This window comes from Caretta caretta, chromosome 2, assembly GCF_965140235.1.
Source record: "Caretta caretta isolate rCarCar2 chromosome 2, rCarCar1.hap1, whole genome shotgun sequence".
Classification (NCBI taxonomy): Eukaryota; Metazoa; Chordata; order Testudines; family Cheloniidae; genus Caretta; species Caretta caretta.
This window is the reverse complement of record NC_134207.1, coordinates 87,091,501-87,163,589: the sequence shown is the minus strand read 5'-3', so window position 1 is coordinate 87,163,589 and position 72,089 is coordinate 87,091,501. Positions and strand designations below refer to the sequence as shown.

General features: G+C 41.2%; 2 protein-coding genes across 7 annotated transcripts in view; one reads left to right on the top strand and one right to left on the bottom strand.

Moving 5' to 3' along the window:
* TMEM200C (transmembrane protein 200C) overlaps positions 1 to 2,069 on the top strand; it is an 8,549-nt gene extending 6,480 nt beyond the window's left edge. For all 6 annotated transcript variants that reach the window (XM_075125303.1, XM_075125305.1, XM_075125307.1 and 3 more), the window contains one exon: positions 1 to 2,069. This exon is cut by the window's left edge. The gene's annotated coding sequence lies outside the window, so the exon portion shown is untranslated.
* Positions 2,070 to 19,015: 16,946 nt separating this feature from the next.
* Positions 19,016 to 71,796, bottom strand: LOC142070763 (uncharacterized). The gene is made up of 7 exons (XM_075124730.1): positions 71,700 to 71,796; positions 54,997 to 55,077; positions 51,846 to 52,861; positions 37,838 to 37,974; positions 31,112 to 31,269; positions 25,414 to 25,526; positions 19,016 to 19,654 (listed from the first exon to the last, which is right to left on the bottom strand). Exons 1-7 carry the CDS (start codon positions 71,794 to 71,796, stop codon positions 19,016 to 19,018), a joined length of 2,241 nt encoding a protein of 746 aa, XP_074980831.1.
* Positions 71,797 to 72,089: the final 293 nt, after the last annotated feature.

The following is a 72,089-nucleotide window of genomic DNA, read 5'->3' as shown; positions in this document are numbered from 1 at the left end:
TATCAAACTACTAAATATTACAGATTAGGTATAAAGGACAAAGGTTTGTTTATGTTGCTTTTGACATGGTAATAGTAATTTAGTAATTTTTTCAAAACAAAGATATTGGGTTCAATCGCTGAGCACACTGCACTTTAGTACAAGCAGCAGATTCTGCTTCTATTTCTAACCCATTTTTAATTGGCATTTTAGATGGTAAGGAATCAGAGATTTCGAGATTCTAAAGAGAAAAATTGAGTAAGGTTTTACCTTCCATTAAAATTAGATTTTTCACGAGTAATACATTAATCTCAGAAACAGTGGCCCATACTTTGTAGATCTTCGACTTCCCCAAGAACAGTCAATGTAAGATTAAGTTTTTCTACAATTAAGGCTCCAGTCTTGCAAACACTTATGCACATGCTTACCTTTAAGGATGCAAATAGTCCTATATACTCTGTGGGTGAAATTCTGGCCCCATTGAATTATATGGGAGTTTTGCCATTGACGTCAATGGAGACAGGATTTCACCTTGAGTGAATAGAATAGCATGTTTCCTGATGGTTGGACTATATATATAATATATGAATCAAACAGCTATTTGGTAACTGGGAATTATTTTACTTTAATAATTACAATAAGACTGGCATTTGCTTCATTAACTAGAAAAATCTCTTTCAACTCCCAATTTCAGATACCAACAAAATTTTCTATTTCAAATATATATTTAATATGCATATGACGTTTCATTATGTTAACCACAGAGTTATTGAAGTTAAACATTATGATATGTAAGTAGTGCGTTGGTTTTCTCTCTCAATTAAGGTTTCCATAATAGATTAGTATTTAGTACATATCTAATAATTAAATATAGGTACAATATAATAAATAGACTGATCATTACATTTGATTGTGAAGAGTGAACAGCAACAATAATTACTAAATATAAGAATGAATAATTTTTAAAATATCAGATAAGAGACTGCCATCTTGAGGCTCTACAATTTTCCAAAGAGGAAATGAAGTTCCCTTTTGCAACAGAAAGGCACAAGCATCACAGCCTCATGTACTGTCAATGGCAACCAAGAAAAGTACCCATATGAACTTTGTTTAAGCATTATTTTTGTTAAACTGCTATCTAATGTTGTTTAGCCAGCCAGTGTGGAAGTGACCAAAATATGTTTTAAAACTATGTGCATAGGCTGGAACATGAATTTTATTTACAAAAAGATAAACAAACAAACATGTCTAGGCCCTGCATAGAGTGGGCAGCTTAACAGTGTTAGAAGGCAGTTTAATCAGAATTGATTTCATCATGATTACTTCTGGCTCAACATTTGGCCTAAAAGTTAGAAGGAAACTTCTGTTCTGTGCTTTTCCCATGATTTTCAGCAGACGTCTAATGAAATATCAGGAAAGGGTCATCAGGCACTGAGAGAGGGATGCTAATTATACACAGTTATGGAGATTTGCCTTGATCCTGTCTGGGAAGGTGCCTGTTCAAATCCACATGGGTGCAGAGCAGGAGTCTACCCACCAAATCTCATTGCAGGGTTGGGACCATAGTGGAAAAATGACAGATTTTTTAAAAAATAAACCTGAAAAAATCATATTATATATACTGTTTCTATTTTCATTCAGTAAAAGTTTATCCAGCCATCTAAGCTATAACAATCACTTTTATTTAAAGATAACACAAGATGCGACCCAAACCTTTTATTTTATTAGAAGGAAAGTACTTTTAAATTGCTGGGCTAGAGTGTGGGGGCTTTTTTCTTTTTGTCGGACTGTGAGAGAGTATTTTATTTCATTGAAATTATTATTAAATTTGTTATCTGTATTTGAGAATCTGTTAAATGTGTCAAAATACAATCAGGAAGCCTTTTTAAATAGCTCGGCTCAATTTCAATGATCATCCTTTTCAATAAGTACTGTTTTAAACTTCTCCTAGGTTGCCGAACATATTGAATAACAGAATGTTTGTATGCAGAACTGAGCTTGATCAATGAAATTCCACTTCAGTGGCTAGTAGAGCTGAGTGAATAATTTGTAGCAATTAATTTAATAAACATATGAAGCCTTTTTTCCAATTTGCAAATTGTCCATGAATCCCTATGATTTTTGCAAATGTATTTGCTAATTACAGGTTTTCACGGGATAATTTATGGAAAGACTTTGCATTCTGTAGAGTTTGTTCAAAACTCAAGCTGAGTGAGTTAGTTATGTATGGAAATGTAGGTCAAAGGTTTAGTGTTTCTGTTTTCTGATTGGATAAGCTTAACTCCTAGCAGCAGGTTTCTTCTGTGAACATTCATACTGGTAATATTAAAGTATCCCTAATGCTGTCAGTTGAGATTGATTGATAGAGAAGGGTAACTTAATCCATTTCAATGGCATCACACCTGGTGACATCACTTTTTGAGCACCACCTCTTTTGGACATTCATCTCTACCTGTTCCTGCCCCATCTGGCACTCGGCTTTTCCCCTTGCCTACTGTACCCACCCCTAACCCTACCACTTCTATCTATCAACCAACCTTCACTTGCCCACTCTTTTCCCCCTCAGTTTCTCTCCTATCTCTTCCCTTTCCCAACCTGTTGTATCAACCAGGCAAGGTACTAACAAGCTTCAACAGGACTTTTTTTTTTCAAAGTGGAAACCCCTTTACCAAGCTGCTGCTGCACCCTCTGTAGCTTTCTCCCAGCCTCTCAACTCCTCCCCCCTCCTTCCTGTTTCCTGTCCTTTCAGACTCCCAACAGCCAGTGCTCCCAATTCTAATAATTACAAGCAACATTTAAACACCACACAACCCTGTCCTCTCCCATCCCCTCCTATCCTGGGAATTGCGTTCCTCCTTCCAACCTCTTCCCCACAACCTGTGCCCAGCTGGTTCCTCCACAGGCCTTAATGGAGGCTTAGGATCTGAACCCATAACACTGTCTGTATCTCTTGCAAATACACTTTGAATATAACAAACATACATTATCAGGTGTGTGCACTAAGCTAACATATTAAAAGCAAAAGACTTGCGGAGACCAACTATTCTACCAAGGCCCTAAGAAAAATTCCTTGAGAAAAAGGTGGGTTTCTGCCTGAATTCCTCTGGGCAGTTGTATGACTGGCCATAAAATTGCCACTATCCTTTTGTAACACAGATAACTGTACTTGTTTTAAACTAGACAATAAGACATGGGGGGTGGGGGGGGGGGGAATGTTTGGGTTTTGAAATGTAAGCAAGGCTACGTAGTGGTTGCAGGCCTACTTCTTTTCATGGGAAGTTCAGATAGCCTTAATATGAGTCCTTTGGGGACGAAGTTGTGTGCAGGAGGGTAGATGGCTTTAGAGGAGAATTTGCACGTTAATACAAATGGACGTCTTAAATACTTTAACAGTTTTGAAGTCCACCATACAGCTCAGCATTTCAGAATACCTCTAATATAAACTAGCTTAAAACAAATCTAGTTAAGTGATTATATATATCATGACAATACATTTTAATCAGTTTTCTTCTAGTTTTCCATCAGACGCATATGTTGTCTGATATTTGGGTAAAATTGTTAATACATCATCTGTTCTGTTGTGAGAGACATAATGCAGGCTTTGTTAAACTATTCTGATGAAATGTTTTGGTTAGGTAGTTGTTTGTGTGGTTTTTTTAAACAATCCTGAGCACAAACTGTAATCCCAAACAGCAAGTCATAGCTTGTGTACAAACATCTGTGCAGCTGGATGTTTATATAAACTATCCCTATTTAGTGTCATGCACTGCTTGTCATAGCAAATGTTTTAAAAACAGGTATGTTTTCAAGGTCAGCATGGAAGCAGCAGCAATGTGGTTTAAACTCAAAACAATGCATTTTAGCCTCAATCGCAAGAATCTTTACATTATAAAAAATGTATTAACAGGGCATAGTTTGTGTGTTCAATAATGATGATCTACACGGTTTGTTAGGATCATGGATCTTAAGGTATGAAAGAGAACTTTTGATAGGAATTTCTATTATTAATTTTAACATTTTTCTTGTTAAACAAGTATATATAAACAGAGGATTTTGTTCATATTGGGGAAATAAATACAAATGAATTTTCTTGATAAGATTACTCATATCTTAAATAGATCTCCAGTTAACACCTTTCATTATTAACTTGACTCAAGCAGTTATTTATTTTAATTTCAAAATGCAAAGCAGAAGAGAACGTATCTCAGGCTTTAGGCGTAACAAAATACAGAACAAAAACAAAAATCGGACCCTGTTATGCACCCATCCGCACTGAAACACATAAAAAGTTCTCAGAAGTGTCTGACAGCTAACAAATTCAAAGAAAGACCTGCAAACAAAGAGAAATGCAAAGAAAGAGAGAAAGAGAAACTGCTCACAAACTTTCTCTCCAGAAACAGCTGAGTTTGTTTCCAGCTTCTTCAAGGTTGTCAAAAGAATATCAAAAGACTACATCTAAACTTTGTAACTTTAAAAAAAACAAACAAACAATGAATCAGAGATGTGAGCAAGGCACAGAGCATTCGCAGACAAAATCTCTGATAGGAGACCTATATTAATCTTCAGCCACAGAAAAAACAGCAGTGGAAAAGTTAACTTCCTATGTACTTTACCAATGTTGAAACCTTCAGCTTAGTAATGTTTAAGTACATTGGAAAAACTCTCACATTCACAGCTGAGTGACAAAAGAGAGGAAACAGATGTGAACCCTTGGGGCAGGGTAGGGACCAGCCCCAGGAGAGGAAACAAGGAGGTGTGGAATGGGGAATAATGTCACTGAAAATTATGTTGATGGAGATTTGTGTGACTTATCCTTTTTATGCATCACTCAGTTTCTTGTTTTATCTATCAGTCTTGCTTTGACAGATGCTAGGGCACTACTCTACTCATACGTACATGTTTCAAATTCAATTTCTGTTAATAGTCTCTTAAAATTCACTATTTCTGCAAAGATTCTGGCCAGTAAACTCATTCAATAGAGTATTCCCAGAAAGCAAACACAAAAGGGGTACAAATATAGCTGACGTGAATTCAATATTTTATTCAAGTAGATCTTAATAGAAAGTATTTGAGGATTTTATATTTATATAAAATTATACATTTATCTATCTTAGGGGTTCCTTTTTATTAGTTTAATTGTGCCCTTCATTAGTTTCTCAGTGCTTCTCAAGTAAATAGGTCTGCATGGCCAGGTGCTTTATAGGCTTCAAGGCCAAGATTTTCAAAATGTGCCTCACATTTTGGGTGCCCACTTAGAGATATTTAAAAGTGGCCAGATATTCAGAGAATGGGCACCCCAAAATAGAGACATGCAAAATCACTAATCACTGTTGAGAATCTAGGCCCATGAACTTTCTGCTCTTTTTCCTGCCTTGGTACTGAGAAGGCTGTCTTAGACATACTTACTTGTGGGGTTTTCTTCTTTTCTCCTCTTCACACTCTCCCCCTCTTCATTCTGGTGAGAATGAATCTCAAATCCAACCAGCCCTTCCTGAACTTTGAGAAAATTTGAGTCCAATTCCAAACTAAACTTTGCAGTTAAAGCTCAATACAGTAAGAAAGAAAGAATATATTAAGATTATTTAGATGATTTTGGTGCATTCAGCCTTTTTATGAAGGTAATACCTATCCTCTGGGCTAAATAAACTCAGATGCTGAAAGGAAAGGAAACTATTAGTCCAGGATGTGGTTAGTAAAAGGAGGAACTATCAAGTTATTTTACTGAAATGTCTAAGTACATAAAAGACAATTAGGTTGGGGGGGGGAATAGAGTTTTTGTTTGTTTTTTTAATGTCAGCTTGAAAAAATAGGAGGTAGCCATGTTTATTGTAGGGGTATGGATAGGGAGTTTAAATGACAGTAGAGAAAACAAAACGGAGGGACTTGCATCCTCTATGCCGATTGAAACCAGTGTTTTCAAATGTTCAGTGGGTTCAATACCTGTACAAAGCCACTGATGGTAGCTGACATTTTGCTGCTACTTCATTAAACTAGACCTCCTGCTGGGAAGAAGATGGAGACACAGGAAATGCAACTCGCCTTTCAAAACCATGGAAAAGGCACAGTCTTTCAAAGCTGATATTAGATAAATTAGCTCTTTTTAAAGGAACACAGTTTAATAGCTTGGCTAAACCATCTTTTAAAAAATTATAATTTACAACAACTTTGGCAGCATCTTCTCTGGGCTGGGCTCCGCAGCTCAGAAGCATGGTAGCAGTGCACCCTACAGGGACTTCCCTCCTGCCCCTAAGATGCTCCTAGTGATACTGGCATGCCACGTTCATCAGGGCTTGTGAAGAGGCCTGTGTAAGGATCCCAGAGACAGACTCCACAGTGCCTGCACCAAGAGAAACCCCCTCTGGCCAACTACAAGGTTTGTGAGGCCCACTTACCACAGTGTGATGCCCTTCAGGAGCTGTAGGAGAGGTGGGGGCCTTATTCTTGAAATGTATTTTAATACTATTAGGGTTGTATAAAGTATAGCATGTCTTCTACTTCAGCAGATTTACACCACCAAGGCATTTTAAAATAAGACACTTTGGTCTCAGCTGTTAATATCCAAGATACTTCTATGGCTCTGATTATTGCAGTACTTGAGCACCTCACAGTCTTTAATATACTTATCCCGGAAACATCCGTGTGAGGTAGGAAAGTGCTGTAAAGTGGGGCACAAAGAGACTAAGAAACAGAGAGAACCATGCCAGAAGGATGCTAAAACCCAGATCCTCAAAAGTATTTAGGTGCCTAACTCCCACTGAAATCACTGGTACAGAATTATCTGGTACACTAAGTGTACCAGAGAATTTGTATATTAGTTTTGGTTTAACTCCAAAGTTTTAATTGCAGGAGAGAGGGATGTACTTTCCTTTGTAGTCTAAACCTGACACAGGTTATTAATTTTCTGTGGTAATAATACTGCAAGCAAAAAACTTATTTGTCAAATGACTAACCCTTGGACACTTTACTAGGACAAAATATTGGTAGCTGTGGCTTGTAGTGAAGAAAAATAGAATGCTTCAAGAAAGCAACAGAATTCTAAAGGCTCATTCAGTGACCTAAATGCTAATCCCTCCTCTGTTTATGTAACCACACAAGTCTCAGACTAGAATGGTTTGGAGAACTAAATCTAACTTCTATGCTTTGGAGCCTTGCACATTTGGTTGCACAATTCTTTACTTTTCTATTGCTAGTTTAATTGAATTTATGCTGGACTCTCCTTTCAAGTAGGCCTTCTTTTAGTAATGTAGGTTTCTAAACAGCCAAGCAAATCATAATCCAAAATCAAAGGCAGCATATTCTAAGGGAATTGGGTCGTGTGGGATGGGAGAGGAGACTGAAAATGAGCCTATTTAGACTGCAGTCTTTTTTGGGGGGGGAGGGTTGACTAGTTTTGTATTTGATACCTAGATACCCTAGTGATGGGTGCATTTGAAATTCACAAATGCCACTACATGGGTTAAATATTACATTAGCAGCAGTAAAGATAATTTTTAAAGGATCACAAGAACTAATGAATGAAAAGCTCGAAAGAGTGAAAGCTTGAATGAAAATTATGGTGCTCTATCGTGGGCATGCTGGAGAAAGACAGATGGAAACAACTCACGCTACAAGATACCAATTCCCTTTATGACATAATTTTGGAGAGGTGGGGAAAATTAGCCAACCCAAGCTCATATGGTATCATTGCATACATGTTGCCATATGGCCACAGTTCCCAGCATGGCCCCCTGAAGCAATGGCTTGTAGAACACTTCAAAAGGCTGTATAGGAGCCACAGCTCCCACGGTTCTCTAGGAAACTCCCATAAGTTCCCAGTTTACTGCTGTCCATGTATGGACTAAAGCAAGTCCCAGAAAGTTCCAAATAAACTTCCACTTATGGTTAACCCGTTTCACTTCTTACTCCCTAAGCAGAACCCTCAACTATGATACTCTAAAACAATTATTCTAAAACACAGACATGCTAAACAAGTTATACTTTAAATGACCAATTCCAACTCACTTCACCTACATAAATTCTACCAATCTCTTGTTTAGTTCTTCAATTGCAACCTAAAGCAATTTCCGCCAGCTCCAGCATGAACATTTTTCTTCTGCGTCATTACTAAAGCCTCCCAACTGCTGCTCTCCTAAAAGCCAAAGCAAACCATAAATTAACTTTAACAGCATCCCACCGATAGCTCTGCCCTCCCAGAGCCAGAGGGATCTTGCATTGGCATTGAATCCAACGGCATCTCCTCTCGCCCCAACATTGGGAACACCAGTAGCAGTTGAGAGGAGCTAACAGGAGCTATCAAAATCGCAGACACTCGGGGCTCCTTCCTCAAACTAGCTGGCCTCAGCTTCAGCTTCTTTGTGTAGGGGGGAGGGGGAGGAAGAGAGGGTAAGTCAGGGCCTTTCAGCCACCCTTCCTATCGTTGCCGGCACCCAGTGCCGAGAGGCTAAACAACAGCTGGAGTTGGTTCGCTACCCGGTGTGCTACACCCAATAATCACAACGGCGTGGAGAAGCAGAAAAGTTTATTTGCAGCTGCAAAAAGGTACAGGGAGAATAAAATCTCAAATCCTGCACACAGAGCAGGAAGTTACACAGGCTTTTATACATCCTTTTTCCCAGCATACTTATCCAATAGCAAGCTGCCCTAAGTATCCATATAGCCAGCCAATCCAGTTCCCAGCTAGTTCCCTTGTTCTCTGTATCATTTCTTAAACCATACATAAAGCTGCTTTATTCAGCATTGTTCTTCCATATCTGCCCTGTTTGGCCTTGCTTAGTTTCAGGCAGTCTGACTCTGCAGCATATTGTTGCAGATTCTCAGCATAACTGCTGTGTGTGCCTCCAGGCGGGAGGGGGCCAAGCACACTCGGGTCTAGTACCCAGAGCTGCTGCGAGTGCCTCCAGGCGGGAGGGGGGGGCCAAGGACACCTGGGCCTAGTGCAAGGGGGCTTCATTGACACTCGTGGTCTTCCATCCCCTCGAGTTACCTAGTGGCCATGCCCCAGTGTCCCCAACACTATTATCCAACTGGACCCAAAGCAATCTCCTCAAAATACTTGTCCCTCCTCATGTGGAAAAGCAGCAGCAGCAGCCAGGAGAGGCCTCCACAGCCTCCTGATTTTCATTCAGCTCTGAAATTTGGACTCTGCTTTATTTTTCTGTTTTGCTCTATAGCTATCAGTTGTCAGTCTCTCTTTATCCCACCCCTGCCTTACCTTTGCAGCCATTCAGCAGCCCAGCCTCAATCTCTCTCCCCATTATGCATCTCTCCCTCCTTTTTTCCCTTCCATCTCTCCTCCATCTCCCCTTCTGGCTCCTTTTCCCGACTGCCTTCACTTACCCCAACCATCCCTTCCTCTTTGCCACTTCAACCCCCAAGCATCTCACTCACCCTCCTTTCAAAATGAAATGTTTGCAATATACAAACTACATGAATCACTGCGATGTGATATTAAATATGACGTGATTGACAACACAACACCATCCCTAACGCTAAGCTCTTTGCTTGTATGTAGTACCTCTTTCCCCACCCTTTGTCTTTGTTTAGACTGTAAACTCTCCATCACAGGTAAATCCCTCTGATTATGCCTTCATATCTACAATCAACCTACTTTACTCTAATCAGCTGTCATTTGGGACTAGCAGGTGCCAGAAGATACTAGGAAGGTGATAAAAGCCACTAGAGTGGGAGAGGAGTAACATGACTGTCCTGACACGGCATTTAAAAGAGAGAGAGAGAGAGAGAGAGAGAGAGTGTTCAGAACAACGAAAGGTAGGAGGAGGCACAAATAAGTTAAAGAGGTTAGATAGTAACCTCAGCAACCCAGTCACAGATCTCATTCTATCCACCGGTCATCACAGACAAACCGGCAGTGGAAACAGGAGCCTGAGAAGAAAGGAGGACAGGTATTTGGAATGGCGGAGAGTGATGCTATGTACTTGCTGTGGATACTTAGCAAGCAGTTCTGTGCTGGGGGTAGTAGAGCCCCAGTGTGCTTCCTTAATCATTGAGGGTTGATGTATTTCCTGTCCTGTTGCCTAGCACTGTCTCCATTGTCACGGTGCATTGTCTTTGCAGTGTGTTTTCTGCACAGCCATTGTTATACTACTCCTTCAGGTAGATAGGCCTTTTTTCTGCTCATTTTGATAGGTGAATCTAGTGCAGAGGATGAGATGCACGACCCCACCCTGATTTTACATGTGCACACCCCTTCCCTGAGAGAATTATGACCAAGTCGTCATGCCTCGTATGCTGGAACAGACATTTTCTTCTGGATTATTACTAGGGTTTCAGGGCTAACTTTCTTCTGTTTTGCATATTCTTAATTGTGGATCCAAAGGGACGATGTGGCCCAAAGTCAAAAGTATTCGACGCATTTTAATTCATTACAGTTGAAGAGCTATGTTAAGATAAAATGCTTGCTGTATTTTTTCATTCCGCTACTGAATTAGTTTAGTCTCTGTTCAAATAAGCATCATATACAGCGTAACGATTCACCAGCCAGTTCTGTTAATTCTCATACAGGCAACACTTAAAGACAAAGTTCTCAATGGCAAGGTTTTCTGGCAAACAACTCTAGCTATGTATCCAAACTCTTCAGTGGAGTGTCTTGTTTAACTTTACAGTTGTAGATAAAAATCACACTGGCATTTTAGCCAAATGTGTGTTTTAAATAATTCAACGACCATGAATAAGGGCTGTACTATCTTTTCTGCCAATTTTCTGTGGGGCCAGTGAGGAGACAGCGTGCAGTTTCTCCCAGGACAGTCTCCATTCTGAACCACAGGACACACCCAGGCAAACTTGGAAAGGCTTCTGCAGGCTCTGGAAGATGGGATGATGGAGATGGCTGAGCACACTTCTCCACTGAAAGGGGGGGAACCATGACGAGAAGATGTCATGTTAATTGACCCTTCATGCCCAGGGGTCAATTAAAGCTATAAACCTTTCTGAACCGAGGTTTATACACCCCCAAAACCGAAATGATATAAAATTGACACTAGTATAAGGGTTTTTTTTGTTGTTGTTGTAATGTAAAGTAATGAAGGAAACCAGTACATTTAGTACTTCTGCAATTCTCATCTTCAGAGTTTTTTTTTTTTTATTTTTACCGTGGCAGCAAAGTTTAAGTAATAATATTTAAGATTGTATTTAAATTATTGAGTTATTATTTGCCCACCAAAGCTGTATCGTGGAGTTGGGTTTGTTGCATGTGGTCATGGTGGGGGGGAGGGGAAGAGGTCATAAAGATTCTCTCACACAGATGCATAGAGGTGACATCCAGGCCATCTGATAAATACATTCATCTCACACATTTGACTGCCCACTCATGCATCTCCTCAAGACTTATTCTAATGCTACAACCCCCTGTTTCAAACAGCTGCCATTCCAAAAAAAAAATAATTAAAAAAAATCAACCTGTTAGAAAAACATTTCCTCTTTCTCCCTCACAACTACCCCTGCCTAAAGCATAGGATGGGTATGATTCAGCTCTGACCCAGTTTTGCTAAATAATATTTCTCTAAAAGTGTAATTGTTTTAAAGTCCAATATCCCTCATTCTTGCAGGGACTAGAAGATTTACCCTACTGGGATTTGAGATTACCAGATTGCTTTGGAAAGATTTGAGATTTCAGACTTAAAAGCATGTTGAATTTAAGGTATAAAAGCAATTTTAAGAGTTGGAATCTTGGTAATTAGGACATCGGGCTTTGCAGGAGGAGGGAGACAAAGGTAGTGCATGTGATGAACTGGGAAATAGGTATATTATTTTTATGAACATGGTATATGCTTTTGTGTTGGTTTATGGTGGGTTACTTGCTCTGAATTTTATCAAAAGGAATTGTTAAAGAAATCAAGCAGGAATGGTAAAACAAGAGCCGAGGTAAGGAGCATCTCCACAAACACTCAGGTATATAGCTGTGGTGGGAGAGAGGGAGATCAAACAGAGCAATAAACCATTACAGGACTGGGCTCAGAAAAATAAGTGGGGATTGAGTAAATTGGGAAAAGCTGCCCAGGAGAGACAGTGAAAAGCTGACAGGCTGGGACTGACTGGGAGACAGAGGAAGGTCTGCTGCCAGGCAGTCTTCCTTCGAAGTTTGGGTTGAACGTTATACATTTAGGTTTGCTTTATCTTTCTCTGGCAATGCATATATAGTTATATTTTAACCCAGTGTTCCTAAATACTGTACTCCTGTTGTCTAATAAATAATGTCTTGTCCTGGGTCACTGCAAACAGCTGTTAGTTGCATAGCTCCGAAAGGGTAAGTCTCCCACAGGAGCCGAAACTCATATGGACCTGATGAGCCACAGTGGGAAAGAGGTACTGAAGCCAGGGACGCAGTCATGGAGTAGCAGAGCCATGTGGCTCCCCTTTGAGAAAAGTGGAGGCCCAGGGCCTAAGTGGGATACGTTCGATGAAAGCCTGTATAAAGATCAGAGGCAGATCGTGCTCCGTGGCAGCACACAAAAAGGGTGTTTTTAAACATTTTTAAAATAGGTTTTCTATAACATAGGTAGCAAACAGTGTAGATGATAGTGCAGTCAAAAGCTTTCATCAGTATGAGTTTGGAATGCCCAGGGCAACTCACTCAGGACTTTAACATTAGTGATAATGCACCTATGCCACATTCATGCTGGCAAAATCTCTATGCTACACCACTTCATCATTTATTCCATGTTTACGCATATGCACATTTATAGAACGTATATTTTGCTAGTCAGATAATCAAATCCTGATTTAGGATTTAAAAATGATTTAAAAATAAGCAGGGCAGAGTGCCTGTTCTACAACAAAGTCTTCAAATTTGTACGTTTTGCAAAACTATATAAATATGATTCATTTTTACAATTTTGAACTAAACCTCTCAGCAGGTAGAATATTTTCATCCTCTTAAAAACCCCCGCACACTTCTGGCAATGCTTGTATAATTATATTTGTAAATGTTGTCAGTGAAAGAAGCTACACAGAACTGTTTGACTGAAATACCTTTTGGATTCAAAGTGCCTGATCACGCCCCCAGTAATGATAATGGTTAATTAGCCTTAGCACCTGATCCTACCTTATTAGTAGTAGCATTACACTAGTGTCCAAAGACCGCAATGAAGTGTGGGACCCCATTGTGCCAGGAGATGTACAAACACACAGAGAATTCAAGGCCTGATCAGAAAACATCAGTGACCAACTTTTCAGAGAGATCACAACCTGTGCAGGTGCAGAGGTGTGATTTAAATAACCGTGTACATATTTTTCCACACTATTTAGTTTACAAATGGAAAAATAATTTGTGCTGAAATTTGCATGCTAAAGGGAGATCATGTGTGTGTGTGTAAATCATCATGTTTATGCATAAGTGATATACACAGTTTTTGCACACAGCCAGTAAGTGAGCCAAATCCTGAGAACTGTTTGAAACTGTGGCATAACATATGGCGCAACATATGCATAAGAGTTTAAAACAGGTGTCCTAGAATATGTAATGAGGCAATGGCTGCTCCCATCATAGCAATGTTTTAAAGGTATAAGCATGGCAATTAGGAAGTAGGACAGAAATGGTGGTATACTCCGAACCTGCCAAGAATTACAGAAAAAAGCAGTAACACCAACAAAGTCAAAATAAATAGAGCCCACACATCCAGAACTCATGAAAGCAGTGGGAGTGCCTCAGAAGAAGGGAGACCCAAAACACCTGGAGTAAAAGTCTGTCACAGAAAGAACCAAGGCTGCTGCACTGAGGTAATGCAAGAGTGACTGCCAATCAACGTACAGGGCAGCACACAATATGGGCAATAGGATGCTGGCACTAAGTCTCAACTTTTTAAGCAGCTTGCAAGGTGTGGCTTGTGTGCTCCTTTCCCCAGTTGTGCTGGCGGGACTGCACTACACAGATTGCCCTTTGCTTTTACGGAGCATGTGCTGGTCACCTTCGAGTACCAAGTATGTTGCAGAATTATCAGCTGCTCATGTTCTGTGTCTGTCACACTTGCCAAATTCTTACCAGCCATGCCTTCTGTCATGGCTGTGATATCAGGACCAGCCTGGGGTAGACGGGTAGAACACAACACTATGTCCTGCTCTTGCTGCTGCTTCTGTGTAATCTGCATAGTTGCTGCCACTGTGGATACCTGTGCCCTTTTTGTCTGATGTTACATTGCCCTTTTATTCATGCCATGCGTTAAATGCTTAGGAGTGACTGGGCTGCATAGTGAGAGTTTCCTTACTGCACCAGCCTTCATAATTTTAGCTGCGGTCTGTGACACTGGATGCATGCTTAGCAACCCCATTTTGTGCAGGCTCTTTTATTCCCTCAAACGACGTAACAGTGATACACTCATGTCAACTCTCTAGGCACAGCCTTGAATATCCAGCCCCTGCTGCCTACTCTCAGCAGTGCATAAATCCAATGATCACCTAACTGATAGTTCTCAATGCTGGTTCTTATAATAGCGTAACCAACCCCCCTACAGGGTGTCAGTAAGAATGTTGTGGTACACTGGTGTCTTAGATGCTTAGTAGCTTACTGTGTGTATCACCAGCTCACGGGTTAGCAGCACAGGTCCGCCACATGCTAACAGGTGCTCCAAGGCACTAGAATCTTCTGGATCTTGCTGTCAGTGGATTCCCCAACCACTAGCAATAGTGTTGCCAAGCCTCATGCTATGTGGTGTTTTTCTTAAAAGCCCCAGCTCCTGGAGTCCTGATATTAGGTGAGAATTGCAGATTTTTTGGTTTGTTTGTTTTTAAAGAAAGTTTCTAGCTCTCATGGTTGCAAAGACAAACCTTTATATGTGAACATAAAGACCCAAAACTCATAAGGAAAATAAAAAGCCCATCCAAAGGTATTCATTTTAAATGTCATGATTTTGAAAGCAATATCATAACTTTTGGAGATTTGCCTAATTTTTCAACTCTCCGGATTGGCAGTTCTGTAGCACACTTCAAGAGAGAAGTGCTTAACTAGGGCTGCCAGAAATAGGCCTACATCTATTCTTGCCAGAATCTTAATGCATATTTATGGTCTCCAAATGACCTTAAGTTGAACTTTGGTCAGTTTACCAGTGGAAGATTCTAAATTTAAATTTTTTTAATAGATCTACTTTTTAACTAGCAGCCTTGCCCCTTCAGGCTGAATTGTTTCAGGCTCCTATGTCACCATCAGTAATAAATATTTTACAGTATTGCTGGTAAAATAAATATTTTTTTTCCTCCATGAAAAACATTTATATTTCTGGCAGAAATTGGAATACCAAAATACTTTGATTTGAAATGCTGCTATGATGTCTCATGGGAATTGTAATTTGGGTCCCTTAAGCTCCTATTTTTCTATCTACAGGCCAAGCTCCCTAGTCAGATTACTACTCTCATGATGCATCATGGTCTCCTCTCTTGGAAGAGGTGCATCATGGGAGATGTAGGGGATGCCCACACAGCAATTAAACACCAGCGGCAGGCAAGGGTCAGCTGACTCAGGCTTGCAGGGCTGTAAAATTGCTGTGTAGATGTTCAGGCTCCAGCCCCCATGAGTGGGGAGGGTCCCAGAGCTCGGTCTTCAGCCCAAGCCCAAATGTCTACACAGCCCAAGACTCATGAGCCCAAGTCAACTGACCTGGGCCTCTGTGGCCGTGCCATGGGTCTTTTATTTCAGTGTAGATGTACCCTATGCCTGTCCAGGGAGCCCAGGGTTTACCTTTTTAGGACAATTTCACTAATAGTTTTGTGAAAACAATGTAATAGCCTGACTGAAATAACTTAGAATCCTCAAAATGCTTTCTCGATGAATAATTATGGATTTATGCTCTTTAGCTAGAATTCTGATCTACTCCCCAGCAAGGCTGTTGTGGCTAGTCTCTGCTCCCTTTGCAGTGCCTGACTGGAATGAAGAGTGTGAAGGCAGAGAATCTCCCCCTTTTTAAGACCATCTTGGATTCCTCACACTACCAAAGATATTCTCAATTATGATTCTTCATTTAAACCCAGAGTTACACGGGTTTCAAATTATTTTCTTTTCTTGACTCTTCCCCTCCATCATTTTATCTTTGTTAAAAGAACAGTTAGTTGAACTTACTAACATGAGAAAGCTGGGCAAGTTTGGCTCAAACACCACGAAAGGGAAGATATAACAACCAGTGTGTTAGAAGCTGCCACCCACCTCATTGGGGGGATTGCTTATAGTTTTAGCATAATTCAGCATATAAAATTTTCCTTCAACAAAGCCAACAGGCAATATTTCACACAAGCCTTCTTCTTTCCCTTAAGTCATGCTAAATTTAATTAAAACAAATTAGACTATTGTATTTATTCTCCATATAACCACCAGTACTTATAAAGGAAATTGTTCACAAAGGGAAAACATAGGTGATCAGAGACCTTAAAGGGAACATCGTAAATATTATGGATACAGATAGAGGAGTAAACACATGGATCATAAAGAATGAGTCAATTCAAGACCTTGATTTCACAATGTAATTATCATACAATTCCCACAAAGCAGGATAGTTCATCAGTTTCTGCAGTACATAATTACTTTCATTTTAGAAGCTGTCTCCCACCTGCCTTGCCCAAAACATAAGTGTATAATAATCAAACATGTTTCCAATTAATTTGGATAGAAAACATAGGGGTGGGAACAAGATCATGGATCCCCACAGTGAAAACAAAAATCTTCAAGCAACATCAGCATTTGTAATAGCATATTTTCACCACAGGTTGTAGAATGGGAGGAAACTTGAACAGCATTACATAAACTTGTTTTGACATGATTGCCAAGACAAAAAGAGTTGAAAATTGTACATGCAAAACATTTTATACTTTAAAGCTGCTCTGAATTGTCAAGAATAGCAGTAGCTGTACAACATAATAAATACAGTTTACTCAAAATAAGTGCACAGTATTGCTAAAAGATAAGGTAATACTTCCACAAATGTTTCAATAAACCAAAAGCAGCATTAAAACTTAAATCTAAACCCGTACAATACAATTAGAAAAGCAAATATTTCAGAAGGATCACACGTTCAGAACGCATTTGCTATGCTATGCTATCTGTCTAAAAGAAGAAAATGAGAATTTTCTGTAGTAAAAAAATATAGTTTCAACTGGGGAATTTGTGTAATCCACTTAATTTCATAATAAGATGTGTGATTATACCATTTCTCTTTTCAGTTATGAATCATTAAGAATCTCATTGTTTCTCAATGCCTGCTTCACAGTTAGTGCAAATACTTCTGAAAAGGATTTTCCAAGACACAAACTATGTATGTGTCTTTAAAATATAATTAAGAGTTTAAGATACCCAGAACTTAAAACCCATGAAAATAATCATCCTTTTCTTACACCTACTTTTACTTAAAAAAAACCCTTTTCAACTGCATTCCTACTAGAAGTGTACACAATAATCACACTTCAGAGACACCTACTGGCAGAAGCTGTGAATGAAATAGCTAGAAGTTCCTAAAGATTGGACCAAATTCATCCTGGATATTACTCCACTAGATGCAGTGGAGTTACACCAGGGATGAGATTGGTCCCTTCTGCCTCAAGATACTTCACCTGTACTTTACTCAGCACAGTGCATCTGACTTGAAACAGTGCAAAATGGCTCCTTTAAACACCAAACCGATCTTCTTTTCCTACAAACCTCCTCTTACAGGAAATGTTAGAGAGTGACGAGTATGAAAGTCCTGTAACAGGTTTAACAGACTTCGAACAGCATTGCATTAAGATGGATCAATTCAGAGGCACTGAATTGCCTCAAGATTAGTATTTCTATACCCTGTGTGGGATTCCCAGCACCATATGCTTGAAACTATTTTTTCAGAAACTGTGTGTGCTCTTCATTTACTTGAAATAGCATAAATTTACTCATAAAAAATTAGAGCTTTTAAGATACCAAACATGACTATTAAATGACTATTCAAAGCAGGTTAAGGAAGTATGGTATTTTATACATGTTTCAACTGTCCTTCCTCTCAACATTTACTTCTGCCCTTTGTGGGTTTTTAGTCCTCTGGTAAGTACAAAAGAAAGATCTTCAGGGTAGCACTTCTTCACTTGCAAATTCTGCGACCTTTCATTTTCATGGTGTTTCACCAGTTACATCTGTTTTTGCATTAGTGCCATCTACTGGTGTAACATTGCTACTAGGTTCTAAACCCTCTATGCCAATGTAAGCTAACAAACACACTTTCTCTGAGCAAAATGGGGATTACCTTATTCATGCAAGTTATCTCATTGATTTTAGTAGGACAGCTTGCATGAGTAAGACAAGCAGGATTTGGCCCAATAACTTTTTGTAACATTGAAAAACAAAAAATACTTAATCTCTACAAGGAAGAAAGTAATTCTCTATGAATTCTTTTACTGCATTCTTTATTAATATATATTTTAGTTCGGTCTCAAATAACTCCACATTTTTGGATTTAAAGGCTGTTGTGCACCAACTCCTCCCTAAATTAGGCATCTCACAAAAACATACTATGTGTTATGGATTTTGTTTGTTTATGCATTACTCCTTTGTGTAACACTATATTAAAGCCAAAAATCAAGGATTCAATTTCGGTGTATATTTTAAATGAGCTATTTCTATTATTCAAGCAAAATATTTTCTCACTAAATAACTATCACTCAAAAGAAATCTCAAACTTTATAAACTCACATCATTCACCAAGTATGGGCATGAAAGCAAAGTTTGTTTGTGTAATGGTTCTTTTGGAGTAATGAATTCACAACTTTTAAGGACCCATTCCCAAAGACCCAAGTGCATGAGTATTCATAATATTAGTCTCTGACAGTGCACATGTTTAGGGAGCTTAAATATTTGTAGGATTGAGCTCTAGGTTTACACCAAAATCTGTTTTATTCACTCAATTTTCCCATGTAGAAATCTTTGTCCTAATTCTGATTTGTGTTGAATACTTTAGAAAAAGAGTTTCAATTTCTGCTGAAAAGTAATTAATCATCCAAATGGCATTCAGAATAAGTAACATTTCTCTATCTTTGTACAGTATCCAAATCTAACTGGATCGTACCCTAGTGCTTTCCTTCATCGATTGGCATCACCAATAATGGTTACATCTACATCTTGCTGAGGACTGGAACAGTTTGTCCTTTTTGCTGTAATGTTTAGCTGATCGGATGCCACTTCTGTTGCCTCATCTCTTTGCAAATTACCATCTGCAAGTTTTGCTTTTTCTTGTCTCTCATCCACACCCTTTAATGTGTCTGGGCTTACTGGCAAGAGCTCAGCTGCTGACTCTGAGCAGACCCCTCCATCTGCAGTGAAAGTCTCATTCTTAGCTTCAGGCTGTACATCTTTCTCATTGATTTTTGTCTCTTTATTTGTGACTGACACTTCAGCAATATTTTCAGATGGCTTGTCATCGTCTTTTGCTACACATGATGCACAATTACAGCCTGCAGTAATGTCTCCAGTTTCCATCTCTGCAGCACCATTTGGAGGAACCTCAGTGGCCATCTTGCCCAAGTATTCAGTCCTCACCGTTTGCTCCTTATTCTCTTCTGCACTGCCAGAACCTACATTAATTGAACACTCACAGTGATAGTAACCAGATTCCTGCTTCTTCTTATGCATGGCACAAAGATCAATTTGACTGAAGACCTCTGTGCCAAAAGGGCTGTCTTCATATTCCTTATATAGATCCGAACTAATCTTTCTGAAGCCCTAAACATTAAGGAAGCGTTTTAGCATTACATACTTAGGAAAGATTTTAGTCTTTAAATAAACTTTTTAAGTTTCATAAAAACATTTAAAACTTTAATATACTATAAAAATCAAGATAGTTCCTCTCCCCCCCTCCCATGCCAGGTTTATACAATACTAAATTAAGGGGGGAGGGAGTAGATCTACTCTGTTTTTTGGTGTCAAGGTGTAAAGAGATGGATGCCATGACTAAAATAAGCTGAGCAAAAAATGTGTAACTTTTTTTCAAACAGGATATTATGGGGTCATTTTCATTAGGGCAATCAAAAAAAGCAGAGAAACTAGATCAACTCCAAGCTTCCAATAAGTTTTAAATGCCCTGCTCACTTTAGTTTTAAATATTTATCAAATGATGTTGTATCTCCTTCATCACATTCAGGAAGATTTCTCTATTATTCCACATAAAGTTTCCTTTGATCAATTTCATCCCATTACCACCTTGCACATACTGAATAATTCATCTCCCTCCTTGGTGTTTACACCTTACAATGGAAAGTAAATTGTACGCTAGAGACAGATTACAAATAGAGCTCATATAGTTTCTTTCCCCATTATCCAGAAGCAAAAAGTGCAAAAAAGATTCAACCCAATGGCCTATTGTGAAAGCAAACTTATTACAGCAAACTGAAAGAAAACAAACACACCAGAAGCCCCAGCTCTTACAGAACTACCTATTGCTGTTGATATCTTGGCAGCTAAATACTATAGTAGTCACAATGTATAAATGGAAATGTCAATATATGAAAACACTTCAAAGAACAAATATGTTCTCTTCAGACACATACTAATGACTGCCATTCCATCGTGATCTAGGAGTATGTTCAATGATCTTTGTAAATTAAATGTTGTCAAAATTAAAAAAACAACATTTTCACCAACAGCTCCCATAACCCCACTGGTAAAAATATGGTCTGAGTAATTTCTTTGCAATTCTTCTCATTAGTGGATTCAAGTATTATGAAGCTAGTTGCCCTTTACAGAAACTAATTAAGAGTGTTTGAATAATTTTACAGTTAAGCTATCCCTAAAGGGTCTAATTCACTCAGTATTATGCTGTCAATATTTTAACAAGGATCTCCCACAAAAGATTTTGCCCTTAGTCTATAACAAACCATATGTGTCAGGGGTTCATGTGCTTACACAGAAGAGGAGGGAAGGCTAGATGAACTAGTAAAAAGCAGAGAAATCATCCCAAATTTCCCTTCAGCCTAATGGGAAAACTTTAACAGGGCTCCTGGGAGCCCTTTGCAGAACACCAGTGTATTCCCCTGTACCAATTTTGTTCAGCCCAGCAGTCTGAAAATGCTTAAGATTAAGAGAGTGCAACATATGTGAAAATAAAGAATTCTTCACAGTCTACTTTCTAAGTCTACAGCTAATGGTAGCTATAGTGCAGAAAATTTGCATAGTCTGCAGCACGGGAATGTCATGCGAATTGTAAAAACAGTCGCAAAGTCACTTTGATACTGGAGTAGGGGTCAGAAAGAGAGCTTCCAAATTCAACGTTCTGTTAATATAGTAGACATTACAGGCCAGTCATTCAAAAATAAGGACAGATATATGTAAACCTGCGTGCACAGTTACCATGAGGAGTAAAGTTGTGAGACTTTTCCTCTGTGCATTCAGTTACCAAAAATATACATGGAATCTGGATAACTGGGCATTCGTCTATATTTGCAAGCAGAATTTGTATTTTTGTGTGCACAATAGCATGGACAGACTTCTAGTATCTGCATTAAAAATAATGTTGTAATATTGTGTAACCCCCCCCCCAATCTCTGTCTCTCTCTAGTGCCACCTAGAGATTGATGAGTCTACTACAGCCTTGGCTAAGAGCTATTAATGTTCTCTTATCACTTCTTTTATCAAATTCAGGCTCAGTCTACATGAGGAACTTATGCCGGGATAACTACGTCGCCGGGATAACTACGTCGTGGGGGGGTGGAAAACCCACACCCAGGAGCGACATAGCTATACCAACCTAGCTACTGGTGGAGACAGTGCTATGTTGGCAGGAGAGCTTCTCAGGGAGGTGAAGTACCTATGCCAATGGGAGAAGCTCTCCTGTCAGTCAGTCTAGATAGCATCTTCACTAAGCGCTACAGCAGCACCACTGCAGCATTGTCAGTGTAGATAAGCCCTGAGATATATTGGGACATATTCTTCGCTGGTCTCCCTGGGAGAGCGATGGAGGCTCTCTTGGAGTTGCTCAAGATGTGCTGGATGTTGTTCTAAATCAATAGCAAGACTCATTGACTTTCAATAGAAATAACATCAGCCTTTAACATATGAGGTGTCCCATTTGACTCATTTCCCATCTATGGTTAAAGGGACTGTGGTGAGAAAATGAGCTCTATCCCTGTAACTTATGTAAGCACAGAGATGCTACCAGCCAAACTTGCCCCGTTGACAGTTGCTCATTTGGTAGTAGCGGAGTTGAATAGCATGCAGCCAACACAGTCTTTCATTACATGATAACATATTATTTCCATGAAGACAGAGGTGAGTGCTTGCAAAAGTGTTTAATTGAAAGAGGATCAAAAGTTAATCTTTTCTAAGTGGCAAGGCCTTTGACAACTATCCATGCCACACATCTTACTAGCCACTAGTAATATAAAATATTCTCAATATATGACCAGGTTATAACTATTTTTCCAACTTTACATAGAAGCACTCAAGATGCATTTGGTATAATGGTGAAGTGGTAGTTTATTATATGAAAAATGTAATTATAACCAGTAGATGGCATCGTAATAGCTAAAACAAAATTTTGTCCTTTATTTCTTGATTTTGGTATATATAAAGGTTGATTTCTTTCCTTCAGTCACTAGTAATGGATCAATTCAAGATATTCCATTCTCTGTCCCTTCTTTACCATTACATTTTCATTCAAAAAGGTTCTAAAATCAAGTTAATTCTTAACATTCTCTTTCTCAGTTCTCATGTTAGAGATCTTTCACATATATAGGCCCTGATCCTCCAGTTTGATCCACCTGAGCAAATCCTATGCCCTTGCCAAGCCTTCATTGGGACTATGTTTAAGTATAAAGAGGATTGTGATCAGTTGACCTACATGTCCACTAAAGTAGGACAAAAAGTAATGGGCTTAACTATGCAGCAAGGAAAATTTAGGCTAGATATTAGGAAAGCCTCTCTAACTATAAGGGTAGTTAAGCACTGGAATAAGCTTCCAATGGATGTTATTAAGGAAAGGTTGGACAAACACTGTCAGGGATGGTCTAGGTTTACTTGGTCCAGCCTCGGCACAGGGGGCTGGACTTGATGATTTCTTGAGGTTCCTTCCAGTCCTACGTTGCTAGGATTCTATAACAGTAGGACTGAACTGAGGCAATCATAGGTCCTAGGTATACCCCACATAGCGTCCCCATGGCCTGGCCATGGTGTCATGGTTTCAGAGTTATGGTGAATGGGGCAGTTCACACCTCTTGGAGCTATTGCGTTTAAGGCTATTTGCAGATTCAGATGGGCAGCAGTTATCAAGCTTTTCTCTGAATCCATCAGGCCAGGAACATTTTTATAAATTCTGATCTCAGCCTGTGAGAAGCTACGACCTTAAAGCACAGACATATTGTGACTATGTCTTAATCAGAACCTGAACAAGGGACCATCCATATTATAGGATCAGATTATAGGATCAGGGCCTTAGACATGTCCTACAACATGCTGAACACCTTCAATTCTTCTCAAAAATTCTCGGCACTTCAGGGGATTAGACCCTTAACTGACTTTCAAAACATTCTTCCTACAATAACCTTGCAGACAGAAAAAAATGCATTACTACAGGAATGCCAGAGTCGATCTTTAAAACACAGATGGACACTCTACTGTTCATAACTGCCAAATTAAAAGCCCTATTTCCAGTAGACTTTTCAAAAAAACTTGAGAAATTCCTGCTCAAAAGATGACAACTATGTAGAAAAGAATATTGTATGCTGTGCTAAGTTACTGCACACTAACCCTTTACAATGACGCATATATTCATTAGAACCCATTTCTTTATTTTAAAGCTAAAGGTACTGCTAAGCAAATGTCATAGTTTTGAGACAGAAGTCAATTCTAATGACTACACATACATTCTATTTTTCTTCTGTTTTAGACATAGATAGTGCCTGTATTTGTATTACTCCCCATAGACAATTAAAAAACCAAGATTTCCAGCCCAGAACCTTCAGCTCTGTCAAGGTTCCTTCCCCACTCTGAACTCTAGTGTACAGATGTGGAGACCTGTATGAAAACCTCCTAAGCTTACTTTTACCAGCTTAGGTTAAAACTTCCCCAAGGTACAAATTAATTTTACCCTTAGACTTCCACTGCCACCACCAAACTTCATCTGCGTTTACTGGGAAACGTAGTTTGGACACGTCTTTCCCCCCAAAATCCTCCCAACCCTTGCACCCCACTTCCTGGGGAAGGTTTGGTAAAAATCCTCACCAATTTGCATAGGTGACCATAGACCCAAACCCTTGGATCTTAGAACAATGAAAAAGCAATCAGTTTTCTTACAAGAAGACTTTTAATAGAAGAAAAGGAATCACCTCTGTAAAATCAGGATGGTAGATACCTTACAGGGTAATTAGATTCAAAACATAGAGAATCCCTCTAGGCAAACCTTAAGTTACAAAAAAGACACACAGACAGGAATAGTCATTCTATTCAGCACAGCTCTTTTCTCAGCCATTTAAAGAAATCATAATCTAACACATACCTAGCTAGATTACTTACTAAAAGTTCTAAGACTCCATTCCTGTTCTGTCCCCGGCAAAAGCAGCATATAGACAGACACAGACCCTTTGTTTTTCTCCCTCCTCCCAGCTTTTCAAAGTATCTTGTCTCCTCATTGGTCATTTTGGTCAGGTGCCAGCGAGGTTACCTTTAGCTTCTCAACCCTTTACAGGTGAGAGGATTTTTCCTCTGGCCAGGAGGGATTTTTGAAGGGGTTTACCCTTCCCTTTATATTTATGACAAGCTCTAACTTCTGATATTTTCTATCTAGCCTGGATTGTATTTCATACCCAAAAGGCAAACATCAAGTCAATCTGACATACCTGATGCACACAAATACAAAGTCACTTCCTTCTGCTATTATAGCTTTTTCTGTTTTCTTCGTGCATGTACTTTTAGTGTATTAGTTTGGGATTATAGTGACCTCATAAATGTGAGAACTATTTCTGGGAACTAGCAGGACAATATTCCACTGGGGAAAGAATAAACTAATCACAGAGTTATTTTTCACTTTAATTGTAAGTAATAAAAACAGCCAAATCCCATGCCATGCTGCAGTAAAGGTTAGATCAGCATGTCATATATTTATATTGTAAAAGAAACCAGCAGTCTGTCTTCAGTAGGACATTACTCTTGTTCCAGACAAATGTTGTTAAAAAGCCATCCTGTTGGTATGGATGCAGTTAAACAGGGATATTGGCCATGGCAACAAAAGCCAACTATACCTTCTACAAACTACAAGCTTACACAATGAAGGAAGGACACACTCTGTCTCTCTCAGTTGGATATGAACATAAATGCATCCATTATTACTCCATTTTGGCCAGTCTGCAAAACAGCATAGTCAGATCTAAGAAATTATGCATTTCATGAGTTACAATGAAGACTATTTTTTTTGCAGAGGCGTCATTAAAAACCTCTTCAAAAGAAGCTTTAAAACGAAGCCTAATGGGAAGAATTTAAATCAACTTAATTACCTTCCTTCTCAATGCAGGTGCTTTGGATAGCTTCAGAAATGTAAGGTGTGGTTTGAAGTCCTTACTCCCTGTAATATCGAGACCCATTTCACTGAAAGATCCCTCCACAGCTTCTGGTAAACAAGTGAGAGAAGAGACAGTTATCTACAGGAGAGATCATCAAAGACTATCATTTTCTAAAACGAAACACTACATACGGCCATGACTGGCCAAACTGCCATGGTTTACATTTCTTCATTTGTTTCAACATTCAAAATAAAAGTGAAATGTAAAACTAGAAATGGGCCTGAGATACAAAGCTTAGCTCTGGAGCCAAACTTCCCCCAAATTCAAGAGATTGGAAATGAGATTCTTCTCTTTGCACAGCCTTCCCATAGTCAGAGTTTGAGGATGTGTGTGCGTATGTCAACCCCACAAGAAACAGTATGCAATACCAGCAGCTTCAAGTGGAGAAAACAATGAGGTGGAAGGTTACCCACACTCCCATGCAGAGCAAGAGGGTGAGATATAAACTTGAAATAGGGGAGGTGGAGGCAAAAATTGGCAGATTACCCATAATGGCAAAAAAGAGTGGTGAATCAGATGTACGTATTAGAGTTAGAACAGTGCATTAAAGAAAAGTCAATTCCTTTATACCCTTATACTCCATATATACCCTTTTCTAGCTGATGACTGCTCCGTGATATGAAATGCTCATGTTTCCTACTGTTTGGTGAAGTTACTTGGTTCTGAACTGCTTTGCTAATGAGAAAAGCATTGCTAATGTTTCCACTGAAAGGTGATTTTGCTTTTGGCTACATGTCTTCTCAGAACTCAAAGAAAACCTTTTGGAGAAGGGAGAGTCACAACTGCTTTGATTCCTTTGTAAATAACATCTTAAAAAGGTAAGGACAAATAGGCATGAGGGCATCTAATTAAAAATAATGTTTTATTCTCACATAGATTGAATGGGGCTCCATAATTAACATCAGATTTGTCAATTAAACAATGTCAATTAAATAGATTTTGCAGAAAGCACATATGCTTCCTGGTCAAAAAAAATAAGCAAAACTGCTAGGGAATTATGTGGAATCTAGTGTGGTTTTATTAACAAAATTCCAAAATAACACTAAATGAACTCCAGCCTCAGCCTCTTCCTCAAGCTGAGTTGATTTTAAGGTTTCTTTCCCTCGGGACCACTCTGTCCCAAATCTCATCTCCTGCCAGAGGATTATCTCCACTTCCTTTATATTCAGGGTATACTCTGAAGAACCACATCTGCCCTCAGCAGAAGCAACATGCAGCTCCCTGCAGGGCCTCAACACCTAATAACAGTGGTGTAGCAGGAGTCCCTCCCTTATCCTTATCTTTTTCTCTCATTAATTGCTTCAGTGCCAGGGCTCTGGCTAAGTGCAGAATGTGGATCTTTAAGTATTCTGTGCTATATAACAGGACTTCACATGTCTGACAAGTGCATTCATTGCATTCACCCATCTCCCATTTTCCATCTCCATCTTTGTTCACCACTGTCCCCAAACAGTTTAGCAGTCATCTGTGTCCCAGATACTGCTTGCAAAACAGGAGCTTCCCCATGCCCTTATGCATCTCATTTGATTAAATGTTAGTATCAAGTCTCTGGCTTCGGGCTTTGAAAAGTGATATGTTAAAGTGTCCCATCCTACATAAGGCATTTGTTCTCGGATTACTGCTCCCCTATGTCAATATCTGGCCACTTTGCAAACATAATATCTCCATGTTCTGGAGTTAGAACATACCTCAAGTGTCACCAGTCAAAGGGCTGCTCTTTGTGCTACATCTCAAGCATTCCCCATTAATACTCTTTCCTCCCCTCCTCCTCACTAGTGCCAATCAGTATTTAATTTTATTCTTATAAAACCACAAGTTTATCTCACTGCTTAGTCTCCCTTTGCCTCTTCACACTTTTACTGACAAACCATAAAAGGAGTGGAGTGGGCAAGCACTTCCAGTGTGAACACACACTAGTGTAGGAGAATATGCAGAATCATGCTCACTGAAGCCCCTCTCCAAACATTCATAGGAACAAAACCTATTCTCAAGATGGAAGTGAACATGAGAACAAGAAACATGCCCAAACTGAAATGCAATTTGTGAACGTTTGTAAATAGTTTCTTCCACTATTCAACCAAAAATCAATACCAGTCCTTTCACCTCGGCATTTTACTGACCTGAAAGTCAATACTATGGCAATTTGGTGGCTTATGGGTTGGGTTTTGTGTGTCTACATCTACTGATCACCCTGTTGCTAGTTTCATCATAAAGGTCAATGACTGAATGACCAGGTATTGAGACAGAGGCCTGGGCTATGCTACAGAGTTAGGTTGACACAAGCTGCCTTACATCGATCTAACTCTGTAAGCGTCTATACTACAGTATTACTCCCACTGATGTAAGTTGCCCACTACACCGACCTCCTCCTCCTCCGCAAGAGGCGTAGTGCATAGGTCGATGTACTTTGTTTACACTGACACTGCGTCAACCTCTCTATTGACTGTTCCAACTGTCAGTGCCTAGCAGCTGACAGCCCAGAGCCCCGCCACCCAGGGCTAACACCAAATCGATCACCTGTAAGTCACTCTAAAGCTGAATTTCACCAGCTCAAGATACAATTTAAAAGTGTGACTTAAAGCACCTATGGATTCCACTTCTGGGGAATACTCCAAAGAAGGTTTCTGGCAAATTTAGACAACTCCACTTAACCTACTTTGAAGGAGTCAGTAATTACAGAACTTTAGCTCCACTCAATTTTATATTCCCTTGATGCATGGAAGAAAATTATAACTTGTTTAAGCAGTGGCTTACTCTTGACAAAAACGAGCACTTTCTAATTTATTGCCAATTAATTTTGATAGTTTCACTCTAAAATATTACAGATTACTTGTATAGTGTGGACAGAACAAGTACCAGTGATTAAAATTTCCTTAACAGAGCCAGAGGTCTATGATTACAGATTTTAGGGCATCAAATTTCATGTCAGGAGACAGAGTAATGCCTCCCTAGAGACCAGCTCCAGCATATTAGAATGAGAGCAGGTTCTATACATTGGAATTCCAATGAAAATTGCATTGAAAGTTCAAATTTCAAAAACGTTGACCAGCTCCAATGAAAACATTCTTGACAAAGACATGCAGAGTCAGTAAGGGCACATTGAAGCAGAAATAGCTGGTAATAAGTCGTTTGAACTTTGTTTGTATAATCATTCCCACAGAGCTGGTTTTCCCTCATGCAGCCTGACCACACCCAAAGGCAATGTATTTTTTTAAACAAGTGTGACCATGCAATGAAGCAAAGATGTTGTTTTTCATCTCTACAGACCAATTGTTCTATGTCAGAGTAATCTAACCAACTTGGAAGGCATTTATTCAGATACTTTTGAAAGAGGATATTTTGATGCATATTTTTAAGGCTCATTATATGCAAGAAGATTATCAAAATTGTGGATAAAGGAGAATAAAAAATATGAAATATTAAATCTCTTATTTTCTCAGTAGCAAGAGCACTGGTAACTGAGTGAACAGTACAAAAACTGGCAGGTTGTCTCATCGTCGGACAATTTTGAAGTATTTCAGGAAATCAATGTGCAATCAGATATTTAAAAAATCAAGCACTGAAAGCACATGCCTGGGGTTTGCAATCAAAATTATTCTCTGCTCTAGGGGGTGGAGGGAGGGGTCATATTGCTGGGACTAGGTGCCAAGTTTCCAGAATCTCTGAAGGTACTCAGTTACCCAGGCAGGGAGTACATATGGGAGCCGGTAAGCCCAATATTTTAGTAATTCTAAAAGCCATTACAATCTCACCATCATTAAAAGGGGGAAGGTACACAAAACATTTACATGTGGAGCAGACCAAATTTAGCATATTTTTGCTTGTGCTAGAGTTATATGCGGGAGGTTGGTCTTATATAGCAGGACTGATTGGCACTAAAAATAATACTGACTGCAAAAAAAAAAACTTTAGGGTTTTAGGGGGGGAAATCAGGAACAGCATCTGGACAAGGAAAAGGCAGTCAAAGAACTGACTGCCCTTCTGGACAACTGATGGAAGAGGGAGTAGACCATTTTTGGAATACTTATTTTTGGCTTTTGTATTTTGAAGGACTCAGGATCAGAGAGCTAGTCATTCCTTTGAAAAAAGACGGGAAAGAACAGACTAGTACACAGGATTTCACCGCAGGTAGTCCTCTCCCGGATACCCATGTATTCATCTAAAACAGACTAGAAGGGCACACAAGTTAGGAGGACGCTGCACAGAACAATATATGCAGTCCCTTTTTCAGTAGGTTTTCAAGAATTTGCTATGTGCTCCAAGGAAGTAAAGGAGCATTAATTTAGATGGTGCCCAGATTGGTGGATGATTAAGTAAAAGGGGCACATGATGAGGATTCATTTAACCCCAATCAGAATAATTTTGTCACAGACAAATGAGCCAGAAGCGCATCAAAAAAGAAACAGTTTGGATATGGTGAAATTTGCTGAAGTTCTAATCCAAATGAGTGAGGACAGTGTCAGAATATTTTTAACAAAAGCACAGCTGGTTTGGTCCAAAATTATCCTCTGCTATGGATGTAGATAAACAAGGAAAATGAAGACTACAGACTCAGGCAAAAGGTAACAGAAAGTAAAGTGGCTAATTTCATTCAGCAGAGCTGCATAGAGATAGAGAAGCAGACAGGTTTGCTTAAGAGATACAGGCATCTCCATAAAAAGAAAAGGAGGACTTGTGGCACCTTAGAGACAAACAAATTTATTTGAGCATAAGCTTTTGTGAGCTACAGCTCACTTCATCGGATGCATTCAGTGGAAAATACAGTGGGGAAATATATACATACAGACATATATACATACAGACTCCACCATACAGCTTGTGCCACACACTCTCAAAGAAACTGCGGAACCACCTGATCAACATCCTCTACAGCAAACAGGGAAAGATTAAGAATGAGCTCTCAAAACTGGATACTCTCATTAAAAAACCAACCTTCCACACAAACTTCCTTGTGGCTGGACTTTACAACTGTGTACATCATATACAATATGCTGTTAAACAAATTACTATTATGAATATTATATTATAATTCTAAAGCACCTACATCCTAAAGGATCCTAAAGTGCTTTACAAACTCCACTCATACACAGCCACTGAAATACAGCCACCCAATGGACGGTAGCAGACAGGTGAACAACTGTTACAAGCATGCTGCACAACTTGGAAAGGAAATGTTGGTACACGCCACTGAGGCACACATCCACTCTTAAAAAGAAAATGTCATGCGATGTTTAAGGTCTATTAGAGTGAATAGGACCGCCGTTCATAAGGTCATATCTTAAAGACCCACACATAAAAGAGCAGAGTGATCCAAAAGTCACAATAGCCAGGAGAACTATCTTCCATTCCCTGCTCTGCGACCTTAAAAAGTGAACATTTCTGTGACTCAGATTTCCCATATTACTGAACTTCATGGAACTCGGTCTATCCATCAGTTTCTATGCAGTCTAGATATTCCAAATTTTATGCTTCGACTACTAAAAATGCCGCTGTAGGGTACATTTCTCCACCCACCTTCTGAAGAAACATGAAGCCCTGAAGTCATAATCACCTTGATCATTTAAAACAGCCTAAAAAACCATCTCAAACACCACTCATTTTACACAAATGGTAAATCTGTTCAGATACTCACCTGCAATTCTGCTTAACATTTGCTGTTCATCCTCTGACATTTTCACATATATCACTTGGTTGTTAAATTGCCCAATCCCATGAAATGTCATGTTAAAGAGTTTACCCTGCAAAATGGCTTCCACTTTCGCTTTGCTCTGCTCCAGTGCCACAACAGCCCTTAAATAAATAAATAAATAAATAAAATCCACACTCAGAAAGGTAGATCACACGACAGCTAAATAATCATCTGGAGGGTCTGAAATTGGTGATATGATGGATTGTTGTGATACATTGTTTTGGGGCAGGAAGGTCATTCTGCAGGGTTGCCCAAGGCATGAAAGTACAGTGTATTTTCACTGTAAATTTGGATATAATCCCTTTGATTACAACTAGAAGATGTGCAAGTGGTTTATGTACCCCATGATACATTAGAGAATAAATGACTTCAAGTATGCACTGACTGATCCATTAAAAAAATTGCCTGACATTGTTGCTAAGGCTTCATAGTGATCAAGTCATTAATATGCAAAATGTCCGCTAAACTTCTGCTCAAGAGCTGAAAAACCCACAAAATAACGAACTTGGTCTTTTTGTGGTGTGAAGGTAGATCCATACCATTACACAGGTTTGCATTAGTCTGTTTTCTTTCTTTCTTTTGTTTGTTAAATCAAAACAAATCCATTATCTCAAATGAAGTGCATTTATTGGATCATTGACCCAATACATTACAAATCCAGAAAAGCATTCTTAAAGTTGCTGCAATGTCAGGTCAGTGTAAACGTGGGAGCTTTACGCCCCGCCTTTATGCTTTTACTGATTGAGCAAGGTATTAAAGCACATACCTAACTAAGCACTAGTAGCTCCATCCAAGTTAGGGTGACCATATTTCCCTATGCTGAATACAGGACATCTGGTAAAATTACTTGTGTTCAAGCGAGTTCAATGGCAATCAATCAGAACTATACACTACAAACATTCACATTAACATCAAGCTGACTGAGCCCCTGTTAAAAGGAAATACTGCATAGTTGGATTCTTTTTATTTACCTTCTTATCTTTAAGGCTGCAGGGTTCACACAGGGAGGGGTGACACACACACATTCCCATACACCTCTCTTACATGGAGGGGGTGACCAACTGACCCGAGTCTCCCTGCCCGGCGCTCTCCGCCCTCCACGCCTGGCTGGGCCTCCGGGACGGACCCTCCTCTCCTGGTACCTGGCACCGTGTCTTCCTGAGGCAACAAGTGTGGGGGGGAGGGGCACAGGATCCACATACCCCTCCTCCCCGCTCCCCGATTTCTGCCAGGGTTCACACCAGAATGTGGCCAGCAGCAGCCCTTTGGCACTTTGTGGGAGGGAAGGGACAGGAGCTCCTTCCAACCACAGGGGATAGCGGGAAGGGACAACTTGGCCTGTGTCTTTGCAGAGCTCATCTCTTCCCCCCTCCCCCACTCCCCTGTGGCTGGAAGCAGCTTGTCCTTTCCTGCCCGCACAGTGTCAAAAGGCAGCTAACACCTCCAGGCTGCTGCTAGCCACCAACATAACCCAGCCACATCCTGTTCCCTGGCTACAGCACAGGGAGGGAGGGGTTAAGCCTTAAGGATGCATTGTGCACCAGGGCCTAGGAAGCCTGACTGCAGGGGCTTCAGCGAACCCCACCAGAGAGGTGGCTCAGCGGGCAAGGGTGCCTAGGGTACGGAGCAGCCCTGCACTCCCTGGGGGGCAGGACCTAGGGCAGGAGGTTGGGGGGTGAAGAGGGTGCTAAGACCCCGCCTGGGGGGTTGCTGTGGAGCCTGCAGTGTTGGGGCGCAAAGAGGGGAGGAAGCAATTTCCAGCCAACTCCTCCCCCCCTCACCACTCCAGAGCTTAGCTGAGGGGTGAAGAGACTTCCCCGTGCCAGCGCTGTGTGGGGCTTTGGCACATGCAGGGCTTGGCTCCTTATGGCCAGCGTCCTGGGATGGAGGGTCTTGGGCTTTTCCAGGTTCCTGGCCCAGCCAGAGGCAGTGGGGGAAGGAAGGAGCCTGCCAGCCACGCTGTTGGTGAGCTGAGCGCTCCAACCAGGGGCTGGTTCTCTACACAGTGCTGGGAGTGGCACATGCCCCGCCGGGGGATATGGAGGAGCAGCGGGGCTGGGGGGGGGGAGGGTGAAAGGGCAAAACAGGGAGAGGACAGCAAGAAGGGGAGCATGCAAAGTGCTGATGGGTGGGCAGCAGAGGCGACATATTACCAGCTGCCACCTGGCACCTGCCCGTACTCACCAGCCACCACACCTCGCAGCCAGTGCTGTCCAGGAGGAAGAAGGTGGGGGTCCCTGCTGGGAGCGGGAGACAGAAAATATGGGACAATTTGCCCATTTTTAAGAAAAAGTCGGGACACCTGCAGGAGGGCTTAAATACAGGACTGTCCCTTTAAAAACAGGACGTCTGGTCACCCTAATCAAAATTACATTACTCACATGCTTCAAGTTTGGCATATGCCTAAAAGTACCTTGCGAAATCAGGGTCTTAATGCACTGAGAAACTAATGCACAGTCTAGATGATGCATCTTTTAAAATAATAGGCTTTTTATTTTATTTTGAGGAAATTTCCATAAGTTAGATGTAAACCACTGGATCAGTGTGTGTTAAAAATTCCTTTCTCTGTGCAGATGTGATTCTATTAGAGCCACCAGCTATAAAGCCTGGCTCGAACTCAAACTATAGAAAATCATGCTTTTAGCTCTGGCGGTCCCTGGTTCAATTCCTGGTGTGTCAGCCAAAATAAAGCATTATGTACTTACATCACAGCGGTTTAGGGACATTTAACTATTGTTTACTGTGACTTATTATAACCCTATTTAATGTTATGGATCACTACACCTTATGCAAATTACATGCCAACAAATTTGATTTTGTTGCATAAAAAATTAGTAAAGTAATGTTATACAAAGCTAGGACAGGCTGTGCAATCCACTGTATGTTGTGTGTAGGAGTTGTGAACACTAATCCCATTAGGAAAGCATTTTCTGTGCCTATATAAAAGCCACTTAAGTATTATTTTATGAATCCCAACAGCTACTAATCCATATTGTGGACAAACAGTCTTCAATATTATATGAAGCCTATTTTTCCATTTATAGTGGCATAAAAACTGCTTCTTTATGGCTCATTAGGTCTCTGCAGATCTTGTACAGGAGAGCAGCGAGAGCCCTTTGAAGAAGATTCTGCACCCTCATCAGCAACCACGAGCACTGCAGTGACCCATCCTTCAAATCAGATGCTACTGTCCTCCAAACTAGCAATATAATGGGATTTGCTAGAGGGATTTTTGCAACAGAGCAAAACATTTCCTCTCCCAAGGGCTGGGTTTGCTTCTTCAAATATATTGTTGGCATGAGGAGTTAGATAGTAAACCTAGCAAATAAGAACATAAGAATGGCCATACTGCATGAGACCAAAGGCCCATCTAGCCCAATATCCTGTCTTCTGACAATGACTAATGCCAAGTGCTTCAGAGTGAATGAACAGAACAGGTAATCATCAAGTGATCCATTCCCCGTCACCCATTCCCAGCTTCTGGTAAACAGAGGCTAAGGACACCATCCCTGCCCATCCTGGCTAATAGCCAGTGATGGACCTATCCTCCATGAATTTATCTAGTTCTTTTTTGAACCCTGTTATAGTCTTGGCAAAGAGTTCCACAGGTTGACTTGTGAGTTGTGTGAAGAAATACTTCCTTTTGTTTGTTTTAACCTGCTGTCTATTAATTTAATGCCGTGACCCCTAGTTCTTGCGTTATGAGGAGTAAATAAAATTTCCCAATTTACTTTCTACACACCAGTCCTGATTTTATAGACCTCTATTAATTAAGACCAAATGAAATGGTCTTTCATGTGACTAGTGCAGAATACCTGCTGTAGGAATTGGACCTATTTAGTACATCTTTATAGACAAACAGCAGATAAAGGATGCAGAGAACTTGGCAAGAAAGATATGCTTTTCAATAGCTATTCCTGTTAATTTTATATTACAGGCACATGTCCATTCTTTTCTAAAGTTCATTAGTACTGCTTAGCTCCAATCACTTCTGTAAATGTCTGATTCATATTTTGATTACCTTTTCCACCACCCTTTTATTCTCTTGGAGAATTTATAACTGAAATACACTGCATAATCTGTTCCCTTGCCAAATGAACTCACAGGAGCATTCACATCTCTTCTCCCAGCCCCACAAAAAAGCAATACCAATAGAAATGCCCATTTCAGACAAATAGATGTATGGTGTCATTTCAGGTCTGATTCATCTTGGGAATAGATAAAAAGTCTACAAGGCTCTATCTAAACAGGCAAAAAGGATGGGTGTGACACAGAAACCCATTTGTGATTCACTACTGTGTGTCATAAGGCCTTAATGCATCAGGCCTGACAGACTACACTTAACACATTGTTGTCATTATCTGTATCTAAAAGATGACATGTAACATGTCATTAGAAAACTAATAAGTCATTGATAATTAATATTCTTGCATGATGTATGGGTGGGTACAAAGGGTGGATACAAAGAGTTGTGAATAAGTGCTAGAATTATGTTCTCAAAATGTCCTTGGCAAGCAATGCAGTAAGCACAGTCTGCCCTAGACAAAGGAATGTGTATTGGTTTGATTGTCATCAGGCAGTGACAATGACGGATGGTAAAGAAAGCTATTAAGTTGGGAGAAGGCAGCATGGCATCTACTTCCCAACAGGACAGAGGAACTTTATCTGAGCTATAAAGACAGGGGGACTGAACCTTAAATGATAAGCAATTGAATCAACTGATTGTATAAAATATTTCTGTATTATAAAAATGTATCAAGTAAGGTCTTTTCTGAAAGCTAATGACACACTGGTGATTAACATCATTGTGAAATATGTGTGTGAACACTGTATGAGGACGTATGAATACTTAATGATATTATGCTTTAAAGTCTGACCAGACACAGGGAAAAACAGGTTTTCTCCAAGACAGGAGGGAAGGCAGCTATCTACCTGTCTTTCATGAAATTAAGCAAGGTGTGACCAAAAACAGTGGAAGACCCATTTACATACAAATCAACAGGGGGACGGGAAGACCACAGGAAGAGGAGAACCGCATGAAGTCATACTGTTTTGTCCTCAGATTCATGAAGTTTAGGAAGATGTAACGAGAGAGAGAGAGAGAGAGAGAGGAGAAGCCAACTTGGCATCCATTACTAGACAGAAGCCAGAGCTGTTCCAAGCTGAGAAAGATGGGTCCTTCAAACAAGGGGGTTGAATTATCTCAGAATCAAAGATTGATAAGGAAACAACAAGCTACAGCCTTTGCTCAAGGTAAAGTTACGTCTTAGACTCTAGAAAGCATATTTTACTTTTGTTTGTTTGTAACCCTTTCTAGCTTTATTCCTCGTGCTTGGTATCATTTAACCCAGGTCTTTTTGTTAATAAACTTATTATATTTTTACAATACACCAATTCAGTGCTGTACTTGAAGGAAGGGTGTGCTGTACTTGAAGGAAGGGTGTATTTACCCCAGTTAATTTAATAAGCTGTGATGTGCTTTTGTCTCTTTAAAAGGAGCAAACAAATCCTCATTATTCCTCTGAGTGCTCCAAGAGAAGGCTATTCACTCCAGGACAGATGATTTGGGGTGAAATTCAGGACTGGAAGTATGCGTAAATTCACCCGTGCATAAGTTCACTGGATAATAGAGATTAGAGAGGGGTCTGTTGTGTTGTAGGCAGGCTGCTGTGGTCAGGGAGGTGAACCAGGGCTGCATAGCACACAGCCACTCAGGATACTGCCTGTGTCAAGAGAAGAGAGTCACAGCAGCACAACATTTTGAGGTACTGAGGATTAGAGAGCAGGCAGCAATACAATCTGTCACTGGTCTGGATTGCACCCCAGAACATGGCAACAGGTTCTCAGGCACAAAAGATTGGTTTTCTTCCAATAAAGTTAGCTCAACTAGACTGAAAATCAACCTTTATACCGATGTAGACCCTGTTTAACATCTTCAAGTTCATATGAGCTAGTCATGTCAAAGCCCTAATCCTCAGGTTGGAGTCATTAACCTTGGCTTCCTTCAGCAGGCACACAGGTAAGGACACCCGTTTAGTCCAGTTCCTACTTCCACTATGCTGGAGTCTTTCAGCTAGGCATTAGATACCTGGAAGCCTTCCCCCACAGCTTTTAACCTACAATTAGTTAGTTTCCCCAACAATGCATATTCAAAGCGGTCTTACAGCTAGTCAATATATAGCTCCCTATCAAGCTGCACCAGCCATGTTTCAATTTTTTTCTCCTCTCTCTTCAATGTTTTATAGAATACTAAGATATCCCAGTTGCTAAGGCTTTCCAGTTACCACAAGTAGGCACCCCTATTCAAAATTCTGTGGTTGCTACGTAACTTCCATGAACTTTTCTGTACAGATAAGTTTACATTCTTCCTTCTTTTAACTCTATAGAAAAGCAATAATACAGTGAATACCCATGCTGCTCACTTTCCACCACTTGATGACAGTGCATATTAACTATCATTAATTTCAAAATGTCAAACTCTAAAGTCACTGCACCTAAAGTTCATGTAGGAAGCTCTTGGCTATGCATTCAATAAGCTAGCAAGTCAGATACAGTTTAAAAAAAGCAGAAAAAGAAAGGCCCTGGTAAAAGTAGTTATTCACAGCTACAGTGCTGTATATGTCATCTTAAAAGTTAGCCTTGCATTTATTTATTTTAAAGAATTCTTACTTTTTCACTTCTTCTTCTGTTCTCAGATGAGCTACAATGATCGTGAGATGCATCGTTTGAACAGGAATTAGAGCTCTCAACAAGTCAGGTTCTTTAGTGAATATTAGCTCCTGGACATCTTCAATTTTGTCCAAAATCTGCAATGCAATAAATAAAAAGGAGAAAACATCATTTTACATTTAAAAAAGGCTTATGGCTTGCTGTAAGAATTTCCATAAAACTGTAGCCTTCAGTTTAATGCAGATTAAGGCAGCCAGGTTTCTCTGGTTTTAGAAAGCATGAACGTACAGCTCAAAATCTCAAGTAAATGCATCATGTCACTCAAAGGACAAAATTCTGTCTTCAAATATATTTGTCCAGCCCATTAACTTCAATGAAGTTGCACAGGTGTAACAGTAGAATTTGTATATCAAAATAAATTCAAAGGTCAAACTACTTTCCTTTAAAATCCTATGGGCTAAATTCAGAACTGGTGTAAGTAGGTGCTAATTCCATGGACTTTACAACAGCTCTGAATTTGACCTTAAGTGTGCTGGTATAAAGTCACAAGTTCTGTGAAAATATTAATGTGATCATCATGTAGTTGTCAGTTGTTAATAGACTGTGGAAATTGAATAGCATTTCCATAATTAATTTTATGCCATTTTCTGATTACAAGTTTGATCACAGATTAAATTGATGTCTCTTCCCAAAAGGAAACTGTAACAGCAAACAAAATAGTTCATCTGACTAAACATATTGTTCCTTGAGATAGCATTTTGTAGAGCTGCAGGGGCAATTTTTAGCTCTTCTGAGTCTATTTGTATCTTAATGTAATTGACTCAATGAAAAGTGAGGGAATTCTTTTGATAAGGGTTAGGAATAAGAAAAATTAATGAGAAAAAAGAAAAAGGAATTCTAGTACACAGGAAATTTAGCACATAATGGAATCTTCTTATAACAAAACTCTTTGTATATATTTAAATTTCCATATGGATCCAATTTGTAATTCGTGTGTGCATGTGTATGAGAGAGAGAGAATTTGTAAGGATTCCACTTTACTCTTGGATAGTAGAAAAGCTTGGCATACTTATTGTACAGTTTAGTTACTGGCCAAAATGCTAATTTTGGTGATGGGTGTAATGAGATTTACTGAACATCTTGAGATACAACTAAAGACAACTTAGTTTGAAAGTATGAAAAAATATTGAACCACTTGAATTACAATTTTATGGCCACCTTCTGCCACCCTTTCAATGACATCTGTGGAACCATTCCTACAGTCTGGTACCACTTGTCATGACTAAAGGTATCTTAAACTGGACTATCACTTCTGGCACATTTGCAAAAATATCAATAAAAAAATCAGAATATTTACAAGGGAATGGTTTTTCTTCAAAGAGAGCTTCAGTGGTGTGCAGTGTCAAACAGCCCTGGGTACCAAAGCCCTCACTCCACATAAGAGAGCAAGTGTAGGTGGGAGCCATGCAAGATTCCTTCCCATCATCCAAAAAATGTGTTTCAAGAATATTCTTCAGATGAAAGAGTAGATAAATCTTTCTGCCCATTCAATTCCAATCACTAGGAGACTCTCGAAGAAGCTAATTATGATGCCACTTTCTGGTGCAGACCCATGTGCATTATGAAATAGACTTCAAACCTCTCCCCACTGCCAGAATGATGTGGGGAAGCACCATCAAAAAATTTCAGAGCTTTCCTCCTCAATGAGAGTGTCTAGTCTCACTCAATAACAATATCTCCTCAACATCATCAGCAACCTTTCCAACGCAAAGTCATACTGAAAGCTGATTTTTATTAACCTATTCTTGTTTTTTTAATCGGAAGTAACAAGCAAACCGCAAGGCTCAATTAGTCTAGTTTGGGATGGTAGAGACCTAATTGCCTCCTGTTGATAGAAAGCCTTCTGGCGCTTCCCTTCACACAGCAATATGAGATATCTTCTGCGCTTATCTGGTCCAGAGGGAGGAAGGATGGTAGGTTGGCCCCAGGTTCTTATGGCTGGATAATCCCTAAGGATACTAGTAAGGAGAACTTCTGTTCAGGAGACAGTAATTATGCAAGTATACAGATGGATGGGGGAAAAGGAAGTTCTTTATGTCCCTTCTGCACTTTTGTTTACCCATTCAAGGGCCGCACATGATCAGTCAGTTTTAGGGGCCACAGAAAGTTATATGGAGACCTTTCTCCTGCCTCACGATCACCTCCAGAGATTACGCCAATCAAACTCAGTTAAAAAATAACACTCCAATAAGAACACGGTCAAATAATACATTTTTAAAAAGCAGTAATATAAATGAGTCATAAATAAAACAGCATGAAAATAAAGTGCAAGAGGGGTGAATTTTCATATAGACACCTAAAAAAGCACGCAGGCGGGTAACTGCATGCATTACACCAAAGCTGAATTCATGTGTTGCTTTGTAGAAGAGGATCCCTGATTGTATAAGCTCATGCACAAATGATGTGCACAGCTTTGGCCTGTGTCTTGTGATACAGCAAGGCCAGAGAGCAGTGGGAGAGCGGAGATATATAAGCTAGGGCTGTCAAGCGATTAAAAAAATTAAACATGATTAATCGCATTCAAACAATAATAGAATACCATGTATTTAAATACTTCTTAATGTTTTCTACATTTTCAAATATATTGATTTCATTTAGAACACAGAATACAAAGCATACAGTGCTCATTTTATATTTGTTTTTGATTACAAGTACTGTAGTGCAATCTCTTTATAATGAAAGTTGAACTTACTAATGTAGAATTATGTACAAAAAATAACTGCATTCAAAAATAAAACAATGTAAAACTTTAGAACCTACAAGTCCACTCAGTCCTATTTCTCATTCAGCCAGTTGCTCAGACAAACAAGTTTGGTTACAATTTGCAGGAGATAATGCTGCCCACGTCTTGTTTACAATGTCACCTGAAAGTGAGAACAGGCATTCACACGGCATTGTTGTAGCCGGCATCGCAAGATATTCACATGCTGGATGTGCTAAAGATTGATATGTCCTTTTATGCTTCAACTACCATTCCAGAAGACGTGCCTATGCTGATGATGGGTTCTGCTTGATAACGATCAAAAGCAGAGCAGACTGATGCATGTTCATTTTCATCATCGGAGTCAGATGTCATGAGCAGAAGGTTGATTTTCTTTTTTTGGTGGTTTGGGTTCTGTAGTTTTCGCATCTGAATGTTGCTTTTTTAAGACTTCTGAAAGCATGATCCACACCTCATCCCTCTCAGATTTTGGAAGGCACTTCAGAGTCTTAAACCTTGGTTTGAGTGCTGGAGCTCTCTTTAGAAATCTCACATTGGTACCTTCTTTTTAAGAACACCATGAAAGTGTTCTTAAAACCAACATGTGCTGGGTCATAATCTGAGACTACTGTAAGATAAAATATATGGCAGAATGTGGGTAAAACAGAACAGGAGACATACAATTCTCCCTCCAAAGAGTTCAGTTACTAATTTAATTAACACTTTTTTTTTTAACGTGCATCACCAGCATGGAAACGTCTTCTCGAATGGTGGCCGAAGCATGAAGGGTCATATGAATGTTTAGCATATGTGGCATGTAAATACCTTGCAACGCCAGCTACAAAAGTGCCATGTGAATGCCTGTTCTCATTTGCACGTGACATTGTAAATAAGAAACAGTCAGCAGTATATCCCATAAATGTAAACAAACTGTTTTGTCTTTGCAATTGGCTGAACAAGAAGTAGGACTGAGTGGACTTGTAGGCTCTCAAGTTTTACATTGTTTTGTTTTTGAGTGCAGTTATGTAATAAAAAACCCTACATTTGTAAGTAACAATTTCACGATAAAGAGATTGCACTACAGTACTTGCAGTGGTAAATTGAAAAATACTATTTCTTTTGTTTATCATTTTTACAATGCAAATATTTGTAATAAAAATAATATAAAGTGAGCACTGTACACTTTGTATTCTGTGTTGTAATAGAAATATATTTGAAAATGTAGAAAAACATCCAAAAATATTTAATAAATTTCAATTGGTATTCTATTGTTTAACAGTGCAATTAATCATGGTTAATTTTTTTTAATCACAGTTAATTTTTTTGAGTTAATTGTGTGAGTTAACTGCGATTAATTGACAGCCCTAATATAAGTCCTAGGCTAATTAAGGCACGGTTAACTGTAGACAAGGGAAGGTTACTACAGGTTAACTGGAGCACCTGTAGCCAATTAATGCCATCAGGTACCTAATAAAACCCTCCTGCTTCAGGCTGACAGTATGGAGTGAGGAAGGAGAGAGGACTTGAGTTTGGAAGTGTTTTTCTGAGAACTGAAAGACCTGAGAACCAGAGGAAGGGAGACCCTACCTCAGCAGAGCAGGGAGACTCCCTCCCCCAGGAGTAACCCTGCTCTGAGGGTAACCCTACCCAGGGGGAAGAGGGTAAGAAACCCATGGGGTTGAGAGGGGCTAGGACTCAGAGTGAGGAGGAAACCCAGACCTCTTCCCCACTTCCCTCCTCTACCACCTTCCTGAGCCACTAGCGGGGCCTTCAGGGCCCCAAGAGCAGGAGCAAAGGGGGGGTATTCTAGCCCCCCTACCAAGAAAAGTGCAGGACCCACCATACTAACATTGACCATTTTGCCACATGTGGTGTCAGGGGTGGGATTTCCACACCATGAATATAACCCAGGGTGGGTCACTACCACCCCATCCCCAAGATGGAGGACATAGTCAAAGCACTGGTGCAAGCCACCACCGCCCAGAAGGAGGCTCCCGGGTCCAGGCAGCTGCCCAACAGGAGGCCCTGTGGCTGCGGCAAGAGACCAATCACCTGCTGATGACCCAGGCCACCCAAGATAGGGCCATGCTGCAGGAACTAGTGAACCAGGTGAAGGCCCTTATAGAGCTGAGCCATGGGTATGATGCGACACGGACCATACGGGTCAGCTACTGTCTGCAGAAAATGACCCAGGAGGATAATGTGGAGATGTACCTCCTGGCCTTCGAGAGGTCAGCTCCGAGGGAGACCTGGCCCCAAGACTAATGGTTGGGCATCCTCGCCCCATTCTTTTTTGCGGAGGCCCAGAAGGCCTACTATGCTATGACTGCAGAGGAGGTGGCAGATTACCCCCCCAGATGAAGGTGGAGATCTTGGCCAAGTCTGGGGTAATAACAGCCTTGTGAGCCCATAGGTTCCATGAATGGCAGTATAGTGAAGACAAGACACCGCGGTCACAACTGTTTGACCTAATCTACCTACCCCAGAAGTGGTTACGCCCGGAGGCCCTCAGCTCTGAGAAAATGATGGCGCTCCTGGTGCTGGACTGCTATACAAGGGGACTACCCTCGGGCCTCCGAGTCTGGGTAGGCCAGAATGACCCCTCCACCTATGACTAAAACTGGTCACCCTCATAGATAGGCAACTGGCAGCCCGTGAACTGTTCAAAACCCCAGGACGTGAAACATGGCATTCCAGTCCCAACCCCAAGGCCCCAGATCATTGAGAACTCCAAGAAAACCATAGCTGGAAGAACGAGCACAAGGAGCAGCCTGAGGCTGCAAAGGGACCTGAGGGTCCTGCGGGGAGGGCTGGTGGAGTGGATCAGAGAGCCCAAGATAGAGGGCAACCTCTGGGATGAGATATTGTTGTTACAAGTGAGGGGAGTTGGGGCATATAGCAGCCCAGTGCTCTACCAGGGAGGAGTCCATGCAGTGTAATCTGGGAGATCACCAGCGTGGCCTAATCAGGCTGGTGGGGATCGCGATGGCTCCACGTGAGTACACCAGGCTGGTAAAGATTAACGGCATCCAGACCATAGCTTTGGTGGACTCTGGGAGTACGGTTACACTGGTTTCAGGGAAGTTAGTGGGGCTAGACCAACTGAGCCGGGCCAAGAGCACCGGAGTGATATGTGTCCATGTCACAGTAAATTTCTACCCAACAATCCAATATGGATTGAGATCCAGGGGAACAGTACCAAGGTGACTGCAGGGGTGGTCCCCAAGCTCCCCTACCCAGCCTTAATTGGCAGGGACTTCCCTGGGTTTTGATACCCTGCTCCCCCTGATCAAGTTAGGGGAGGGCAGTAGACCCCAGGTAGAGATCGAGGCACCTATGGATGGCCCTGCCCCAATTTTTGCTGGGTTTTCCCCAGAGTTATTTTCATCCGCGGGAAGTCCCAGAAATCTAGATGGGAAAGGAGGGCTGATAAAAGATTAGGAATCAGGATTTTGGCAGAAAACCAGAGAGTCGCCCTCATTGGTAAGTGACCCCGTCAGGGAAACCACAAGATAGCACGGATGAGTGGAGACCCAGAGATGGCCCCCAGTATGAGCGGAAGCACCCCAAGGGATGGAGAGAAGACCAATCCAATAGATTCAGGCCAGATCGGTCCTGCACGCGAGTGTTTTGGGCAGGATGAAGCCTATAACCCACTGTATGTGAATGTGAGGGAGGAGGTGGTAGAGGTAAATGGTGTGCCAGTAGAAGGGAAAACCAAAGGCCCAGGGCCATACTATATAATCAAGCAGGATCTGTTGTACCGGGCAGTGCCAGTACAGGGGGAAGTAGTAGGAGCAGCTCTTGGTGCCACGGAAGCACACAGGGGCACTATTAGAGTTAGCTCAGAGTCATCTGTTTGGAGGACACTTAAGAGCAAACAGGACCCTGGATAGAGTCCTAAGAAGGTTCTACTGGCCAGGGGTATGGGCAGAAGTCCAGCACTATTGCGCCTCCTGCCCAGAGTGCCAGCTGCATAACCCCCGACCTCAGTTAAGAGCCCCGTTGGTACCCTTGCCTGTAATTGAAGTCCCTTTTGAAAGGATAGCCATGGATCTAGTGGGCCCACTAGAAAGATCGGCCTGGGGCCACCGAAACATCCTGAACTACGCTACACGGTATCCTGAAGCCATTCCTCTAAGAAACCTCACATCCAAGGTGATAGAAAAAGAACTGGTCCAGGTTTTTCCTAGGGTAGGCATCCCTAAGGAGATACTGACAGACCAACGGACTCCCTTCATGTTGAGAGTAATGAAAGACTTCTGTACCCTGCTCCGCATCCAAGCCTTGCAGACCTCGGTCTATCATCCCCAAACAGATGGTCTGGTTGAGTGATTTAACCGCACACTCATGATCCAAAAGATGGTCCAAAACGGAAAAGACTGGAATACCTTCCTACCGTACCTGATGTTTGCAGTACAAGAAGTTCCCCAGACATATACTGGATTCTCCCTCTTTGAGCTACTGTACGGATGCCATCCATATGGCATATTAGACATCGCGAAGGAGGAATGGGAGGAACAACCCAACCCGGGGAAGAACGTCATTGCACATGTGGCTCAGATGAGAGAACAAATAGCCCAAATGATCCCCATAGCATGAGAGCATTTGAAGAAAGCACAAGAGGCCCAGCAAACCTACTACAACTGTCAGGCGAAAACACAGAAATTTCAACCAGGAGAATGGGTGCTGGTGCCGGTGCCAACAACAGAAAGCAAGCTCCTGGTCAGCTGGCATGGACCCTATGAGATTGTGGAAGCCGTTGGAGAGATGAATTATAAGGTGAAGCAGCCAGACCGCCGAAGGCCAGAGCAGATCTACCATGTCAACTTACTGAAACCCTGGCTCGATCAGGAGACGTGCCTGGCTGTCTTGCCAGCTTCACCCCAGGCAGATAGCCCATAACGGCAGGTAAGGTTATCCCCCAAATTGGCCCCAGAACAACAAACAGAGGTCATCAAGATGATCCAGTGGAACCAAGATGTGTTCTCCACACAATCAGGCCATATGATGCTGATCCAACACCACATCATCACCTGTCCCAGAGCAAGGGTGACAATAAAACCAGATCATGTACCAGAGGCAAAAAGAGAAGAAATTAGGGCAGAAATAAGGAAGATGTTGGAACTCAGGGTAACTGAGGAATCACACAGCCAGTGGTCGAGCCCTATTGTCTTGGACCCCAAGCCTGACAGCACCTTGAGGTTTTTGTAATGACTTCCAGAAGTTAAACGAGGTATCCCGATTCAATGCCTATCTGACACCATGTATTGATGAGCTGGTGAATAAGTTAGGCATAGGCCAATACTTGACAACCTTGGACTTGACAAAAAGCTACTGGCAGATCCCCCTGGCTGAGGATGCCAAGGAAAAAAAATCACCTTCTCTACACCGGATGGCCTCTTCCAATATACTGTCCTCCCTTTTGGGCTCCATGGGGCCCCTGCAACTTTCCAACAGTTGATGGACAACTTTACCTCAGCCAGAAGCTCCTGCCCAGGAAGCAACAGTATGCCATAGTAGAAAAGGAATGCCTAGCAGTTAAATGGGCCATGAAGACTCTAGGGTACTACCTACTGGGGTGGTGATTCACCTTTGTGACGTACCATGCCCCACTTCAATGGATGCACACAAACAAGGAGAGGAATGCACAAGTGACTAGATGGTTCCCATCTCTACAACCTTTCCACTTCTGGATACAGCATAGAACTGGAAGCCAACACGGCAATACGGACGGCCTGTCATAACAATACTGTCTCTCGTCCCAAGTAGCCCAACCTTGTGGTGTTGAGCCGGGGGGACAGGGGGGCAGAGAGGTTGTGATACAGCAGAGCCAGGGAGCAGTGGTAGAGGGGAGATATATAAGCCTTCGGCTAATTAAGGCGTGGTTCCCTGTAGACTAGGGAACATTACTACAGGTTAATTGGAGCACCTGTAGCCAATTAAGGCCCTGTCAGGAACCTAATTTTAAAAACTCTGCTTCAGAGAGACAGTGTGGAGTGATGAAGGAGAGAGAACTGGAATTTGGAGGTATGTTGCTGAGAATTGAAAGACCCGAGAACGGGAGGAAGGGAGACCCTCCCCCAGCATCAAGGACCGAGGATAACCCTACCCAGGGGGTAGAGGGTAAGAAACCCACAGGGGTTGAGAGGGGCTGGGGCTCAGAGTGAGAAGCAAACCCCACCCCTCCCTTCCCTACTTCCCTCCTCTATTAACCACCCTGGCCACTAGCAGGGCCCTCGGGGCCCCAAGAGCAGGGGCAAAGGGTGGTGCCCTAACCCCTCCCGCCAAGAAAAGTGTGGGACCCACCATACCAACATCAGACATTCTGTCACAGTCTTTACAAATGATCACCCCTCTAGCTGGGAGATCTCAGCTGAGAACAGTTTAGGCATTTTTTCATTATATTGCTCATACCCCTGCACCCTCCACAAACAGACTTTAGTATGTGGAGATTAATTTTTATCTCTTTCCCTCTGGACCACACTGAGGTTTTCAGGGCTCCCAGGGCAAAATCAGAAACTGAGGTCTTCCCACCCTTCCAAAAATTACCATGGAGATGAAAGTGTTTGAGAAGAATACTAGTGAAAACTTTAAAGCTGATTTATTATCATAAAAGACACATCACATCATTGTTGGCTGAACTGAACCATACCGCTCTGTGGGCTAGACCAAAAGTGAAGTGGAAAGCTACTGCCTATGAAACTATAGTGCTGGTGTGGTACAGTGCGGTACTCTGGACTGTGAATCCAGTTCTAACTAAAACATGTAATTTGCTTTTTTCCTAGAGCTACAAGATGTAATTGGATAAGGTGTGTTTGTGCGACTAAAATAAGAAGCTAATAGTAGACAAAGTATATCATATATTACTAAAAGCTTTGTATTTATGCTGAATTGTAGAACTAAGAATTGTTCTCATGCTTAAATTTATTATGGAAAAGTACTAGTAACTGAACGGTTGTGATCTCTGTTTTTGTATATGTAGTTCTTTTCTTTGTATGTGTGCAATCTGTCAGAAACTAAGATGTATGCTCTGGTGAGGCTTGTGAGATATGCACCATCTGCAAGGAATGGATAATTATCTGTATTGGTTTAGGTTGGTACAGACACCTCTATGTCTTGTAAAACATGTATGGAACTAGACAAGAAAAAGGATGAAAGAGTTGTGCTAATACAGTGGAATTTGGGGATTTTCCATCTGTTATAAACAAGCAGAGTATAAAACAGACAGTTTCTTTAATCATTTTGGGACAGACTAGCTGCTGCAGGACTGTTTCCCAGAGGTTGGTAATGTATTCCCTCTCTGTATTGTGCCGATTTATCTTTGATTAATAAATAGATAACCCAGGCTCAGAATTGACCCCATTCATATCTATATCATGATTATCTTTTTTTAAGCAAACCTATTTATGACACTACCATAAATTAGGCTCCTTGCAAGACTGCACAGTGTTGATAGCATCACTAAGGTCAATATGCAATCTTTGCCCATGGTAGATCAGAGGCAGCTTTGTTTTTTATAAATCAGGGCTAACCTGCTAAAGGAGTGTTCTACTTCAGAAACTGAAATCAGTGTTGGGAGAAAAATCCTTAGGGCAATACAAGTGTGCCTAAAACGACTACACAGTCCTTTTTTGTAAATCTTGTTTAACAACTTAATTGAAGCCACTTTCAAAATAGTGCGTCTCCCACAGCTTGTTTAAAAGGTGACATTCTTCAACAAAATCCCCATGAAACATTGACGGCATGAACACTTTTCAGGGGACCCCAGGGTCCCATACCCACTGCATGTAGTACGGTGGACAGGGACCATCCCTGTCACTGCACTGTACACTAGCTCCACCCAAGTTAAAGCTAAAGCCACAAAGGGACAACTCAGCTGTATACCCAGGAGGATTCCCCAGCTGAACTGGAGACAGCCTTGCCCATCAGTAGAATAATAGCTCTTTTTAATCATGGATCTCAAAGTATTTTATAAAGGAGATTTATCCCTATTTTGCAGATAGGGAAACTGAAGCGCTGAGAAGGAATTGATTTGGATTTGGTCATTCAGCAGGATAGTGGCACAGCTGGGAAAAGAAACCCAGACTCCTGAGTCCCAGTGAAAAGTGATGAATCAAACCTCTTCTGAAGGAGAGACCAGCAAACCAGCCATTGGTAACTGAAAGTTCCCTCAATTTTGCACCACCTCATCTCCTCCTTACCACATGGGAAGTCCTTGACTGACTTCAAATTAAAAGACAGCATTACACCATTCCCCCTCGTATGGAATTTTGAACCATCTTATTTTACCCACAAGGAAGCTTGGCCAATGAAGCTAGTGACCCCGCCCTCTGCTCAATAGGTTACTCTTCCTTCAATTACAACATCAATGTGACAAGGATGCGTGGAAGAGGAATTCTGCTGGCAAAATGGGATTCTAAGTCAGCCTGCAGATTCCTACCCAGACCCCGCACTAACTAATTTGAGGGCCAATTTTAATTCAACAGAGCTATGCCAATGGGAGGCTTCATCTTCTCTGTGGCCTTTGAAAAGTTCAGTTCCACGTTTAAAGTGGTCAGGGAATCAGGACATAGGCAGGTTGAGCATTATGTTGATGATTTTCTTTTTGTATGGGAAGTAGGGACTGTATCTGTTGAGAACATTTCAGGCACTGGACAGGATATGGGGAGTGCCAATAGCAAGAGAAAAAGAGAAGGCTCTGACCTTGTTTCTTGCCTCTGCTTTTTAAAAACTGCTCCTTTAACACATCCCTAGTGGTGGCTACAATGGGAATTACCAGGCCTCATCATTATATTAAAGTAACCCAGGAGAAGTAATAAGACTTAAAGGTTTGAGATAGAGTTTTGGGGGTTTTTAGAATACACAAAAGGGTATCCTGGTGTGAGGAGTGGCTTCTGCCTTCGACTCGACTGCTACAGGAGGCATGGGTGGCAAAGTGTATTTCCAAGGGACTGGTATGATCAAAGAATCAAATCATGAAGGACATCATATTTCTGCTATTTTTTTTCCTCCAACCCGACTGGCCATCACTCCTTGGGACTTCAAGTTCCAAAACAAGCAGATACATTTCTGTAGTCATTTAAAGTGGCCATTGGGTAGATTGCAGAAAACCAGTTACTATTTTGATTACAAGATTTAAACGGTGGACGTAGTAGAGTCCATTGGGCCAGCAAAGGGGCATCTGTCTAGCATGAAGGCTGCCAGTTAGGTTTTCCCCATTTGACTGTCTAGCTGAGGTGGCCGGGAAGAAGCAGCATTTGGGGGAGGGGGGACCGGATAGTGCCCCCTCTGCCACTGGCAGACTGATTTCATTCCCTGCATCATTATTCACCTGCGGTAGAATGATTTAGGCTTAGCAAAAGGGGTTAATTTGATAATTGGAATAAAGAGGAATATTAGCCCTATCGAGATCTCAATTCCCTGGTGGGAAGAGTGATTTCCTATGTGGGAATTAAGTATGCCTCCCCAGCACAGTTTTGAGAGGATGGAGTACATTTATGTGGGGTCAGACAATCTGTGGCAGGACCTCCATGCTAGATAGATTCCTTTCTAGTTGGCCAGCAGAGTAGAGAAGGACCTCTAAAGTGAATGCTGTCATCTGTTGTGGTGGTTTCCACTGTGGTTGGTGAGTTAGAAGGAGTCTGACTGCAGTACCTATAACCTAGTGGGCTGCTTGGAAATTGGTTCTGAGGACAACACTGCATGGTAAGGGGGTCTGTCCAGTTTGTGGTTCCCCCCTTCATTTCTACTACCTCTGGTGTTGAGGAGGGGAAAAGATCAGAATCCAATGACAGGTGTGAGACTGGAGAGGGGACATGGCCTTCCTACTCACCCTCAGGTTCAGAGAACACGGGGACCAGTGGTGCTTCATATTGGAATAACTCTGCCAGGTAGTTTGGGGTGGTTTACACTAGTGTAGTGGCATGGCTGGAGCAGCTCCCCCTGGTGGATCTTCCAGGTGCCCCAACACAACCTCGGGTCTCCCAATAGGAAGAAGTCTCAGTCTCCAGTGTCCACTGAGGTGGAATGTAGCCCACTGGCTAATTGTCCATTCAGTTCTACCCCTTTCTGGGTGGTTGGAGGGGCTGAGCGAAACAAAAAGCCAGTGCAATCCTGGGGTGTCCACCTGTATTTGCATAGGGTGTCCCTGCCCTTTGCTGTAGGCTTGGTTCCCAAACAGTCTTTACTCATGTATCACTCACTCCTTTGGATCTAACTGTTCCTTTCAAGTGGATTCTCAGACTATCAGGCCCATCTTTCCTTAACCCTGAAGGCTAAGCTCCCTTTAGCCAGAGAGGCAGAACTCCATCCTGGCCAGTCAGGTTCTCTCCTTTTATTCCCTCTTCAGGATTCGCTGCAGGTATAGTATGGTGGGACTAGCTGAGCCCAGAGGCTCTCTTTAAATCCTTCTCTCCTGGTGTGGGGCCTCTCTGCCCCATCACACCCAGTTAGGTATTAGGTTTAATAAAGTTGTGGCCTCCATACTGAATCCTATGATGGTGTCCGTATCCATGCCCACAGGTTTTCATAAAACATACAAACTGCTGTTAAATCTTGTTTTTAAACAAGCAGAACTGGGCCAACTATCTCTGAGAAAAAAAATATAGTAATTGGGAACAGCACAGGCTTTTGCTAATCCTGTTCAGTTGATAACGATGTGCAAATAATTCCTCCACCACGGGCGGTTGAAATAAATCTTGTCCTTGACACATCATCTAAAGAGGATTCATAGCAAAAATTCCTACTACTTTCCTTAAAACAGCAAGGAAGTTCAGGTAATAGAGTTTTCTTAACCTTACAGCCAGGCTCAAATCCAGCTCTTGACCAATCTTGAAATTATTACAAAGTAATCTATGACATCCTCCTTAAAAAAAAATAAAATCTCAGCTCTGGTGCATAATGTGTTTTCCAAACCACTTTTTAGTACAAACACACATACAGGTGAGCAAGCCACCCCTTCCTCTCCACATGCTACAACTAGTTAACTAAAAAATACTATTACCAGAGTTGCAAACGCTCACTGACATCACCCCTGATGAAAGGGAACAACAGATGTTAAAACAAAACCCATGAAATAAAATCTCCATATTTACTGATGCAGAAAAACAAAATTAGGGCACTATGGGTCTCGAAAAAAACCCTGAATGTGATGCAAACAACAGGCATAACATTACCAATATTTTAGAATGGTCAGGTATGCATATATAACACTTTTACTTAATTAAATCAGCTACTTGAAAATACCTGGTCATTTGTGATTGGGATAGAGACAAAATAATTTGGCATCTCTCTCAAGTGTTTCTTATACAGTGTTTGTTTATCTTCCTCCTGGCCCTGCTGCTGCTCCGTCTCCGTAGTCTTCAGCCCTTCCTCTTCTTGGCTTGGCTTTTGCAGATCCACTGCCTTCGACCCTTCCTCATCTTGGCTGTGGTCCTGCTGCTGCTCCAACACTTCTATCCCTTTCTTGTCTTGGTCTTGCTTCCCTTCCCGCTCCCTTGGCTCTCTCTCATCTTCTGCCCTCACTTTTGACTCTCTCTCATCTAGGTTCAGCGGCTGTTCCATGGCCTTCGACCTTTCCTCATCTTGGCTCTGGTCCCGCTGCTGCTCCGTTGCTTCTGTCCCTTCCTTGTCTTGGCCCTGCTTCCCTTCCAGCTCCACCTTCTTTGGTTCTCTCTCATCTTTGGCCATCACCTGTGATTCTCTCTCATCTTGGTTCAGCAGCTGTTCCATGGCCTTCGACCCTTCCTCATCTTGGCTATGGTGCTGGGTCTGGGTTCCCTGGGACCCTTTCCTGTCGTGGCCCTTCTGCGGCTGCACCTCCACAGTCACCTGCAAGGATGCTCCTCCTTGGCTCCGCTGCTGTGGCTGCACCTGTACAGTCACCTGAGGGGCTGCTCCTCCTTGGCCCTGCTGCTGCACCTCCACAGTCACCTGCAGGGACGCTCCTCCTTGGCCCTGCTGCTGCACCTCCACAGTCACCCCTGGGGCTTCCCGTCCGGGGCCCGACTGCTGTGGCTGCACCTGCAGAGTTACCTGAGCTGCCTCCCATCCTGGGCCCCGCTGCTGCACCTGCACAGTCACCTTTGGACCTTTATCAGCAGGGTTCTGCTCCTGCGTTACTTCTTGACTCTCCCCTGTCCCCTGTTGCTGCTGCTCCATCGCCTTCGGCCTACGGCACCAGAGTTTTCTCCTCCAAAGTTGGCTCCTCCTCCAAAATTGCCGCCTCCCTTTTCGGGGCTTGAAATCATTTTTTAAAGGAACTGAAACAGATGGCAGAACACATCCATTATTTGCAAGATACAGAGATAGTTACATGCCAGTAATGCATTATGGACCCAGTTTTATAACCCTAACTCATGCTGAGCAGAACTCACCAGTAGTCCTAGGGGTGTCAGTGGGACGACTCCCATGCCACCCAACATAAACAGACCCTCTAGAAAAAGCTACAGATGAAGTTGTCCAGCATCCCATGAGAGTGGACAAAAACAAAAGGCCAAGTTCACCAATGGTGTAATTCCACTTCTGCCAATGGAGTGACACCAGGGATGAATTTTATCCTTTATCTTAATTACCTGGAGATGTAATGTTTGATATCACATATACAAGGAGCAGCTTGGTCTAGGGGTAGAGTATCGGACTAGAAGGCAGGAGATGCAAATTCTATGTCCAGCTCTGCCACTGACCTGCTGTGTGGCCTTAGGCAAGTCATTTACTCTTTCTGCCTATTACTCCTCCCATCTTTTGCCTGTCTTGTCTATTTAGATTGCAATCTCTGCAAGACAGGGGCTGTCTCTTGCAACACATTTGTACAGTGCTGTGGCAGCCCAATCTCATTTGGGGCCTCTAGACACCACAGTAATATAAAACAACTACGTAGAAATAAACTTAAAAGAAGATTAAGGTTGTAAATTCAAGCACTCAGAAGCAAGGAAATACTAGAATTATGGTTGTCTGTGCAGCCTTAATTCTTCCCCCTTGTGTGCATGATGATACAGTCTTTAATTACATGATCACATAATATTTTTCCTACAGTCTTCATTCGGTGTCCTCTCTATCCCTGTTCTCTGTATTGTCCTCCTTTATCCTGTCCCCATTCCCCTCTGCCAGCATCATCCCCTCTCTTCTTTTGTCCCAGCCTCATCTTACCTACCCCTCTTTCACCCTCACTCTGCATTCCTTCCCCTCCACTCTGCCTGGGCACCAGAAGGTGCAGCACTGACAGCACAAGAGAGAGTCTCCCTGCTCTTAGTTTCAATGACAACCACAGCAGCCACAAGGAGCAAATCCAGGAAATGTCCAGCTTAGTAACCACAGCTGCAGGATGGAGCATGCTCAGTGCAGAAGGAATGTTCTGAAGAGTTAGCGACCAGTCTCTAACAATCTGCTTCTGACCAAACAGTCATTTTCAGAGGCTTATATCTTGGATACATTTGGGTATATTTTCATGGGGACAGCAAAAAACACCTCTCCCCCCCTGGGGCCTCTGCCACTGTGACCTTTTCCCTTTGATCTTGCCAAACTACAAGTCTCTGCTTCAGAGCATCAAGATGGTGGAGCTTCTCAATGGAATGGTCAAACAATTAACTTTCTCCAAAAGAGGTGATTTTGTTGATATTTTAAAAAATATATATATAAAAAGATCAGCCTGAGATAGACACCCAGAATAGAAAATTTCAGCCTGAAGGGCTAAAGTTTGGCAAAGTTTTAAGCAGCTGAAAACAGCGTCTTAATGTGACATGTTAGGCATCCTGAATTATATGCAGTTCTGGCTAGCTCCTGCTATAAATAAGACAACAGCAGCATTTACTAGTATTATGCTGTGGTCATCTATGTGTTACACTGCTCAGCAAGTGAAACATTACATTTGCCCTGGTTGGGTATGAAAATATTGTCCTAATTTCCAAGAGTTCGAAAAGGTGGAGGAGCTGTTCCATAGAATGGATTCATTCCTTAACGGGAGAGAATTGAGAGGTCACAGATCTCAGCTACTCTGATTTATTTGCAATAGTCACATAGTTCCTTTTCATCTTGAATGAAGATGGATAAAAGATCAAAAACTCATACAGGTAACTATACTTTTCCAGAAGTGTGTTTATATATTTCAAAACTGATGGCCTGAGAAAAATGTATTTTCTTAACACTTCTAGAACCTATTTAAAAATGCAAGAAAACACATTCTTACAGGAATAAAAGAATAATGGTGCCTCCAGAGAGAGGACGTATTGTGATCATAAATTCATTACAAGTCAGATATTACCCCAGGTCTTTATCAAAAGATAATGCTTTCTAGAAGAGCATTTAAATCAAAGCTGTGATAAGTTGGCTAGTAGATTGCCTATAATAAAAGGCAGAGAACTAGCATGGTATCTCAGAGCTAAAGTAGCCCAGTACTTACTTTCAAATATTTCTCTGATGTCAGCTTTAAGAAAGGGAAGCTCTGCCATTAGAACACATTCCTCACTTCTTAAGTGATTAACTGGAAGAGACACAAAACAATATTACAGCCTACAAATCAAGAAATCTGTCAGTTGCATTCATGCAACTGTTATATAATACAGTTATGCTTACATGTGACGGGGTAAGCAGATGGTGACATGATATTATGTATAACTATCACATTTCCTTTCTTCCTGTACCACAGCTCAACTTTTTGTTGAAGGCCACAGTTCTGTCTTTTAAGAAAACAGAGTTTAGCCCTGAGGTTTTCCTATAAGTCAGCTTCAGGGAGAGTTAAACATTTAATACATACAAAAATTTTGTAATTATTCCAAATTCTGTTATGAATAACTTCTTAAATAAAAGCTACTAAGTAGTAGATTTACTACACCAGTAGAAACACCTTATTATTAGGGCTGTCAAGCAATTAAAAATTTAATAAAATTGCGATCACGCTGTTAAACAATAAAAAAGTTCTCATGGCACTGTTGTAGCCAGCGTTACAAGATATTTACGTGCCAGATGGGCTAAAGATTCATATGTCCCTTCATGCTTCAACCACCATTCCAGAGGACATGCGTCCATGCTGATCATGTGTTCTGCTTGATAACAATCCAAAGCAGTGCAGACCGACATATGTTCATTTTTATCATCTGAGTCAGATGCCACCAGCAGAAGGTTGATTTTCTTTTTTGGTGGTTCAGGTTCTGTAGTTTCTGCATAGGAATGTTGCTCTTTTAAGACTTCGAAAAGCATGCTCCACATCTCGTTCCTCTCAGATTTTGGCAAGCACTTCAGATTCTTAAATCTTTGGTCGAGTGCTGTAGCTATCTTTAGAAATCTCACATTGGTACCTTCCTTGCATTTTGTCAGTTCTGCAGTGAAACTGTTTTTAAAATGAACATGTGCTGAGTCATCATCCGAGACTGCTATAACATGAAATAAATGGCAAAATGGAGGTAAAACAGAGCAGGGGACATACAATTCTCCCCCAAGGAGTTCAGTCACAAATTTAATTAATTCTTTTTTTTTTTTTTTTAACAAGCGTCATCAGCATGGAAGCATGTTCTCTGGAATGGTGGCTGAAGCATGAAGGGGCATGCGAATGTTTTGCATATCTGACATGTAAATATCTTGATATGCCAGCTACAAAAGTGCCAGGCAAATGCCTGTCCTCACTTTCTGGGGACATTGTAAATAAGAAGGGTGCAAATGTAAATGCATCTCCTGTAAATGTAAACAAACTTGTTTGTCTTAACGATTGGCTGAACAAGAAGTAGGACTGAGTGGACTTGTAGGCTCTGAAGTTTTCCATTGTTTTGTTTTTGAGTGCAGTTATGCAACAAAAATAAATCTACATTTGTAAGTTGCACTTTCATGACAAAGATTGCACTACAGTACCTGTCTGAGGTGAATTGAAAAATATTATTTCTTTTGTTTATCATTTTAGAGTGCAAATATTTGTAATGAAAAATAATATACACTTTGATTTCAATTACAACACAGAATACAGTATATATGAAAATGTAAAAAACATCCAAAATATTTAATAAATTTCAATTGGTATTGTATTAACAGAGCGATTAAAACTGCGATTAATCGCAATAATTTTTTTTAATCATGATTCATTTTTTGAGTTAACTGTGATTAATTGACAGCCCTACATCTTACACAGACTTTCCCATTTTGTTGCTGTTTTACATACATATATTAGTTCCAATAGAACATTTACAATTCTGTACTTTAGCACATCCACCTAAACACATTTCCCTGTGATCTTCTTTCAGAGATCATTTCTCAGTCTTTACATAGTGACCAGAACATATCGTGTGCATCATCTGGACTCTTTCGAGCTTGAGAAGAAAGGCAGCATCTCAATTCTTTTCTGAACACTTCAGAACCCGCTCAGCTAACCAAGTTCCATAGACTCTGCAGCCTTTAGGGATAACAAATGCCTCAGATATTCCTCTAGGTCCATCAAATTCACCACAGCAGAACAAACATTATCCTAATGGAGGGCTTCCCCGGTAAGTAAAGCTGGAATAGCACTCACCTGTATCCAAAAAGCTACAGGTATTGGAACCCAGCATTCACAGCAATCTAAATGCTCAGTCCACTGTCAGGCTGTCTTTAACTCCTGTATTTATAACCTCCTGCACCCTCACCCGAACTTTGATTGGCTCCCCTCTCAGATAGCGAATGTGTGGGACTGCTTGCCTCAATGTAATCCCTTGCATAGCTTCAGAAACAGCTACTGAGTTTGTCCCACTTCTGGATATTTCTGGGCCCTTCTAGCCAAGTTGTCATGCTCTTCACTCTGCTTGTGCACAGACACACAGACTAGTAAATCAGAACATGTCTGTCTCCTCCCCATTGCTACTCCCCTTTTCTTTGCACTTAAAAATAATCCAGTGCTACAGAATAAGGCATGTAGGTTACAAACATACACACCTTATTAAACTTAACTACTCTAAGCTGAGGTTTGTTTATTCATCCCTACACTTTTGGTTGACAAACTGTACCTGCTGTGCCAGTATGAAACCAGTGTGTTGGAGAGAAATCCATCACCAGGAGTGAGTAGGCAATGTTTACACTGACACCCTCTCTAGAGGTTCAGCCAGCGGTCAATCGATTTAGACTGTTGTTGGGACTCCAGGCACCCTGTAAGTGGAAGCTGTCTGCGGAAGGTACTGAACGAGCCTATCCTTACGAGGCCTTGGCCACCCCTGAGCCCCAGCCAATCCCAGCTAGTATAAACTGCCTTCCCTGGGCAGACTAAGCCATAATAGCAGCTTTTATGTGGTTACTCTGCACATCAGGTCAGACAGAATGCTCAAAGCTGTTTGCGTTACTGGTGTGACAACTGTTTGCCTGGCCTAATGCCTGGGAATTTAAAGAGATCTCTTTAGCAGGCCTAGAAAGGTGCCTACACTATGCTTTTTTGCCAAGAGTTTTCTATTGTTACTATCACAGTCTCAGCTCCACCGATGGTAGCAATAGTGGGGCAGCTAGCGTAGGAAGGGTTCCAGGTGGCTGCTGGTATTTTAAGCACCATGTCAACTAACCCTGCTCAGGGCAAGCCTCAATGACATGGGGAGATTTTTCAAGATACAAATAGGAGTTAGGCACTTAACTGCTCTTTGTGTGTTTGAATCACTTCCCTCATGGCTGCCTGGAGTCCTGTCTATACTAGTATCCCCCTCATTCTGGGGAAACTAGGAACCAGGTCATGCCTCACCTCCCTGCCACGTGGCCTTGAGAAAAGATTGTAGAGAGGAACCAGCCGGAGACCCCAGCCCATAGGAGCAGCTGCAAAGCAGAGATTGCTGCTCTTGGGGGAGGGGTAAAATAGGGCCACCACCTCAGACTTCAAGCTGTGCAGGAGAAACAACCCCCCACACACCCACCCACATATATGCTTGGGGGACGCTAAGACACAGGCGGTGACTCCCCTCAGCACCCTGCACCTCTCCCCACAGCCATGTGGCCTGCAGAGACTCTAGCAGTAGAAACAAAGCACAGACCTTTGGAGAAATTTCTACAGTTTTAACTAGACTTTCTCTGCCCTGAGCTGATTGGCTGTTTGCTCCAACCCTCCCACTCCTCTTCCCTCAAGGTCTCCTCCCCTCAGCTTTATTCCATACTGGATCCTCTTACCCTCTTCTCCCTGCCCTGTCTCCCCACACCCCCTTTCCCATCAATGTGCCCTCTCCCCTCACTTTTCTTTCCATTTACATATCACATAACTAAACCCCTTCCACATAAAAAAAAGTTGTGGAACCAACTTGATCTTTGCCATCATTGCATTGTTCCCTCTGCTTGTGTATTATGCCCCTTTCCCCATTCTGCATCTCTATTGTCTATTTAGAATGTAAATAGAGGCAGGAACTGGGCTAGTCTGTTTGTACAGTGCCTGTATTTCTATAGATAGGGTCCTAGTTTTTCAAAAGAATTTGTACAGTATTACATTAGATTGGAAGTCTAGTAGGCACACACATAATATGTAATCAATTTGTCAGGATATTACAATGTTGATAGTCATATCCCCAACCTCACCTTTATCGTAGGGGAGGTCAGGGAACCAATTGTTAATAGTCTTTTAAATTGCATGTTTTCAGTACTGAGTTCTGTAGTCCTCTCTAAATCACCACAGTAGGTCACAAAACATCTTCCATTTTTAAAATAAAGTGGCACCTCTTGGTCACAGCTGTAACTAATATAATGCTGCTCATCTGAGGTTTAGCAATATCATTAGACTTGCTCTAAGATGAGAGTCTTAACCCAAGAGAAATTTAAGACTATTTGCGTAAGAAAGTCAGTTTGCACACACTCGCGATTATGCCAATATTCTATATTTAAGACAGTTGTATAACTCAACATCATTCCTTAAGAGAGAGATTAAAACACTTCTGGTATTTTAAGGAATTAAAACAATAACTGCCCTCGGGAGATTTAAAAATCAGGTACTGAGCTCATATGATTAGAGCTCAACTGAACAGCCTGCTGTTTCCTCAGGGCCAAAATGTTTTGCAGGGTTGTACTGGTTTCCAGAAAACTTTCATCAAGAAGGTTTTTGGGCCCCAGAGGGTGGGGAGTCGGGTGAAGGGGGGAGAAAGACAGACAGACAGAAACAGACAGACAGACACACAAGATAGCTGGATGGTTAGGGTACTTGCCTGAGATGTGGGAAACTCAGATCCAAGGTCCTGCTCTATCTGATTTGGAGTCAAAGATGAAAAACTGCTCTAAATAAGATACTAGAGACTTGAACCTGAGTCTGCCACATCCCAGGACAGTGCACTAATCCCAGGCTATATAGACAGACTGACAGACACCCCCCCTCACTTGACAATTCCCAGTTTCACAGCATTTGAAAGGATTGGATTTTGTTCTACTGCAGAACAAAAACACATTCAAAACCTCAGAAGTTGCCACAAAATGGAATTGTCATCCTCTGGTCAGCTCTACATACAATACGTTTTTCAGAGGATATCTGCCTTTGTTTTATACTTTAAGATAAAACAAAGCCTGGCACTCTTAGTTGCACACCATAGAAAGCCTGCCTCTTTTAAGCAGGCAGAGGCATAATCCAGATAACATCTGATAGATGCTCTATTTCAGACAGATATTCTTACAATTTTAAGGATTCCATTATGTTCGTAGTTTTTCACAAACCAATATTATTACTGTTATAGCTGCTTCATTTCAAGCTGTCTTTTAAAGACATGACCTTCAAGCAGAAATAAGGCATGAGCAGTAGCTGAAGGGACACAGTTTTACGGTCTTCATTGTAACTGGCTGCAACAGTAATCTGCATCTAAAGGATTTACTCTAATGGTTCCTCATAAGTACCAAATATCCCCTCTGCAAAGACCATCTAAAATGTGGATTACATGTTCATTTTATATATTTAATTCTTCAAATGCATAGAAATGTCTAAGCACCCATCATTTGCTCTGGGTGCATATAGCCATATGTTAGAATACACAATATATTTAAAGAAGATGTAACAGCTAAGAAGTCACTACGACTTGTCAATAAATATGTATTTCCAAAGCTAGCATAAATACGAAGATCCATATATTGCAAGCCATTCCACAGATTGTGCCTGCATGGATCTTCATTGATTTCATTTGGGGTCCACCCACACAAATCTCATTGAAGGATTTGGAATTAAGCATAAAGGAATTCAGGAGCCAAAGTGCTCGAGTCACTTGTGAAATAGGACACGGGCACTTTTGAAAATTTTACTCTAAATGTTTAACTTAACTAGTTAAACAATATAATTATCAGCTGCTGAAAGAAAAAAGGCGAATCAAGTTTTCCTGGGATAGTCTTCCTAAATATTTACATACCAAAGGGTCAACAAAAAGGCTACAAAAGCAGCAGAAATTTCAGATGGAAAAGACGTATTAAGCAAAATTTCCTAAGTGGCCCTCAACCGAGCCTCCAATTCTGGTTGGCATAAACATTAAAATGTAGTAGTTTAACTCTTGATTCACAAGAATGAATGGATAGAATTCTAAATTCTAGCATTTGTGCCTAGCTGATTCATCTAGTCCATGAACCAACTGTAGAGATGGGCAACTTTAAGGTAGCAGAGGGCCATAAGATCCACTAAAACCCTTTGGCGAGCTGTCATGATTGAGGAAGAAGTGGCCCTGGCTACCCCGGGGCGGCTTGCCTGGCTGCTGCTGTGAGAACATGCACCAGAGCAGTGAGTCCCACACCAATACCCACCCACCCACGTTCATCCCCAGGGTCTCCAGGTCAGCAAATGAGCCTGCACCCAAGGCAGTGGGAAGAGCAGCCTCTTGCCCTCATTTGCCATCCTCTGCACTGGCAAAGCTTCTCTCCCCTGCCTTCATTCCAGGGACTTGCAGAGCTGCCTCCTCACCTCAGTCTCCTCTGGTTGGTGCACCAGGTAAAATGATCTGGCATGCCAGTTGCCCATCCCTGACCTTCGAGATGCTTGGTGTTAAAATAAACCCAGAACCATCATAATCTGAGATCCCCAAGCATATGTTGTTAATTCATCTACCTAACATGGTAAACTAACAATGGAGTAGGAGGCAAAAGATAAACAATCAGCCTTCACCGTGAATTTCCCAATTTGGATACAATGTTCAACCTTGTTTTGGGGAGAGAGGGCTAAAATTTGCAACATTTCTCTAGACTAATATCTGCCCTTTTTAAAAAAATAGGCAAGTGAGCATTTCACATCTTATTCTCTGACAAATGAGAGAAAGTGAAGGAGCTTGTGAGCAAAGAAAATACCTTGTAAATTGAGATCTGTGGGCATAATTAAAAGGAGTGAGAGGTGAACAGAATAGAAGGGGGACTTTGCCTAAAGCTCAATGACTAGCTCAGGATGGCCAACCTAAGAGGGAGCCAGAATTTACCAATGTACATTGCCAAAGAGCCACAGTAATACGTCATCAGCCCTCCATTAGCTCCCCGCTCCCAGCACCTTCCTCTCACCCGATCAACCCTTGCCCTCCCTCCCCTCACCTCCCAATCAGTTGTTTCATGGCATGCAGGAGGCTTTGGGAGGCAGGGGGAGGAGCGAGGGCACGGCAGGCTCAGGGAAGGGGGCGGGAAGGGGTGGAGTGGGGGCAGGGCTTGTGGCAGAGCCAGGGGTCGATCAGTGAGCAGCCCCCGACACACTGGAAAGTTGGACAAGTAATTTTGCCAGAGGTAAGATTGTTACTTATTATTTGTATTAAAGTAGCACACAAACTATTTAGCTTTGGGACCCCAGCGTGCAAGATGTTGTACAAACACAATAGAAGTCAATCCTTACCCTAAAAAGTTTAGAGTTTTAGGTCCTAATCTTGCAAAGATTTACACACATGCTTAACTTTACACATGTGAATAAGAAGGGATTTGCTCCAGTATTTATTTGGTTAAAGCATATCTGTTCAGCCAGTCCCCAGAGCTTTAAAGAGAACAGTGAAACTTCATGGAGTCTAGCTGATCCACAGTGCACAAGGGGTTCACTGCAGCTTCACTTTCATCTCCCTTTGTACATGTACTCCGGGGAAGAGTTGTGAGGAAGGCAGCTGGAGACAGAAAAGGGAAAACTCCTGATGCAGTAGATAGCTGTGCTCCATAACCAGGTGCAGAATGAATCTTAGGATGGGGCAATTCTTTGATCAGCTTGTTTGTCTTTATTTATGCTGATAAACTGCAGTTTTATTTCTGCAGAATTATCCCACTACCTTACAAATACTTAAAAATAATTATTTATCCCTTTCATAGAATCATAGAATATCAGGGTTGGAAGGGACCCCTGAAGGTCATCTAGTCCAACCCCCTGCTCAAAGCAGGACCAATTCCCAGTTAAATCATCCCAGCCAGGGCTTTGTCAAGCCTGACCTTAAAAACCTCTAAGGAAGGAGATTCTACCACCTCCCTAGGTAACGCATTCCAGTGTTTCACCACCCTCTTAGTGAAAAAGTTTTTCCTAATATCCAATCTAAACCTCCCCCACTGCAACTTGAGACCATTACTCCTCCTTCTGTCATCTGCTACCATTGAGAACAGTCTAGAGCCATCCTCTTTGGAACCCCCTTTCAGGTAGTTGAAAGCAGCTATCAAATCCCCCCTCATTCTTCTCTTCTGCAGGCTAAACAATCCCAGCTCCCTCAGCCTCTCCTCATAAGTCATGTGTTCTAGACCCCTAATCATTTTTGTTGCCCTTCGCTGGACTCTCTCCAATTTATCCACATCCTTCTTGTAGTGTGGGGCCCAAAACTGGACACAGTACTCCAGATGAGGCCTCACCAATGTCGAATAGAGGGGAATGATCACGTCCCTCGATCTGCTCGCTATGCCCCTACTTATACATCCCAAAATGCCATTGGCCTTCTTGGCAACAAGGGCACACTGTTGATTCATATCCACCTTCTCGTCCACTGTCACGCCTAGGTCCTTTTCCGCAGAACTGCTGCCTAGCCATTCGGTCCCTAGTCTGTAGTGGTGCATTGGATTCTTCCATCCTAAGTGCAGGACCCTGCACTTATCCTTATTGAACCTCATCAGATTTCTTTTGGCCCAATCCTCCAATTTGTCTAGGTCCTTCTGTATCCTATCCCTCCCCTCCAGCGTATCTACCACTCCTCCCAGTTTAGTATCATCCGCAAATTTCCTGAGAGTGCAATCCACACCATCCTCCAGATCATTTATGAAGATATTGAACAAAACCGGCCCCAGGACCGACCCTTGGGGCACTCCACTTGATACTGGCTGCCAACTAGACATGGAGCCATTGATCACTACCCGTTGAGCCCGACAATCTAGCCAGGTTTCTACCCACCTTATAGTGCATTCATCCAGCCCATACTTCCTTAACTTGCTGACAAGTTAAGCTTTGGCCAACTCAAGTCCAATTTTGAAACCTGTAAGTCCCTTAAATAAATCCTGCATAGTAAGAGTTGCTTGTTTTAGATATTATGCATTTTTTTCATTGTATAAATCAGGGGTGGGCAAAGTTTTTGGCCCGAGAGCCACACTGGGGAATAGAAATTGTATGGCGGGTCATGAATGCTCACAAAATTGGTGTTGGGGGTATGGGAGGGGGTGAGGGCTCTGGTTGGGGGTGCGGGCTCTCGGGTGGGACTGGGGATGAGGAGTTTGGGGTGCAGAAGGGTGCTCCAGGCTGGGATTGAGGGGTCTGGGTCATGGGCTGTCTTAAAATGGCTCGCAGCCCGGATCCGGCCCGTGGACCATAGTTGGCCCACCCCTGGTATAACTCAAAGTCATGTTTACTATTCATCTAACCCTCAATAAAAATAATCCCAAATAAAATTTAATCATGCTGAATTTAAGGAGTTAGATTAGAAATTAGATATAAAAGGTAGCCAAGGTCTAACATCTTTATAACAAAAATTGTCAGTGCCTCAATGATTTTTCTGCAAAGAGCACAAAGGAAGATGAAATATACAGTGAATGTAACCCCTTTGGGTTCCACATCAGTAATTTAAACCAGGGCAGAATATGCATCAACTAAAACAAACATTCAGAAAGATGAAAAGGAGTACTTGTGGCACCTTAGAGACTAACCAATTTATTTGAGCATCAGCTTTTGTGAGCTACCGCTCACTTCATCGGATGCATTCAGTGGAAAATACAGTAAGGAGATTTATATACACACAGAACATGAAAAAATGGGTGTTGTCATACACACTGTAAGGAGAGTGATCACTTAAGATGCGTGCTCCCCCCTCCCCCGCTCTCCTGCTGGTAATAGCTTATCTTTTCCACTGAATGCATCCGACGAAGTGAGCAGTAGCTCACGAAAGCTTATGCTCAAATAAATTGGTTAGTCTCTAAGGTGCCACAAGTTCTCCTGTTCTTTTTGCGCATACAGACTAACGTGGCTGCTACTCTGAAACCATTCAGAAAGATGTATTCCATCAACGTTGTGTATGTGCACACACATTTACCTGTGAATGTTTTAGAGGTTAGGGAGAAATTATGGAGAGATGTTGGTTTGTAGCAGCGTAGCACGCATACACACATTTAAACCACTACTTGGACATTTTTTTCACCATATAAACAAAAGCTTCCGCAGTGCCATACTCCTGCTGCAATTCATCCTGAACAGACCAATGTCTCCCCAGTGGCAATTATGCAAGTTACTGCTTTTCTACAGAAACTGAGCGCCGCTCCTCTCCCCACACTGCTGTCACCCATGCCCTGTGCTGCTCATAGAAGAGACTAGAAAAATCAATGTAAAGGTTTCTTATTCAAATTTATGATGCAAGTAATTGCTTCTAGTTAAAGAAACAGGAATACTGTAGATACTGCTTGGCGTACATGGTTTTTGTCATTCTTAAAGGAACACAGCTCCTTTTTCCAAATAAAAATATCTGCCCTATGAGCAGAGAGTGATGGAAATGTGATGTAAAAGACAAATGCAGGTGAGGAAATAAAAGCCATGGGCTTCTAAATGTCAACAAAAGCAACTGGCAAACCTTGCTTTGTTCAATTTCACATTCATATGTTCGATATAAAGACTACATCTAAAATTAAACACCAAAAGCTGCTATTTTATTCTCCATTACAAAGTGATGCTATTACAGAAGTATCTTTTAAAGACTGTGCAGCACAATAAACGGTTTTCTTTAGTAAACTAAACATAAGCCTTTCCATTTTTGGTGCAAAGCCAAAACAAGTGACAAAAGACTCCAGACTGCAATGAAAGTACATGATTATGTAGTACAATTGTATAACACGGTAAGTGTAAATTAGAAACTTTGATGTTCAATTTAAATGTAGTCTTTGTGCCCTGTGAATATCTAAATGGAGAACTGAATGAAGGAAAGTGTTTTGTGACAATGGTTAAAAAAACAAAGTGAGGTTCTTCTGACACTGAACAAGCAATGTTAGCAGAAATAAGGAAACCAGCAGTATCCCTAAAGCTACTTTCTCTCTTTGCTTAACTGTGGAAAGGTGCTGCTTAGAATGTTTGTCAGACCTTCCTGTGTGATTTCCTGACATAGATTTAAAGAGTATGTATTTACACATGAAGTTTGCCAATAACTCTGGCTGAAAAGGTTAAGATTCATTGTTCTTATTTCCCCACTGATTGTGTGCAGATCATGTTTCCATCACACTCTGTTATGTGGTTTTTATGTCCTCTTATTTGGAAAAAATAGAACTATATTACTTTAATGATGACAAAAGGCATAAACACTATTTACTCCTGTTCATCAGTATAGAAGTAGTTACACTTTGATAATAAATCTGAATAAGAAAACTCTCTATTGATTTTTCTCATTGCTCCTGTGAGAAACACAGGGAAGAGAGTGTGTGGGCTCACCTATTGAAAAGTAGTAATCCCCCACAATCTGCACAGGTGATGTTGACCTGTTTAGGATGATCTTCACTGGTTGTGTAGCCAGGCAGAGTTGCATTTGTTTATATGATGGAAAATTGTCCATATCTTACTAAAATTTGCATATTTTTAATTCAGATACAAATAGTTTTACAGCACAACCAAAATATAGACATAGGGGGAGAGAGAGAGAGAGTGTGCGTCTGTGTGTGTGTCTGTGTGTGTGCACACGTGTGTGAGAGAGAGAATATATGTACATACACACTCCAAACACTCCTGGCCAGATTTTCAGAAAGAGCTCAGCTCTTATTTAGACACCTAAGGTGTTAGATTTTCAGAAGAGTCAACACGCATTGGGCACCGAGCTATTTTGAAAAACGTAGCCATGTCGCTATAGGAGCTTCTAGGTGCTGAGCAGAGCTGGCCAAAACTCAGATTTTTTTAAAAGGCAGCACACACACTAACATATGATGGATGTAATTCAGCTTTCTACAAGAAATTATCTGGGGCATGAAAGCGTGGTCACAAAGCTATTTGCACTATTAATTGCAGAGTATAGGATTAAAAGGAATGACTCTGTCTTGTCTCCTTTTGTTCTCCTGGTTTCCGACAACCAAGTTGATTAAGAGGTAGGAAAATTAAACCTTTCCATCAACATCCTAGCCTGGATTAGATCTGAGCTCTAAATAAACCTCCATTGATTTTTGATGCCACGGTAGCAAGAATTGAATAGATTTATGGGCATGAAATAATCACGTAATCCCAGATGAAGGACATATAAATACATATGATCAGCAATTTCAGTAGCACCCCAAAGAGATCTATGACAGAGGCATTCATCACCTAGAGTTGAATTTTTAACATGTGTAATAGGACAGGGAGACATGAAAAACTACATATACAAGAATACAAATTTGTTAGATAAAAAAGCTGGGTGAGTCTTCTGTGGCTTTTGTTCTGTATTCAACATTTCAAGGCAATGTTTTGATACCACTGCGTACAATGGATCAGTCCAATGCAAAGACATCATAATGATTTCATGAATCTAACATTTAATAAGGAAACCTTAACTAATTTGTGGAAGACTAGTGAAAACGGCATTTCAACTAACACTTGAATAACAGAGATGCTCAAACAAAGACAGTGTACTTAGTAATAAGACTATGGTTCAAAAATTATAAGTGCAGCCCCCAAAAGAGAGGCATAGTAAATATTATTTACACCAATCCACTGATGTGGATCAAACATTTCCATAGAATCCACTGGTTCCGATAATGATCAGAGAATTCCTCGCGCATCATTTCCTACGTGCCTTTTAATAGAAACTGCACAAACAGGCTACCAACACGGAAAAAGTTTCAAAATCATATAAAAAGACTAATAAACTTTTCCATTCGTGAAATGTGCTGAAAACCCTACAGTCACAATGGTATAGTTCAAGGGAAGAGCAGCTGGCAGTTTTAAGAAAAAAGAAGCACCCTATTATAAATAAAGAAATTATAATTGCTTCTGCTACTGCTGTAGGAAGAGAGACTGAAGGAAAGTCATTGGCAATTGACTAGGATTTTGTTCTAGAACTGACTGAATACGATCCCCAAAGAAGATCAGATGAAGAATAATCACGGAGGTGGTGGAAAACTAAGGCTGGAGGAAAGGTTTTATTTGCAATAACTTTGAGAGAGCAGAACACTTACATTAAAGCCAACAAAGGGCATGGGAGTGAGGCAGACCTATTTAAAGCTTCCTACTAGCATTAGGGTAGCAACTTCTTAACAGTCAAAACTATCAGCAACAAAGCACTGGCATAAATCTCACAATCACTATATTCCTAAACATTTGAAGAACAGCCAAGGGAACAAAACGATTCAGTGCATTAGTCTTTCAACTCTGTAAAACTAGGGGCTTGACTATATTGGGATACTCAGAAAAATTAATGAGTTAAAACAAGATATGAATTCAAAGTGGATTAGTTAAGCCACAATAAACCCTCGTGTGGACAGTCACATTCAGAATTCAAGTGGACTTACGTCAATATCATTTTAGAATTAATTAGCCACTTGAATTCTGAAGGAGAACATCTACACAGGGATTTAATGCGGTTTAACTAATCCACTTTAAATTCGCACCCTTATTTAATCTGGATGAACGCTGAGTGTAAACCCTAGATGAAACCAAGATACTTGATAAGATTACAACACAATTATACATGCACATCACAAAACTATTGGAGAGTTTTGGACAACTCAGCATAAGTGGTGGCCTCTGCTCAATTTTTTGCAATTGGATTTAAGGAACTCTGTATTTCCTGTCTTTTCTTTCTGTTTCGGATTTATTATTTCCCCTGAAATGCCATAATTCATTCTAGCAAAAGATATTATTTATATAAAAGACAGTGGCTGCTTGGCTACAGGTACCAGAGACTATTCCCAACCCACCCACACGCTGCCTTTTAACCTCACCACTATAGCATGACCAGAGTAGATACATTGTAGGCTCAGTTTAGAGATTGTCCCTCCAGATCTGGATTGTGGTATGTTGGCAGGACAACTTGGGGAAGTCTGTATTGCTGCTGCTCACTCTGCACTTGTTCTGTGAATAAAGTAAGGACTTTAAACTTCAGGGCTACCAACCCAGCATTTTTCATGAGTAGTTCAACAAAAGTTATAAAAACTAGGACACGTTTGGATAACATAAAACTCTCTTTTCCTCAGGGTTAGCACCTTTATTTCAGAAAACCCGGCAATAGCTAAGGCTCAATCAGAAAACACACAGAATGTCTAGAATAAAGCAATCTATCAGAGTTTCTTGACAGTGAAAAGCTGAGGGTGTGGTACAGTGGAGATGGATGAAAGGAAAGAGGAAATTTAAAGATTTGGCTGCTTTGGACCCATTTTGAATACCCCATCAAGTCAGTATCTACTACCCACAAGCTCTTACATTCTGTGCACCCAGTATTGTGCTGGGGTACAATGGGACACCATCTATCCAACAGGAGAATTGGACCCTATTTGCAAATAATGCATTCAAATGAGCAGTAAATTTAATCTAAGGAAATCACATGTTTTTCAAATGTAGTTTCAAGGGACTCATTTATTGGTCTCTGACTTGTGACTCTTAAAAACAAGCTGGTTTTTTTTAAACTACTAAAACTAAATGCATAGTAGCCCAGTATACTAAAGATTTACTTTCTAATGGGTCAGCTTTCTGTTCTTATTTATTCCAGTTTTAGTCTCTATCAGGTATTTAAAGCTCACAATAATCAACTTCTAGGTGTATGCTGTATGGCTGTGGTCTCTCAGTGACAAGAACAGTTGTCTTAGATGGTGGGGGGAAATGAGAACAGAACAAATTTGTTCTTTGTCATCATTGGTCTAGAACAGTAGTTCTCAAAGTTTTGGACTGGTGACCCCTTTCACATAGCAAGCTTCTGAGTGCGACACCCCAGCCCCCTTATAAATTTAAAACACCTTTTTATATAGCACCATTATAAATGCTAGAGGCAAAGTGGGGTTTGGGGTGGAGACTGATAACTTGCGACCCCCTATGTAATAACCTCGTGACCCCCCTGAGGGGTCCCAACCCCCAGTTTGAGAACTCCTGGTCTAGAACATATTGATTAGAAGCAAATATTAGCTAGAAAGTAGTCTAAGGGAATCCATAATTGCTTCAACCCTGTTCCTCCTAGAAGATGCCAGCACAGTTTGGGAGACAGAATTAGGAATTAATCTGGGGGGTGGGGGAAAGGAGGGAATTGGCCAGAACCACCTTAAAATATCTAATTGAATGACTTTGACATATGTCCCTGATACACCTTTATACCAACCACAAAGTTACTCTTAACAATAGCATATCACCATTAACAGTCTTTGAACACTCAACACAGAATATCTCCTGGTATTTAGCTTGCCCCATGGGTAGTGCAACACAAGGCAAAGGTGTCTTAAAACTATCCTTGCACATTTTCAATTACAGATCTGTGCTGTAATTTGCTATACTGCCATTCTGTTAGTTTTGTACTGTATAAAATACCCTCTTTTCCCAGTTTGCTGTATCATTGAAGGTTTCTTAAAATAAAAGTTACAGTAGAAATTGTGCTAGAAACCATTATAGCAGAGGCTTCAGATAGATTGTTGCCTAGTGAAGGTAGATTCTTTTCTGGGGTTTTCCACTCATTCCTATATAGTGATAAGTTTTGAATCTTGGTTTGCAATCTGCTCAGTGCTGACTTTATTGACTCTCTAACATATAGCAGGGACTACAGTTTATTTAGTCTTGAATAATTTATTGTCAAGTGCTTCTAATTGTCTAACCACCCTTGCTTTCTCCTGGACTGTCCTTAGCAGGGAAGGCATTCAAACTTAGTGCAGGGCCCACAAGTGGCATAGTAGGCCATGATTTGAAGAAAAGATTTATCATATGGCATGTCCCAGAACAAACTGCACCTTCATGTATATTATCTGGAGCTCTGCACAAAGTGTCCTCCAAAACGACTCACTTGCAGTGTGTTCTGATACATTAGAGTACAAGATTTGTTATTAGAGCTGGTCAGAAAATGAAGGGGGAAAATGGTGATAACACCATTGACCTTTGTTGTTTTTTCGTGAGAATTTCAAAATTCAAGAACATTGACCAATCGCTATTTGCTAGTCTAAACCCAGGAGATAGCTCACGTTGCAGCCAAACCATGCTACGTTCTCAACTCATATAGAGAGTGTCAGCTTTCCTATTTGCTGAGGGATAGTTACTACTTCAGAAAAGCATCTATTTGTACATTGTAGCCCTCTTTAAAAAGAGAGAAACACCCTTTTAGTACTGTGTATTTCAGTTAAATTAAATATAGTGCTTAGCCTCAGCAGAATTAAGCCCCATAAAATCTACATTTATAATACAAACACCGCTTATTCCAATCTATTGCAGTACTAATGGCCAGCATTACAATATACTTCATATCTCAAGGAAGAGGACATTCCCAGGGGATCTCCCCTTGCAAAGGAAAGCAGCATACCACAGCACTTAGTATCATATCACACGTTGCTGAGTTCAGAAACCAACCACTGACCATGGAATGATAGATTTTTCCAGGCTTAAAAGGTCCATTCGGTTCCAGATAGTATCAAATCAGTTGTCAGGCCACAACATTTTTCAGTGAAATGCTACTAGTCTTAACCATTTCCCAAAGAATGAAAGAAGTAACTCTTGTTGTGAGTTGCAGTTTTTTTTGTATGGAGTATGTTTGTATGACCACATAAAGTTTCTTGAGGGATAAGGGCAGCACAAAGAGGAAGTTATAAAGCTAGCTAAGTACCTGCTTAACTACCTACCTGCTGGTAATGGCGCTGTGTTTTCACTGTATGAAGTCTTTGCACTGATATGAACATTTCTGTCCGTAGCCCCAGTTGGGCACATAAACATTGCCATGAATTGTTAATTACATCTTATAGTAGCTAATAGGAAGGGTTGTTTCCCTGAGGTGGATTTTTATACCAAGCACCCGCCCACACACACACAATACATGCTCTAATCCTTCTCATAATCATGACCTACCTGCACCTGTGAGTGATGAACCAGTCAATCAGGGAAATAACCTAGAACTGAGCAGACTACTGTCTATTTGGGTTCTGAGGGACAGCACACATCTGGATCACATCAAAGGATACAGCATTCAGAACTCCCAGTGCAGGCTGCATCAGTTTATATACAAACACTCATTA

Bases quoted from the DNA above. Each gene is read 5' to 3' on its own strand.
- LOC142070763 (XM_075124730.1), bottom strand. From the start codon at position 71,796: ATGGCAATGTTTATGTGCCCAACTGGGGCTACGGACAGAAATGTTCAT. The intron at 37,975-51,845 runs GTATTTTCAAGT...ATTGCATTGCAG, and splicing joins TCCCAATCACAAATGACCAG to ATTTTGGACAAAATTGAAGA. The intron at 25,527-31,111 runs GTGAGTATCTGA...CTTGTTTACCAG, and splicing joins AATGTTAAGCAGAATTGCAG to AAGCTGTGGAGGGATCTTTC.